This window comes from Silene latifolia, chromosome 8 (assembly GCF_048544455.1).
Source record: "Silene latifolia isolate original U9 population chromosome 8, ASM4854445v1, whole genome shotgun sequence".
Taxonomy (NCBI): Eukaryota; Viridiplantae; Streptophyta; class Magnoliopsida; order Caryophyllales; family Caryophyllaceae; genus Silene; species Silene latifolia.
The window spans coordinates 23,834,611-23,906,699 of record NC_133533.1 but is presented as its reverse complement, the minus strand read 5'-3'; the positions used below and the strand labels follow the sequence as shown (position 1 = coordinate 23,906,699).

The 72,089-nt window shown below is 39.3% G+C and overlaps 3 protein-coding genes across 3 annotated transcripts in view; 2 read left to right on the top strand and 1 right to left on the bottom strand.

Annotated features, from left to right (window-relative positions):
• LOC141594862 (uncharacterized) overlaps positions 1-75 on the top strand; it is a 3,941-nt gene extending 3,866 nt beyond the window's left edge. Inside the window, exon 6 of the mRNA XM_074414849.1 lies at positions 1-75. This exon is cut by the window's left edge and continues 450 nt beyond it. Coding sequence (XP_074270950.1) covers positions 1-75 — 75 coding nt within the window.
• Positions 76-5,010: 4,935 nt separating this feature from the next.
• Positions 5,011-7,031, top strand: LOC141594211 (uncharacterized). Its single transcript, XM_074414361.1, has 3 exons — positions 5,011-5,965; positions 6,041-6,586; positions 6,896-7,031. The coding sequence occupies exons 1-3, from the start codon at positions 5,129-5,131 to the stop codon at positions 7,001-7,003; spliced, it is 1,491 nt and encodes a 496-aa protein (XP_074270462.1). The 5' UTR covers positions 5,011-5,128; the 3' UTR covers positions 7,004-7,031.
• Positions 7,032-14,719: 7,688 nt separating this feature from the next.
• Positions 14,720-34,132, bottom strand: LOC141596575 (uncharacterized). Its single transcript, XM_074416776.1, is given in 24 exon segments — positions 14,720-15,149; positions 15,431-15,493; positions 16,843-16,959; positions 17,547-17,624; positions 17,876-18,011; positions 18,097-18,221; positions 18,336-18,377; positions 18,463-18,522; positions 18,736-18,793; positions 19,472-19,654; positions 20,753-20,865; positions 21,871-22,050; positions 24,028-24,081; positions 24,197-24,371; positions 24,935-25,062; positions 25,184-25,379; positions 25,974-26,197; positions 26,296-26,728; positions 27,989-28,404; positions 28,562-28,643; positions 29,411-29,559; positions 32,637-32,661; positions 32,663-32,745; positions 33,813-34,132. Coding segments are annotated over 24 exon segments (3,354 nt in total). The 5' UTR covers positions 33,960-34,132; the 3' UTR covers positions 14,720-15,062.
• Positions 34,133-72,089: the final 37,957 nt, after the last annotated feature.

Genomic DNA, 72,089 nt, shown 5'->3' with positions numbered 1-72,089 from the left:
TGTTGTTCTCTTAGTTATTGTCCTAGGAGAGTAAATAGGATAGCTCATAATCTTGCCCAGAAAGCTCTATTGTAAGCTATGCTATGTACTGCTATCAAAAAAAAAAAAAATTGATAGGTAAAAATGAAACTGAAAAATTAATTAATAGAACTGATAATGTCATGAAATGCGTGTGTTAGAGCATTGTCCCACATTAGTAAACTTAGAGTGAGGAGACAAGTTTACAAGTTAGTGGGCTACTCCTCTTATCACCAATGGATTATGTACAATATAGAACGTAACTTGCTCGTGGGCCGGCGGTCTCCTATTTATAAGCCAGTTGCGAAGGACTTAACAATTTTAATACTTCTTGAATGTGGAGTATTCAATTGTCCATCAAAGGTATTCCTAAAATAGAAAGGCAAACAATAGTCTGAAATACCCAATGAAATAGACAAATAAATGAATGGGACAGAGGGGTAATTCATAATGAGGGTTTGCATATGGTTAACATGATTCATATGCGATGCAAATGAGATCATCTGTCCCAGAGTTTGAAAATCATCTTTTATAATTGTGCAAATATTGGACGGGTTTTATTTTTCCATGGGCGGTTTTACTTTTTCATGGACGAAAATTACCATTTTACCCCTTTTATTTCAACTCCCAAATTTTCAATTTTCTCTCTCTATATTCAATTCTCCTCTTAAATCTTGTATGGACGAAAATGGAAGAATTCCGCGATTGATTTGACACTAGCTGAAATATGAGGTTGATAGGATTGGGAAACAATACGGTTGTATGTAGGGATGGCAATGGGTAGGGTTTGGGTCGGGTCCACTCAGACCCGGACCCGAGATTTTCCCTTTGGACCCGTACCCGACCCAGACCCGCAGGGGTCTAAAATTTGAGGACCCATACTCGGACCCTATGGGTAAGGGTCGGGTCAGGGTCTACCCGCGGGTCCGAGTTTCAGCCACTTTAATAGCAGGATTAATAGTTATGGGGTTTATAATATTAAAAAAAAAAAATCATACTACTTTAACATTATGAGTTTATTAATCTCTATTGTACACTACCAAATCCAATATACATACCAAACAGATTAAGAAAAACAAAGAAGACCTAAATTAATTTTACCTCCAAATACATGTGAAAGAATCAAACTCGGAACCCTAAAATCAATACCGTACTTGATAACCGTCTCCATCTGACCGTCGCTGGCTGCCGTTAATGGTGGTTGTCGGTCGCCTCCTATTAGAGAGGTGATTGTCAGTCGCGTATCAGTGATGTGGTGGTGGTTTCCTTGTGTCGGTGGTGGAGTGGTGGTATTGTCAGAAGAGTTTGGTTGGGTTTTATCACTTTATGGGATGAGGGAAGAGAAACAGACTTTAGTTGCTTTGGTTTCTGCGATCTGCCAGTATGAATTCAGAAAAGTTGTGATTTTGATTTTTATTTTTATTTTTTTTTAGTAAAGGGTCTAAGGGTCGGGTATGGGTCTCATAACTTAGACCCGGACCCGAAAATTTTTCTTAAGACCCATACCCATTGGGTCTGAAAAAATGAGACCCATACCCGACCCATTAGGGTCTGACCCTGAGGGTCTGGGTCGGGTCCCCAACCCACTGCCATCCCTAGTTGTATGCTATGAGCTCATCAAACAAGTCCTTTGTGAACCCTAGTATTAGTGCATTTGTTCTGTTTTTCTGCTCTTTGATGCTTTTAATTAAGGGTAGTGTTAGGGCGCCACCAGGTGGTACCGAAACTCAGTGCCACCCAAATTAAAAAAATAAAATAAATTAAAAAACTTAAGAATTGGTTTACGTTTAGGCGCCAAATACTAAGGGTAATAGAGTATTTTGCTATTTAGTGATTATGAGAGATTTAACAGGAAAATCATATCTTTTTTTTTTTTGACAATAATGAACTTTATATATATTAAACCAACAAACAAAGAAGCGTTGAGTACATGTAAAACATCAGCCAGTAGACAAGCTTACTGACCAGTGAACATATCTACGAAGGAAACTACGAATTGTGCACAAAGAGTGGCGCAATTCGATTGGTACTGGCTTTGTGGAGGCCAGAACAGTAGATAATTTTTTTGAAGTAACTTGGAAAGAAACGGAAGGTAGTGCGGCTGAGTGAGCTCTATACATGTTGAGAAGTAGGTCTTTCGTCGTTGCTGCAAAAACAGAGGAAGCCCGCACATGTTGAATAAAGGGAGTGCAAGAGATCGAATCCGAAGAAGACACAATGAACCGATCCCGAGGAGATGATCTGCAAACCAGAATAAAGTAAGTGACAGCAGAAAATGACAAATCACCGTCCAAAGTCGAGATGGAAATTTTGTTAGTGTTCTTCAAAAAGGATGGCCAAAGTACAGGCAGCTGAGAATGAGAAGCAAGAAGGTAGTCAGCCAGATGTAAAATCTGAAACGGGTTGACACTGCAGTTATCAAAGACAACAGAATTGTGAACCATCCAAATGGCCTTTAAAATACAAAGAAAATGAAGTAGGCACCGATCTGCAGCATCTGTGACCCTGTGAAAACATCCAATAAGATCAGCAAGCCATCGTTGCAAGCAAACCCCAGGGTTAGCTACAGAATTAATGCCAAGAGCCGAAGATAGCCAAACATGTCTAACAACAGTACAAGAGAGAAATAAATGATCTAAAGACTCAGAATGTGAGTGACAAAAAACACAGGAAGTACTCACCTGGATGCCTCGAATAGATAGATTTTCTAACGAGGGAAGGATATTATGAACTATACGCCAAACAAGAAGAGGAAACTTAGTAGAGCAGCGAAGACCCCAAAGAACTTTCCACGGAAAGACGGAGTAAAAAGAGGGAGAGCAGGAAAAGGATATATGTGACAATAAGAAATCATATCCTGATCGAACCGTGTAGACTTCATCTTCCGTGTATTTCCAGTAGAGAAAAATCATATCTAAAATCACTAAATTTGTGGAGTTTGTTACCCATCTTCTTCCTCCCACGTTTGAGTGTCATATTTTCTAGCAATACAAATGATCAAAATAACCATTAATCATTTTTTTTGTATTCGAATGAAAATTATTTCTTTAATAGAAATTAAGATGATTTTTTAGCATATTGCATGTTTTGAATGAACTATAAGCATTTTTATATAGTACTCGTAGTAAGTTTGTGGTCGAATGGTTTGAGTATTGTTCGGGTCATATTCGGATTTTGGGACATATCCGATTATTTTATTTGAGCACAAGTCGTAATATTTAGGCACCTAAATCGTAATTCGATTTGGATCATCGATCAAATTTCATATACAAATTTTGCAGCTTCGGTAGCATTTGATAATAATAATAATAATAATGCTAGTTTGGTATCGTTCTTTTAATCCTTATAATAAAAAACGTTATTCCTAATCTTCTATGTCGCAGTTGTCCGGAATTCTTAGAAGATGATACAAAAAATAAGAGTAAACTAATATTACTAAACTACCCTTTTTAGAAAATGTGGTTGAATTTTGAAATGTTTAAGAGGGAAGTGAAAAATTTGGATAATTTACTAAAATGCCATGGGTGGTACTGAAATTCAGCGCTACCGGGTGGCGCTATCTCATTATTCTTTAATTAGTATAGAGCTCGTGCTAAAGCACGGTATTTTAGAATGTCATGTGTAGAGAACTTAAACATTAGAGCTAATAATAATAGAAGTAATATATAAATAAACTTTGAATTTTATTTGTAATTATCTACAATTGTTAATGTGTAAAAATACTAAGAATTAAAATAGAACGAATTTTACATTTTTACTCGGAATAAGTTTATGATTAAAAAAAGAAGATTGTTAGTTTAATTACCAAAACTTATGCTTATTTTTATGCATTTGAAGCATATAACTATTTTTTGTAATTTTTGTTAAAATATACGGAGTAACAATTTAAACGGAGTAAAAAATTTAAAGAATAAAAAAGTGAAAAGCACACACTGATTTTAATAATATGAGTAAAATCTGCATATGTTTTAAATAGAAAATTTACGACATTTAAAATACATATATTTGACTAATAAGATAATAATGAATGAAATAAATTTGGCCCAACTATAGAAGTTGCGGTGTTTGATAAGATACTTTGACACATAAAGACCATATATTAAGTCCAATACATATCTAGATAAAGTTAGAGGCCCAATTTCTAGTTAAAAGCATTTAGGCGGGAAAATTTTCAGTTTTCTTATTCTTTTAGTTTAAGGGGGATTAACCATTCATCACTATGGATACTTGTTTACCTCTGTATTGTGTTCATGTACTTTGTCGTCTACAACCTACCCTGCTACCAACAAGGGACGCCCCTCTCTACCCCCTACCCTGCCACCACCAACATCACCGTCACAACAGCCGACGGACGACGTGCCTCTGCCTAACGTTGGCGACGACCGCCATTCCTCACCCAACGTTGGCGGCGGTCTAAACAAACCCTAATTTAATTAGTGTAAATCAATTCCTTAATTTGATATAATATACGTAATTACGTAATAAAATTTAGAATTAGAATTATTACTTGATCGCTGCCAGAATTAGCATCCATAATTGTGTACTTTGACGGATTTAATTAATCTTATAGATTTGATTAATTTTGTGATGGAGAGAATTAAAGAACTTTTTTTTTGTAAACAAATACTATTGAAAAATAATGAAAAAAAAAGTAATGAGTACGTCTATAAATGAGCAACTATTATATTGAAATACATAATAACTTGCAATTAAATATGTCATATAATAAATTACTCAATCACCCCATATAATTGATGATCTATTACCTTTTTTAGTCGATTTAAATGTGGATTTATGTCTAATACAGAATGATTGAGCAAAATCACTTCCTTTCCTAATTTCCTCTATCAATCTCTAGTCTCCATATGCGTCAAGAACTCTATTACTTAATACTAATTACTCATCTCTAACGAAATCCTCTCCAACATAAATACCTGAATTTTTTATATTTTCTACATACATAAAGCGGTACAAATTAAAGGATGGTCTCTCAATAACTCAGCGAGAGACCGCCTCTCCAAAATTGTAACCCGATAATATATATATACAATATATTGTTCTTCTTTGCTTCATAACGCAAGTAGTGGTAGTAGTGTAGTACAAAGAAGCCATGAAAGAATACTCAAGAGACTCAAATTCTTCCATAGTTTCCATACTAAAACCTCTCCCTAAATTAGCCTTGTCTCTTCTCCTCTCCCTTGCTATCTTCCTTATTATATACTCTCTCTATATATCACCCTCTTCTTCATGTGATCACCACTCTACAATCCGGACGTCGATTTTCGAGCCCAAGCCCGCTCCCGGCCCATCTCGATACGAACCCGACCCCGACCCGACTGACCTACGACACGTCGCGTTTGGTATTGCGGCGGCTGCGGACAACTGGGGAAATCGGAAAGAATACGTCAAGTATTGGTGGCCCGGGCCCAATGTGACCCGTGGGTTCGTCTTCCTCGACCGACCCGTTAACTTGACCCGGCCCGAAATCCCGTCGGACTACCCGACACTCGTGTTGTCGGACGGTACAGACCAATTCCCGTACTCGAATGAGAAAGGGTCAAGGTCGGCCTTACGATTAACCCGAATAGTGTCCGAGATGGTTCGGATGGGGTCGGGTTTGGATGGGGTGAGATGGTTTGTAATGGGAGACGACGATACCGTGTTTTTTACGGATAATTTGATTCGAGTCCTACGAAAGTATGACCATACAAAGATGTATTATATTGGTAGTAGCTCCGAGTCGCATATGCAAAATGTCGATTTTGCTTATGATATGGCGTTTGGAGGCGGAGGGTTTGCTATTAGTTATCCGTTAGCTAAGGCAATTGAGAAAATGCAGGATCGGTGTATCCAACGCTACGCCTCGTTGTATGGTTCGGATGATCGGATTCAGGCTTGTTTAGCTGAACTCGGTGTTCCCCTTTCTAAAGAACCCGGTTTTCACCAGGTTCGTTATTCCTCTTTACAAATTCTTATATAAGACGATCATATAACTTACACAATAATGTTGTCTTTATTGCAGTGTGATGTCTATGGAAATCTATTCGGGTTACTAGCAGCCCACCCGGTGGCGCCAATTATAACCTTACACCATCTCGACATAGTCGACCCGATTTTCCCCTACATGAGCCGGATCCAAGCCCTAGACCGGCTAAAAACACCCACAAAACTAGACTCCTCCGCGCTAATGCAACAATCAATTTGCTATGACACGGTCCGGAATTGGACTGTGTCGGTTTCGTGGGGTTACGCGATCCAGATAATCCGTGGCTCAATCCCGCCTCGAGAGATGCAACGACCAGCTCGAACGTTTGTGGATTGGTATAATAAAGATGATGCTTACGGGTTTTCGTTTAGTACAAGGGGATTTAGTGAGCACCCTTGTCAAGAGCCTTATGTGTATTATGTTAATGACACTCAAGTTGTTGACACGAACACGAATACGACAAGAAGTGAGTATGTAAAGTATGAAGTTCCTCGGCCTTATTGCTGGTGGACGATGAAAGATCCTGAAAAGATTGGTCGAATTGAGGTTTATAAGAAGATTAATCCTCACCGGTGGGACGAGGTACGTAGCTACGTACTAACTTGATTTTTTTTCATTTTTAAGCAACATTATTAAGACTATTCAACTAGTCACAATTTACGCATCTGAGCAGATGCATGTCAACTAGTTTAGCTTAGTTGGTAAAGTTATGAACGATGATACTCATAAGCTGAGTACTTAATAAATAGTTAGAACAAGATAGAACAAGGAAATGAGACAGAAAATCCGCTATACCTAATTTGAGACCTATAATCGCGACAAAGATTTAGTAAGAGTGTAATACCTATTATTTTTAAAAATATTTCGATGATTGTTGGTTTTATGACGCAGGGTCGAAGAAGGGATTGTTGTAGAGTACAACATAGAGATAAGGAAAATACAATGACGATTGATGTAGGACAATGTAGAGAAGACGAAGTGATGGAGCCGCTGTTTTAAAGTTGGGTATTGCTCTTTCACATACGGATTTTACTCATTCACATACGGATTTTACCTTTTTACCCCTCTTATTTTTTTTTCAATTTTCTCTTTCTGCTCTCCCTTCTCTCTCTTGCAACAATAATAAATTAGGGAGAAAAAACAGCTTCTTCCCCGCCATTGTCGGCTTGTCGCCACCATCATTCCCTTCACCACCACCAGCGGCTCGTCGACGCCTATCACCACCACCCGCACCTTGTCGCCCACTACCCTTCCGTCGCCAACAACAACCAACCACTTGCGCACCGAAGACCATAGTGAATCACAACCGAGCCACCACATCTGACCTCCTTATAAACCCCCAAAATTGACCACCCGAACTCCATCATAGCGTCTCCTTTATCCCTTGTATCTCCTTCGCACGCCATCGTCGTGCTCCTCTGCCGAATCGAGATGCAACCACTGCTATTAGCAGGGTGCAAATTACCTGGTTCAAACCCATAATTATCCATTCCCCATTAAACCCTAGTTGACAAAGTTAACTAATTAAAGAACGTATAACACAAATTAACTTAATCAATCAAAATTGGTGTAATGTATTCTTATTTTCTTTTAATTTTCTTTCCAATTGATAAGAATCTGTTATTTTCCCTTTTACAAATTCAAGTTTGAACTTAATTTACTGCCATCACATCCTTTTATTCTGAGTTATTTAGCTGATCGAGATATGACAAATGAACAAGCAAAACACAATGTCACAATCTATACTGATGGGAGGGGTAAGGGGTATCAACGGCAGCAGGCTACATTTATTGACATGTAAATGATCAGCTATCCAATCCGAAACTCGAATCCTTAACAACTTGATCTGAATTGAGATAGTTGATTTCACCGCTTCAGTTTTGTATGCCTTCGTTTTACAAGTTGCCATGTTTTGATTTAGTAAGAAATAGAGTTTTAGTTGCTGGCAAGAATGAGTATCCAAATTTTGTTTGACATGAGAGATGAGAGATTAAGATTCATTATTGTTGAACTTAGGAGGATTTTGTTTAGGTAGTAAGAGAGAAAAAAGAGAGAACAAGGTTTGATGAGAAGGGTATGTGATGGAAATATTATGAAAAAAAGTATGTGAAAGAGTAAAATGCGTATGTGAAAGAGTAACACCGTTAAAGTTATGAATTGGGGATTTGACAATTTTAACCGATTTGATTCATAGGCACATTGATCATAGATTTTTTTTTTTTTTTTTTTTTTTTTTTTTTTGATTAGGTAAGAAAACTAGATTGATCCTCTAGGGTAGGACCAACCTATCTCATCCTTTCGAATGAGGGAGGTAGGTTGAAGCCACCGGCTATCAAACCACCTCGAAAGAGTTGGACAAGAATGTCCAACAGAAGCCATGAAGTCAGCAACCTTGTTGGCTTCACGAAAGCAATGTTTAATTATCACTTCACCGAAAAAATGAAGATCTAATTTCACATCCTTGATAATATTAGAAATTTCCCACGGAATTTGCCAAATACCTCGAATCGAGTTAATAACACATAAGTTATCACCCTCCACAATTAACTTTGAGATTCCTAAGTATTTAGCTGCTAAAATACCTTCTTTTAAAGCAAGTGCTTCCGCAACAAGGATACTATTGGATCCGCACATTTTTGCTCCCAACAAAACGACTTTACCATTATGATCTCTTATAGAATATCCTAAAGCAGCTTTATTACCTTCTATTCTCGATCCGTCAAAATTTAGCTTTAGGAAACCGTTTGTAGGTTTTTCCCACCAAATCTCTTTCTTACTAGAATTGTTTCTAGCTGACTCTTCTACCTCGGGATTGTTGAGATCCTTAAATCTAGTCACATTCCATGTCTTAGTGCTATTATTACATAAAGTAATAAGTTTGTTGATACTTAAATTAACATTATTAAAGATAATATCATTTCTATGGAACCATGCATTCCACCAAATAAAAATAATCTTTATAAAGTCATCTTTTGGAATTAAATCCTTGAGATAATTAAGTTTCGTTAGAAAATTTTGACTTGTAATAGTGCCATAATTTGACAAAAACTCGTTGAAACTAATAATGTTCAGGTCTCGGATGACAGACCCAATCAAGGGACATTCGTAAAAGAAATGATCTTTGTTTTCAATAGGATTGTTGCACAGAACACAATGAGGTGGGACATCAATATGACTCTTGAGAAGTCTACTTTTTGTTGGAAGGCCGTCAACACAGGCTTTCCAAAGAAAAAATTTCAATTTAGGAGGAATATTCAATTTCCAAATCCACTGAAATTCACATTTGTTAAGAGCTTGATCGAACAAACCTTGCGCTAACCAAGTTGCTGTTTTGGTAGAGAAATTTCCATCTACGGACAACCCCCAAATGAGGGTGTCTGGAATATCATTATGTGGCACTGGAATGTTAGTAATCTGATTAACAATATCGTTATTCACTAAACTGGATAATTTAGAAATATCCCATTGCTTGTCGGAGGTTATGAAATCTTTAACCAAAAGATTAAGATCACGGTTATTATCATCATCAACCATACTGCTTGTAAGTGGGTGTGAAAAAACCCAATTATCAGACCAAAACTTAATGTTGCTTCCATTACCTACCTGCCATCTCAATCCTTTTCTAAATAGAGTCCGGAGACTCATTAGTTTACGCCATTGCCAAGAAGAGGCTGCATTAGGCTTATGTTCAAAGAGTAAACAATTTCTCAAATATTTTTTAGATACCACTTTGACCCATATACTTTCCTTATCCATAAGAATTTTCCATAAAAGTTTCATTTGAAGAGCTTTATTAGTTTGCGTCTTGAAAGATTTAATTCCTAAACCACCAACCGACTTTGGTAAACAAACTTTATGCCAACCAACCAAATTAGGAGAACGTTGTGAAGGATTCTTATTCCAAAGAAAGTCTCTATTAATTTTATCTAATCTATTATGGATCGATGAAGGGATGAGGAAGCTTTGCATCTGAAAAGTTCCCTTCGCGGCTAAATTAGCATTGACAAGAACTAGTCTACCTGCTTGAGATAAAGAATTCGCTTTCCATTTCGATAATTGGGTGCAAGAAGATTGAACAATGTTCTCGAAAGTATTTTTAGTCACTCTGCTATCAATTATAGGACATCCTAAATACTTACCCAAATGAGCTTCCTCGTTCATATGAAGAATGCCTCTAAAGGATTCACGAAGAGAACGCTCAATATTTCTAGTGCATTGAAAAGTGGATTTGTCAAAATTAACAAATTGTCCGGAAATCGTGCAAAATTTATCTAAAATAGACTTAATAGTTCTACAACTCTGGTTAGAGGCTTTAGCGAAAATTATAGTGTCATCCGCAAAAGTGAGAAAAGGAATTTTCTCCACTCCGGATCCAATTCTAATACCAATATCACTGGAGCTAACATCACTATTTTTTTGTAGAGATCTTGCTAAAATCTCAGCGCACATAATAAATATATATGGCGAAAGTGGGTCTCCTTGTCGAATACCTCGGGTGGGTTTAAAAACGTCTCCCGGTGTTCCATTTACTAACACTGAGTAAGAAACAGTGTTTATACATGCCATAATCCATGAAATCCACTTAGCATTAAAACCCATTTGTTTAAAAGTTTCCTCGATAAAATTCCATTCTAGTCTGTCGTATGCTTTCTCCATATCAAGTTTGATTGCAATCCAACCTCCTTTGCCTTTTTTACGTTTAAACGAGTTAAAAATCTCGTGTGCTAAAAGAATATTATCTTGAATGAAGCGATTAGGTGTAAAAGCACCTTGAAACGGGTGTATAATCTTATGCAAGACACTTCGAAGACGATTAGTCAAGATTTTTGCAATAATTTTATAAATTGTTGAACAAAGACTAATCGGGCGAAAATGGTTTGCTGTTTGAGGATTTTCAATTTTAGGGATCAACGCTATGAAAGTATGATTTATTTCTGTTAGTAATTTCTCAGAATGAAAAAATGCTAAAACACTTTAGTGACAAAATTTCCTACAATATCCCAAAGATTTTTTGAAAAAACTCGGCAGAAATCCATCGGGACTGGCATTTATCTGCACTAAACTAAACACGTTTGTTTAACCTCTTCCATACTAATATTACCCGTAAGAAATCATTATCTTAAATCCTGTAATTAATCCACAAATAGACTTAAAATCCTCATTCTTGTCGAAATTACAAAGATGATTTTTCGCAAACCTAAGTTTAAACTCCTCAGATATTTCTTGCTTAATAAGGTTTTGATCAGTAATACAAGCACCATTCTTATTTATAAACTGTTTAATGCCATTTCTACTACGTCTAATCGTGGCATGAGTTTGAAAAAACTTCGTATTATTATCTGATCATAGATTGGGCTGAAAGAAGAACAACTTTTTATTTAACCCCTTATTCCCAATCTTCAATCTTGGAAAGTATCTCTGTTGTAGGTGTCAGGGAGTTGGAAATACTTTAGACAATGTCAATATGATATGATATGATGAACTTAGCTTTATACTAAATTACTAATGCCAATCAAGGTGTTTAAGTTTTGACTTCTGGCTTATCAACTCAACCAGTATATGTCTAGGGAAAAAAACTTGTTATCGTAGACATGTCACACAATAAGAGTATACTTCGTCTCAATATGATATTCCTCAAGTGTAGAAGGACAAATGCCTGAAGATCTTTAAATGAATGCTTCGTAGTATATTTTGTCAGCAACTTGCGCTGATCAGACTCGAGGTGAGTCCACAAACCGTAAACCATGTACACCAGGAAACTATGGATCACGTCAACCTTGAAAAGGGCCTTCAAGTTTTGCATCCATCAAGATCCATGACACAACCTTCCCTTTAGCCCTTACTCTCTTCCTTAATTCCGCCACAGAGCTGTTCGAGCCCTCAGAGTACGCCTCAAGACTACCAATCTTCTCCTGCCTCCTCCTGTTTTATATATATAAGTGGTCTCCTCACCCCATATGTCCTGACTAGATGGCAATAGTTCCTTCTCAAGTTGTCGCTCATACTCGCTAGACTCCTCATCAAAGACGCTATACCAATCCTTATATTGACATGTCCTTTATCCTTGCGACTGTGAAAACATGAAGCATCTACATTTCAACATTTACCATCTTCATCTTATTGATTTATTTAGATCTAAAACAATACATTTCGGCATTTTCCATTTTAATTTATGACTTGCGTAAATCCAAAAACAATATTTTTTTAAAAAAAATCAGAAGATTAAGTTTGAAAAGATTACTCTTATCATTTGTGCAAAAGCATGAAAAAACAAAAAAATCCATGTATTTTACACGAAAAGGCACAGGTCGATTCATGTTTTGTACTCCCTCTCTGTCTCAGTCATTTGTTGTCCTATTCTATACTGAGGTGTCTTAATCAATTGTTGTCCTTTCTATTTTAAGAATGAACTTGATGGGCAATTTGATCATTCACACTCAATTTATTCCATTTGTCATTTAGTAATTGACTCATTTCTCTTTCCTTGGTCTTTGTGCTAAAACCAAAGGACAATTGACCGGGACGGATGGAGTCCATGATATGGCACAGGCACGTTCATATTGTTTACACGAAATATCAGAGGTCTTCTCGGTTTTTCTACACAACTTGGCCAGGGATGTCTCATCTAATTCACGTATATGGCCCATTTATTTTAGGGTTATTTCATGAGAATAATCCATCCTATGTCCCCTCTTCTCAAATTAATCTATCCTCGTGTTTAACTGAGAATAATCTCATCTTTGACGTCATTTAACTTGTAGTGAACCGAGCCCATAGTTGACCTGTTAATACCAGTTTTCCAACAGGTCATTTTTTTTTTCTTTTTCTGGTTCCTCTCCTGTATACCTTCTTCATCTTTATTCTAATGAAATAAACCAATAACATAAACCTTCATAAACAATCTTATTGACCTCCATAATACCCATTATCTTCATTGCTATCAACAACTCTAGATTAAGAAACCGAAATTGATTTTCATCAAACCCAAATAACCCCCTCAAAAGAAGTACAAACTAGAGTCAGACCTGCTGGAAACGCCTCTTGATTGACCTTGACACACTTATGATTTTTGTTTATATGAGCTTTTGATCCTTTGGTTGTTTACCGAGTTTTGCTTATGCTCATATCTCTGATGTTATTGTTAGTGTTCCATCCCTTCTCATCCTCATGCTATTAACATTGTAGATTGTAATCACACTTGAAATATATGTGGCGTAAAGAACAACCTTAAATAATCAGCCATAATTTTTATTCCCTGAGGTCTCTTGTTATTCATCAATCTAAAAACTTCGTACGCTGTTTGACTTGCTGAAAATTTTCAATCAACAACCTCAAATAATCAGCCACATATCTTTAATCGATTCCAATCGATTTTAATTTCTACAAACTCAATCAATTTTTTGAACCCAGAATTTTTGGGGGTTTATCAACAAACCCAAATCGATTGGAAACCTAATTTTAAACCCAGAAACCCAGTTTTTTTGGGGGTTCAATTATCAACAAACTCAAATCGATTATGAGTGTACCCAGATTTTTGGGGGGTTTGGTGAACCCGGATTGTGTTGGGTGGTAGAGTGAAATTAGGTGAGTGAAATTGTAGAACGAAGGAGTGGTAATTGGTAAAATATTAGTGGTTCTGGCGACTTGAGTGTTTGTTTGATGATATATTGATATTGGTAGTTATGTACTTATGTGTAGTAAATGGTAGTATAACAGCTTGGAATCTTGGTGTTAATGAAGGATGAAGTGGTGGTGAGGAAAGGAAGGATGAAGTATGAACAAGTGCTAAGAAAAGTAACCGGTTTTAGAGGTATCCCTTCCAAGAGATCAATACAAGTTAAATGACGTCAAACATGAGATTATTCTCAGTTAAACACGAGGATAGATTAATCTGAGAAGAAGGGCATAGGATGGATTATTCACATGAAATAACCCTTTATTTTATTCTGTATTCAAACTTTGCAAGACATTTAACGCTAATTTCATATCCTAATTTCGACAATTATTACTTTGGTACACTGCTTCCATAAATAAACTAAACTGATTATACTAAACCAATTCAAATAAAAGAATGTAAGGGATAGTTTTCCGATAGTTACCTTATTATGTTGTCTTCGGATAGTTACCTTATTATGTTGTTGATGCTCGTCGAAGTTGATGTTTGTAAGAAAGGAAGATAAACAAACGAGTGTTGGGGCAGTAAAAGGATAGAAGAATGAGACAGAAGAAAGGAAATTAAGCAGAGCACCAGGAAGTGGAGGATTTGAAAACGAGTATTGAGGGATGAATAGTAAAGGGTTTTTCTAACGTGTGCCCTAAGGGCACACATTAATAAACCAAATATGGAAAGATTCATAGGATATTCACACTAATTATGGTAAACTAAGTTTATATTTGCATTTATGATGAGAATATCCTATTGAATCTTTCCATATTTGGTTTATTAATGTGTGCCCTTAGGGCACACGTTAGAAAAACCCGTAGTAAATATGTAAAATTAGGAAGTAGACTAGTAATTTGGGGCAAGAAATAGAAAAACTTTTTCGCGAAGAGCCAGTTCCACTCGGCATTCAGAACATGTAAATTGTCACCATCTTGTAGGAAGTGATTCACAGTTATGCATGCACTCGGTGCGTCAAATTCCACCGGTAAAGGGTTGTTTCAGCCCAAGTGTAACAACTATTCGTAGAAAAGTTTCTGTGTTAATCTAAATTGTTTAGTACAAATCTAGATATACCAATTTCTATATTAATTCCGAAATGGGGTCTTTTCTCAATCATTACAAAAATAGTTGTATACAATCTGAACATATAGCAAGGCTTGCAACTCTAGCAGCGTCGGCTGGTGGGTTGCGGACATCCTATGTACAAAGAGAGATGATACAAGCAGATCTGCTTACCGCAATAAGAAAAAATAATAATGCGAGGAGGAAAAATTATCAAACTTTCTAGCTCCTGCACGGTAATAATAAACAAGTGAAAGCTTATCAAGTGGAATTAACCCAGAAGCCGGAAAAAACCACATCAGAGGAATGAACAACCATTTTTGTATTTTCAAATCATGTCTCCGGAAAATTAGAAATGGATGACAGCCTTTCCTCCAGGTCTTCAAGCAAATCACTGTATTCGCCAAAGGCCGGTTGAGACTACATTATCACAAAGAAAAGGAATTGGATTAAGTCCAGAAAATTGGACAACCCACGCCCCCTGATTTCATTTTCTTCATTTACCTACTTTTAGTTTCCCCTGAACTTACTTCGTTCTTTATTGTCCCCATTTTATAAGGTAAGAAAATTAGGCAGAATTGGGTAGAATGAACCCATAACCACCTTGCTGGTGAATGGTGATGGAGGATAGAAAAAGTTAACTTTCCAATCACTTAAAAGAGTATGATAAGAGTGCCCGAAGTGGTCCATAAGAGGCATACCTGAAGAGTATAGCAATATGCATTCCAGAGACGTGTATCATGACGAAATAGATCAAAGAGCACCTGAGGCAGAAACAAATTAGATTTTGTAAAAAAAGCTTTTAAGTGTTTTTCATCTTCTCCTCGTGCAGAACAAGAGGGAGAGATCAATTCTCAAGAACAATTCAAACAATTTGAAACAAGAAACAATATTCCGTATGGAGGTAGTTTCATCTCGTTCCCATGCAGAACAAGAGGCAGATAATAACCCTCAAGAACAACGCAAGCAATTCCAAAAAACAATTTACATATCGAATTGTTCATCTCATCGTCCGACAGAACTAGAGGCATTACAATCCTTCAAAAATTAAACAATTAAATATGAGGTTATATAGGGAATGGTGAATGGTCGGGGGGGCGAGGTGATGATTGGGTGTTTGAGGGGCTTGGGGATAGGGTGATAATCAAAAGGGATGAAATACTGAGGTGCTTGGGAGGGTGGGGTGTGCTCTTATGGTGGCAGGCTGGGGTGGGGACGGGTTTTGATTTTTTTTGTTGGAGGGAGGGGTACATTATTGCTATACAGTTTATTGAGCTCGCACACCAATTTGCGTCAGTTGGGGGAGCTAAGGGATGATGTCATCTCAGCAATGCAACATTTGAATTAGGTAACTAACATGTCTTGGGACATGTTCTTCCGGACTTAAAGTCACTTAATTTAAGTTAAGTTAAGTTCAGATCCTATAAGTTCAGTTCAGATCCAATAAGTTCAGTTCAGATCCTATAAGTTCAGTTCAATTCCGATCCTAAAAGTGCAATTCCGATCCTAAAAGTTCAGTTTAGATCCTATAAATTCAGTTCGGTTCAGATCCTATAAGTTCAGTTTAGATCATATAAGTTCAGATCCTATAAATTCAGTTCTTAAAAGTTCTATACGGAGTATTACTTTTAAAACCGATGCAAACACATTTGACATTAATTATTCAATACATATATACATTATTATTTTTAAAACAAAATTATCACTCATCTCATTATTTTTTATCGTAATGTAATCGTAATATAATGTATGAACAAACCAATGTATATAAAGCAGAAAAATGTTATTATTTTACCTAGTGCTTTAAACTATATTTTCTTATCAATGTTCTCTCTTGGCTGCCTACTAATTTCTTGTAAAAATACAACAATAATAATAATATTAAATTAAATTAAGAAATTAAATTAAGTTATTTTAAATTCGGATCCTATAAGTTCAGTTTAGATTTATAAGTTAAGTTCAGTTCAGTTCAGATCCTATAAGTTCGGTTCAGATCCTATAAGTTCAGTTCGGTTCAGATCCTATAAGTTCAGTTCAGATCAGATCCGTTTCAGTCCAAAGGAACATGGCCTTATACTGATTCAAAATCATTAGGCCAAATGATTCTTAGTACCTCAGATCTTCTCAATAAAGTAGCCAGGACGACGATCCACTCCTTAAACTTCACAGAGCACATATGAGCCAACAAAAATTCTGCATCCAATCGACTCTGAAGAGTATCCATTTGGAGCTACATAGGTAAATTACAAACCGTCAGAAAAGAGAGACGCATGGAAAAGGGAATTACCAACTCCAACTAAGTATGTAATTCGGGAAGTTGACCAGCAACAGGGAGGTGAAACCAGTTTCTTGGTCAACTAAATACCATCTGCACCCAGATTTGGAAGTTATAGCAGCTTCTAAACAGTACGGAGTAAATATTATAATGTTCAAAACGAGACAAACTTGAGTGGGATGATGCTGCAAGTATGAACTAGTCACTAAAACACTTCATTTACACGACTATAGTGATTGGATAAGAGATGTTGCACTGCACCACGAGATACATAACAAAGTTTAGATTTCCTTTATCATTTGCACAAATTTAAATGTCCTCACCCTTCGTATTGCAGATATATTTTTCTTTTCTGGAGAGAAATTGCAGCTATGTTTATGTAGAAGGTGAAATGCATATAGATTTTTAAATTGAGGAGGAGCACTTAACAATCAAAGTGAAGGTTTCGCATAACAGGAGAAGGTAATTATGATAACACAGCAAACGACCCAAATTAAATTTTTACCAGAATACCGAGTAAGAAAGAGGATAGTTTAGAACACCTTTTGTCCAATCAATTCAAGCCCTGAAGCGAAATTTTCTAAGCGAGCACATCCATATCTTTCCCGTTGGAGGAACTCCTGTTGAGAAGCATATCTAATTAGGCCGCTGAAACGGGGTTATCATTTAAAAAAAAAAAAAAAAAAAAAAGGTGTGGATCCGTGGGCATCCTTTCTGTAAAAGTGTAAAAGTGAAGAGATGCACTATACCGTCTTCACTTTGGACAGAACAATTGCCTTTAATACTCCTTCCACCATATTTATATGAGCCAATTATAAATGGGATGGAGGGAATGAGTACTAAAGAATGAGTGAGAAAAAAGTTTACTCACCACCACATCAAATTGAGTTCCCTTCACAAATGCCACAAGCTTTGAAAGCTCCTTCCCTGACATTAAATAACTAGCATGGCTTTCCAAAATATTCTTAATAGAAGTAACATGGGCGCTCCGCTCTTTCGATGGGATGCTGGAGAAAGAGCCAATTGATAAGGAACCACTTTTCGGATGCAGCTGAACTGTTACACACTGTGTAGATAATATATAAGCATTACCTCTTAGAATCTGTAGACTGCTTTTTTGAAGAGAAAAGCAAAAACCCCAAAAACCTAGGCGATAATCCATCGGATTCTGCTGGTACCTGCTCATACTCTCGACCAGATCTCAGCAAGAACCTCACCTATGATACATATAAATCAAAAAATGGATGAAGGAAAAAAAATATGTAAACCAGAAAAATAAGAATGTAAGATCCAAAAACTGAGCAGATCTCCCAACTAAAAAGGACACGCACCAACTCTCCCGCAAGTTCATATAAGGAATCATCAAGAGTGGCCTGCGAAAAGCAAAACTCCTTTCAGAGAAAGATTTGACTACAATCACCGATAAATATAGATGAAACCTGTATCCCACTTGAGTACCTGTAACAAGCGCAAAGCACAATACTGACTCACTGCAGTACCCTCAAGTTTGGCAATCACCTAGCAGAAGCAGACATTTGTGAGAGATAAATATTACTACGGGACATTTTTAAGTGATAGGTTAGGTTTTGACATATTTCAAAACTTTGGAAAGCAAATCATCTAGGAGGAAAAGCATTCATTACACTAGAGATTACAGTAAAATTAATGACAAAAATCATTTGTCAAGGATAGAATTACACACATAACATTTAAGAAAATGAATTTACTTACAAGTATGTAGCAAGCAGCAGTCCGGTACCATCGTCTCTGGAAGCATTCTTCAAACAGCCTAAATCCGAGAGCATTAAACCAATAAGAATCAATTGTCTGCGACAACATAACTTAAAGGTAGTTGCACCAAAAAATTAGACTATATGGCCCAAGAAGCCTTATTACAGCAACGCCATCTGCTCTTGTATAAGTAACAGGGCAGAGGACGATCGTCGAATTAAATCATTTTAGCAACTGAGAAAAAACCTTATAACTCACACGAAAATTAACCCCCGTGAAAAGTTAAAAACTACGATGGTCTGAACATAAAGCAAAGGTCAGATGGTCCTCAAATATTTGTGCTCAAATTTTCCCCCACAGAAAAAACTAACTCAGCCAACTATGTTCCCCAAGAAAGTAAATAACTGAATGCTAGCTGTCAAGGTCATTTTGTTATAAGCAAGAGATAATACTGATTAAAGAACACCAAACGAATGACGCCCATGTATAAAAACGCCACCATAGGCCTAACGCCGATATAAAAATGAGTAGTTGGTGTCATTTAAGATTTAATTACCTATTTTACATAAATACAGTGACTAATGTGTAGTCATGTTAGATGGAGCAACTACTTTCAATGCCTTTACATGAGGAAGAACATATATGGAGGGTAAAGTTTGTATCACTTTTTTTTTTTATTTGTGGTAGATTCAGCCCAACAAATTGAATATATCAGACAACAATGAGAGGTGCGTACTCTGTTGATCTACCAGCTGCAGAAAACAATTGTGCCCAATGCCGACCATCTGTTTTCCTAGCAACACTAACGACAATATCATGGTACTCGGGATAATTTCTGATCAAGTCGCATGTCTTTTCCAGAAGTGATTTTTTAAGATTGTGATTCAAATCTGGTCCCACATTTTTTAGCACATTTTGCCTGCAGAGATATGTTTATCACAATTATTATATCATACAAAAAATCAAAACCAAAAATAAAATGGAGCATCACAGTAAGAGATAAGCAAAAAGGGTTGAAACGTTGGGGGAGTCCATAATAAAAAGAACACGTCCCTCTCCTGTTCAGAGTAAATTTACTTAGCCTACAAGATTATTACTCATGCGTTATACTAGAAGGTTCATCGGCTGTATTAAAACACTAAGGATGGACGTGAAATGGAGATATCTACTCTCACCTTCTCTCCTTAAGGCTGTGCAAGGTCCTGTGTGCCCGTACAAAACTTATCTATTGGACAAGACCACATGGTTCATAAGATGTATCATGAAAAGACACATACATAAGAACACAGAAATGGGAATTAAAAGTTCTTAATATTTTACTAATACTATAGAGGTGTATCGTCAGAAATTTTATTTTAACAATATTGCTATTTGGGACTATTTCTAACTGCTAAAGTCTAATGAACATTTGAGGCGGTGAGTTGGATACTGAAACTGTATGACATAAGCGGCCCCATAAACCCATGTTTTTAGCATCAGTCAACAGACTTTCGTTTCATTAAAGAAAACTCTTAACATTTATGCTCAACACATTCATGAAGCAGAAAAAAAAAAGTAAATATGGATCAATTAGAGGAAAGGTACCATCCCCCGGGAAAAAGTTTACCGACACAAGAAACAAACTGTGGAGGATATGTGGATGAACAGTATACAACCAGACCACAGAACATATGTGAAGGCTGAATAATGGGATTCAGTACATTTTATATTTGTACAACCATACAAGAAAAATTGCAAACAAAGTTTAAGATGCTCAGATAATATGGACCCTAGTAAAGCAGGCGGAGCCAATGAATTCTCTGATCAAGAAGCTTAACGTGAGTTGTAGAATTGACTCAATTTGGTTTCATGAGTTAACATAGGAGATAAGAAGGATAAATTTCAAAAATTATAGCTCTCTTGTAACACATCACCTAAGTCCTCTCATACGAAGTTGCATTCTCAAAGGAGCTGGTACAATTTATGATTTACTGACAGGAAAATTTGAAATACTACTCTAGTTTTACATACAAAATACCTAGAAATGTCGGCTTCAAACACTGTAAAAAGGAGCCACTCAAGGCAGTGAGAAAAATGTGTTTTTTCTGCTGACAACTGTGCCAGATTGAAAGCTTCCTCAATCTTGTCTCTCTGCGAAGACATACAATATTTCATTCAGAAATTAAAAAAAAAAAAAAAAAAAAAAAAAAAAAAAAAAAAACAAGGGTCACAGACACTAGTAAAAAAGAGCACAGAATTCCCTTCAATAGCAGACCATAAGACATGTAACTTTGAAAATGACAACAAAATATTCAGTACCCATGGAGACATGGCAATCTAGATATGAAACATGGAAACTTTCTAATAACCATGTCATGCCCATAAGAATAAAAATATGGAAAATTTCACTTTGGTGTGATGAGGTTGCACTAATTCCAATTTGGTGCCCCTTGATTTTACTAATTTATTTTGATGCCTTGAGGTTTGCGCTATTTCCCAATTTGGTAACCTAAAGTGTAATAGCACCAAATTTCAGCTTGCTTTTTTGCTCATGGAGACCTGGAAGTGTAAAGCTCCTACTAAAGCTGTTTTTTTTGCTTGGGCAGCAACCAAAGGGAGATACCTACAGAAGATGTGCTCAAAAGGAGGAGTTTTAGCCTTTCCAGTCCATCTTCTCTTTGAGGTGAACATGAAGAGTCTATTGATCATTTTCTTTCTCTTGCTCATGGATTACACTCTTCGTGGAGTTTATCATTATCTCTCTTTGGCGTAAGTTGGGTCGATCCTTGAAATGCAAAAGATGAACTCTCCATTGGGAAAAGAAGAATGAAAAAAGGTTGGCTTGCCGAAGTTGGTTCCTTTGACTGGCTATTTTGTACATAAGGAACCAGTAAACAAAAATGACATCTATGGGGTCCACCAGAATCTATGTTGATATCGCATCAGAAATTTGATGCTTGGGCATTTGTACGTACATTAAATTCTAAGTTTCTAACCCATAAATATGAAAGAAAATTTGACAACAAACGAGTCCCAAATGCGGTTATGCACCTATGTAGGATTCTACTAGCTGAGTGCTTGGGTCCAAGTCGCATAGAGAGAAGAACAAAATCCAATATAGACTAAGAAAAATAAAAGAATAGATGTTAAACATACCTGAAGAAGATGACGCAGCAAGCAATGCAATATAGTTTGTGCTTGGGGAGATGGAACAAAACAAGGAAACTCTGTGCAAGCTGAAAAGGACATTCTTTGACAAACACCAACGACTACGCCAGCATTTGGAAGAAGCCCCATAGGATAAACCTCACGATCAAATTCCAGCTCTGGGTCCAGCTAAAAAGTACGGAGATATTCAACATATCAAACAAAGCACTTAGGTAGATCTAACACTATACATGGGAGAAGTACGGAGATATTCAACCTATCAAGCTAAGCACTTAGGTAGATCTAACACTTTACACGTAGAATGAAACAAACTACCCACACAAAAACAGATAAGAAAAGTGGGAAAAAAATCAGCAGCAGATCTGCGCTTACAGTTATGCTGATACTCCTTTTCCCCACCCACACCCTGAATCAACTTTAAGAAATACTGTATAGAGCACACAGCTCTTCAACAAACATTTCACCTTTGTATCCAAGGTTTTGGATATCATTCATTTTAGGGCCATTTTATAATAAATGGGATATACATAAGAGTATGGATCCAACCGTTGGTTTGTCTAAATGGTCAACATGCACACGGATTCTGATTTATTTCTACAACAAAACCAAAGGACTGAACCCTTTGGTAGAAATGCAAGGCTCCGCAATTGAGGGAATAAAAAAGTCGATTCACAAGGGTAAAGGAACGGCAGGTTGACAATGCTTATGTAGAAAAGTCAATGCTGCTAAGAGGAGGCATTTGCATGCTTATTTAGAAAAGTCAACACTGCTAAGAAGAGGCATTTGCATTAACATTTAATACGATTTACAAAGATTTAAACAGCTCCAAAAAAAAAAAAAACACACCTTACCCCCAAAAGAATTGGAGTTAGTAGTGGTCTAACGTGATATGTAGAAATAGATAGGGGGGAAAAGAAAAGAGAAGTACACAAAGAAAGGACAGAAGTAAGTTCAAAAATTGATGAAGACAGAAACAAGAAACAGTATGGGATGGAAAGAATGAATGAAGCAACAAATACACTCAACCGCCGTAAAACGTCTTTTCTTCTCCTCCACTCAGCCCTACCATACTACCCAACACCATACTCATCAAAACCACTCATGTCCCCTCCAAAATTACTTGTCTATGTTTTCTTAGATCTCTGCCCTTTACCGCCCATTTCCTTAAGTTCTCCATCCCTCAGTTATCCCTAACTAGCCAACACTCAGCTTCCTATTGACTTGAGTAAACCAACGCAAGCGGTCATTGACATCGTCTAATTGAAGAGAACAACTCCCACCATGATCCTAATTACATCAAATCACTATCAAGCCATCTTAGCTCACACATCCAACAAAACATACACACTTTTGCAACGTTCCACATAACGTAACTTCTTTGCGACCCAATATTCTTGTACAACATAAAAAGTGAACTATTATTGTGGAATACTTTTTTCAATCCGACATGTATATCACAATCAAAGAGAAGGCCATTCTATGCTTCAATCAAAACTCTCCCTGGGATGGACTTAAAATATCGGAAAAAGACCACCTAACCTCGCAATCTGCTGCCACAGACATACTTACACACCATAAACTATCTTACTTCCGCTTAAGCTAATTCCTAACCTTTCTCTACTCAGGGAATTCAAAATACGAATTATGAGGTAGTAAGTGTAAATCTTCCCGATTGTTGGGCAGGTAAGAGTCCATAGAGACTAACAGCAGTCAAGCTACTGCTCTTGGCGGGAAAATTAGCAGGTCTACTCACCAAATGCCGAACCAGATTTCTTAGCAAACATGTATATTGTGCTAGTCCAATTGATCATTATTCTTAAGCGGTTAGATATCAGCTGGGATGAGGAACCTTTTTATTTACAAAACGGGACTGCTGGTAGAAGGGGTTTGCACCTGGCTCCTTTGAGGGCAACACAAATGACAATTATAACTGGAAAAAAAAACATACTACCACAGAAGAGAGAAGCATTCACGTACGACCGTATGGTAAGAAAATAATAGTGTCAAGGGACATGGAAGCTGGGAATTAAACAAAATCTTATCTGACACAATCCCAATAATTTGATCCCTACCCAGGTAACAGTAACAAAACACAAAGAATTCGATGCCTTTTCATTAAGTAGATATATGAATATATTTCAATACCTGCAAAAAATCCTCCTGCTTGAAAGGATCAGCACCTGGAGATGGATACCAAACCTGTAAAAGTTAACTTCCAAAATATTCAATTAGACGCTAAAATTACAGAGAAGTTAAGACGAACTAAAAAGAAAAGTTTTCATAGGAAGAGTCAGAAGAATTGACAAACTATCACCTGCATTCCTCTGTGACTATAATCCAACCAAGAAATTTCCTCAATGAGATTCTTATTGTCATCAGACGGTCCACATGTAACCCAAAACAGTTCAACAGAATCTGTTAGCTCTCGTTCATGCCCATCATCCAGATCTAGAAGAGACAGCTCCCCATTTGCACGTAATATCAAACACCTGTCAAATAGAGGAAAGGCAAAGGGCAATAAGGTCATCAATTGCTTGAATCTGGCAAATACTCCCTCTTTTCTTTGGTTTCTTCCCATTTCACTCTATGTGGTCTCCAAAACGACACATTGACCATATTTTTTAGAGTTTACACATTACATTGCATTCTTTCAACCTGAAAATATAATTTTGTGAAAGAATTTTTTTTTTTTTTAACAAATGTGAATATGTTACTCCCTCCATTTAACTATGATGTTCCTGTACTTTTGGGCACAATGTTTTAGGGAAGAGGAATATGTGATTCTTATTTAATGAAGGATATGTTGGGTAAGAGATGGGGTAATATTGGAGATACATTTTGTGTCAAAAAGAAAAGAGGAACATCATAGTGAATATGCCTAAAATGGAAAGGAGGAATATTATAATGATATAAGAAGGAAGTAGTATTTTATCTTAATTTTTATATTTGTTAACATATTTATGGTCGAAAATTTGAAACTTTGACCTCACAAAGTCAAATGGAAAGAAACCACGGAAAAAGAGCGAATAGTTTTTAGTTCTATGACACATACCTTACAGGCTCTACTGATGACTTATGATTCACTAATGCATAATCCTTAGGAAGCTGATCTGGGATGAAGCGCATAGATACTGGTGCGCTCTTTGCCGACATGATAGAAAGCTCTCGTACTGTAGAAAGCTGTTTGTCATTTCATCACTTAAAAATGCATGAAGAACAAAGGGTTTTGAAGTGACTGAAATCTGTAACTATTATAATACAGTAAGATAAGGAGCATAGAGATTCAAGCAAGATTTTTTACCCGTAAATCTGGATTACTCGTAGACGTCATTTCACCAGATAATTTTACATGGAATATGTGGACATCAAATGGGTGATAAGTTACAAGTATATAGTCTCCATAGACATCCATCACTATTGGTTTGGTCAGCAACGACCTTTTACACAATAATGAGCTCTGATCAAGGTGATATCTGGGATAAAATAGCAATTCGTACCTGCATTTGATAAATCAATGAAGAACTCGAATGAGCATACAGATCACAATCATTTTGAGCAGTGGGTACCTAACTAAAAGAAAGCTAAGGCAGATGAAGGGTAGGGAAGATAGTTAATAGATCATATATTCATATCATCTTTCTCAAAGAATGACTCTACGCATCTCATAATTAATGAGACAACTAACTACTTTGTCTAACAGGTTCTTGACATTCAAATTCAACAGACAAGCACTCTCCAAGTATCAGCCCCGTACAGAACTAAACCTCCCAACACAAAATGAAAAGAGTAAATGTATACAAATGACAAAAACAAAACAGAGGCCACTACTAATAGAACCAAAGTAGAAGTACGTTTGAAGTCAACATCAATCCTCACCTTAATTTGGTAAAAGGCTATTTGACAAGACATGGGCTGTACCATATAAATATTAATAAAGCACAGGCAATAAATGCTACAATCAGAATTCACCCTAACAACTTGCCACATTTCAGGAAATAAATCCCCGGACTACAATATTCAAAATAGAAGGATGAAAACATGTGTTCTCAGTCTAAAAGCAGAGGTATATCTTTACAAAGAAAAGGTCTCACGTGTCAGTAGAGTCCACATAGTTGCAGACGACAACGATTTTCCCCAGCCACAACAAACCCTTGCACTGAATCTTTTGTTCTTGCGTAATATCTCCAAAGAACCGCCATTTTTTCATACGTACATCATACAAAATTAAGCCATGAAGACCAGCAACAGCCAAAAATGTTCCATCCGCGGAAGCTGCCACATGCATAATTGGCCAGTTTTGTGAAATGTAAGAGACCTGACCAAACAGATGAGTCATCCCAGGAACATCAATATTAGTTGAGTCGAGAAAAAAGTAAATTAGCAACAGAAGAAATGATAAGTGAAGCACATAACTGGAAGATTAAGGTGCAACATTTTCAGCTCGTCCGACTCCTCAGATTGCACAAGAAGCACGCGATCTTCGCCACAGATTATTTGGCGAACATATGTTGAACCAGAAACTCCTCTGTTAAGGCAACATTTGCCAAAAGAGAATGCAAGAATTCTCTCTGAACATCGCTCCTCTACGGCATAAAGCCTATACCCATATTCATCCCAGTGTATCAATGCAGTGCCAGCCATCATAGGTTCATATTTCCAATCAGGGTTTCGCTTAACTACTGGAGAAGAGGCAGAGCTTAAACCAATTTGACGGATAGTAGACATCAAGCGACATCCAGAAAGGGACCAAACTGTCAGTCCTCTTAATTTCCATCCAACTGCAAACGCAGAGTTATCCGGCGTCCATGCAATGACACTGACTGGACCAGTATCTTCTACAGAATACCTGCAGAAAAAACACAAGTCATGTCACTTACAACATACATTCATGCCATGGTATTAGACCTGTCAAACGGGTCGGTCGGGCGGGTCACGAGTCGGGTTAGGGTCAGAATACGGGTCAAGAAATAATTTTCAACGTCTTTTTTAAACGATTTTTTTAATTTAAAAAAGTAGAACATATTTAAAACTATTATTTTAATCATATTCAACATTTACATTAATTATATTGACATAATTATTAAAATAAAGTTTTTTTAATAATTATTTTATTATTAAATATTATAAAAGTTATATAAAATTGACTTTTTAGTTGAATTTGCAATTTAAGTAATAAAAAAAATAATTTTTTAACTATATTTTCAAATATAATATATAAATATTAATATTTTTAATAAAATTCATGATTTTCCCTTGACCCAACGGGTCGGGTCTCGGCCCTAAAAAACGGGTCATTTCGGGTTTAGAGCAAACGGGTCGCGGGTCGAAAAAACCGGGTTTGTAACCCTAAGGGAAACGGGTCGGGCGGGTCGGGTTTTTGGGTCGGGTCGAGTTTTGACAGGTCTACATGGTATCACTGAAAACAACTGGCACTTTGTACAGAAAAGCACTAGTACAATATAGTATAATATTGGGTCAAATTAATTATTCTAAATTCTAGATAGATTTATTCTTAACTTGATATGAAATAGACAATATACGATAAAATTTCTACTAAAGCTTTAAAAATAAATGTCAATGTGATAAAATGCGACCAAGACTGTGAAGGCCGAGTCAAGAAAGGCTCAACACTGTTGGCATTACCGCAACCACTATCACAACCAATACCGCGATTTTAAACCATGCAGAAGATCACCGTTATGGAGCCATATATTCCATATTTCTATGGAGCCAAAGATGCATTACTCTTTGGTTCAGGATTATGATGAAATAAAGCAAAATGGCTCACTAAAGTGATTTCTACTGTGAAGTACCAGTCATTCGATGTAGTTTTTCGAAGCAATTTTCATCTTGGGTCATTCGGAAACAGTCTCTTTGTGTTGCTAACACAAGAGTAAGACTGCCAATATCCACCCCCCCCCGCGCTCGCAATTTGCGGGAGCCATTGAGGCACTGGGGTAATGTTGTTGTTGTAGAAGATCACCGGTATGCACAGATAAGATATGTGTGAAACTAAGGCGTAGCAAGTAGCAACTGGCCAACATGTAAGTGGTGTACTACAATATTGCAGCCAAGTATTAAGAAGCCTACAAAGTGAAATACTTACCCCCAGTCATGTAAGGAAACAGTACGTATTAGCAAAGCTGATTCAGCTAGATTATATAACTCAACAACTCCTCTTCGAGTACCAACTGCAAGAACATGCTGATTAGAGGCTATTGATAGACATGCAGCATCGCCTGAACCCAGTACTTTTTCTGCTATAATTGATTCGGCTTGCTTAAGGCCTCGCTTGCTTACAGAGCACATCAAAAGTTGCCCATCAGAGAATAGAACAAAAAGGATCCTCAGTGACAACGAAAGCTCCAACCATGATATAGCAGAAGTACCAGATACTACTGGACCTAAAAGATGTACTTCTGAACTCTTTGATGGTGGTGTACCATTTTGAAAACTGTATGAAACTTTTAGGTTCTCATCAATCTCACCAGCATGGCATTTAATATCAAAAGCACCATAGAACTGTACAAGCAACCGCATACAAATCACCATGAATGAAAGTACAAAAAGTTCAAAGATGAAAAGTCAGAGTTTGAAATAGAAGATCACTAAGAACCAGTGAACAACTATGACCAGTAACTAAAATATTTTTTTTCTAGTTCTTGCTACAGCAACATACCTCCCCTTTCCATGATATACTATACAATGAACGGTTGGAGAGCCCGATCAACAAATGCTTATTATCACATATTATGTTGCTCCTGACATATAGAAAACACTTACAGAGATCAACTAAAAGAATATTCAATCAATGAACTTGTACACAGTTTTATCATGAAAATCAGCTTTCACTTTTCACTAACATGGCATTAAATTTAAGCTGGCTAAAAAGCAAGATTTCTGTGTGAAGGCTGTGAAGGAAACGACGACCACTACTTTAGGTTGCAGAGGCTGCAAGATAGCAGAATGTCCACATCAGGCCTAGAAGACCGATTTCACGATCGCAGATGAAACCAATATTAATATCATGTTCACTAATCAAGACATTCATAGGAATTAGACAAGAGTGGCAAAACGCAGCTTTGACAAAAAAAAAATCATGGAAAAGTCAAAAATCTTATTCTTACACCATCGGCTGCTTTGTTAACATTTCTGCCTTTATTAGATCACTAACCCTTAGTACATTATAAAAAAGGAACATTATATAAGAACACACAGCAAGTTACGTTCTTTGACTAGCAACAATTATCCAAAACAGGCGCAAATTAGCAAGTCAAACTAGTTTAGCTACTAAACATTATTTATGAATTTGGTTTAAATGAAACATCTAAGTGCATAGTGCCCAGCATGGGTACTTGAGAAGAAATCAAGTTGGTTTAAATGAAACATCTAAGTGCATAGACGCAGAAAATAACAAATGAATCGAAAAAAGGACCCACTTCTAATTTTCGCAGCATCTAAAGAACCAAGCTATGAGCTAATCCAAAAAAATAATAACAAAAAAATGCTGTTAGAATTTGATGCTTACACAGTTAGATCTTTGACTGGAAAAGGAACTTGCTCATTGAGAAGGAGTTTTATATGTGCAAGAAATAATGCAGATGGCTGCTTTCCACCCACATGTATTCTCTTATCAGTGAACTGCACCTTAAATATGTGAAGGTAGAAAGAGGTTGTCTGCAACAGAAGTAAAGCATATTAATTCTAGAAAGTATCATAGCGCAAGCATAGCCACAGTACTAAATCTCAGTTTTGGTCACCAATTCACCATAGTGGTATCGGCTGTTGCGAACTAATTTCGATGAATGTGAATATCACCTAGAGCGGTAAGGCACGATCACGGTTGTTGTCAAAACCTTTACAAAAAGGTTACATATTAGTGTTATGTCCTTTGATTTAATATAGTACATTGATCAAGTGAAATTATGAAGCGAGACTCAATTAAGGCAGAAATCATCACAATTAAAGACAACTACGGAACCCCCATGAAAATATTATTTTCAACACCCAAAACCTAACAGCATACAATCATATATACCTATCCACGGCCCCTCTCTCCACTGACAGCTCCCTTGGCTGACAGCACATGAATTTTACTAGCCAAACTATGCTTCTTTGGAGGTTTAATTCAGTTTTATCTTCCTTTTGCCTTCAATTAAATTTATCTAACATTGAATATTCACTAAAATCATTGGTAATCCCATGATAAATTTCAATTGTTGTTTAGTTTTGATTATCCTTGTCATGTACTAATAACAATTCCTGCTTATTGATAAGTGCATATTTTATACATTTTAACCCCTTATATTAGTTTGATTTTACATATCATTTAGCACTTATCAAAGTGTTTTTAAGCTAATATTATGTTTCTAGTGCAATTGTGTGTTCAAGTGTGTTTTGTAGGAAAATGAGCTAAATGAGCTAAAGTATTATAAAATGTGCTAACACTAGAAGCAAGGCTAAGTATGAGAGCAAGATTGGACTAAGTGTTGGAAGTACATGGATTTTGCATGAAGAAAGTGTTGGATCAAAATGAAAATGCAAGCAAAGTCAAAATGCAAGTCAAGCCCAAATTCAAAGTCCAAATTATGGTGGAAAATATTGGATGCTAAGAAGAACTTAGGATGCCAAAATACTTAAGATGCCCTCCTTAATGCTCTTAATCGCACTCATAAACAAGGCATTAAAGCACCAACTTTGGATACCTTGAGCATTAAACCAAGAATTGAAGAGAAAATTAAGAGTGTGCTTAGGATGCCATTTTGGATTTCTCTACAAATTTCACTCTTTTATTTCCTATATAAGGGGTGTTAATCACACACTTTTACACACCATCTTGCTACACATATTTTTCCATCTAAATTCTCTCTAAATTTTAGTAGTTAGTTTAGATTAGTTTAGTTTAGTTTGTTTACATTTCCTTTAGCAATTATATTACAATTCCATTTCAAGTTTAATTCCAAGTTACATTTCAAGTTTGTTCTAGTTTCATTGTTCTTCTATTTCTATTTCCATTTCCATTTCCATTCAAGGTAATTCTTATTCTATTTTCATTATGTTATTTATCATCTCATTTAGCATTAGTTTAGTTTACACTTTCAACATGTTACTTATCCACCAAGAGCATCAAGCCAAATCAATATTCTTCTTCAAGTAACAGCTAAAGATTGTTTTCATGATCTCCTAATTACTTATCTGTGAAATTAGAAGTAAAATTGAAACTGCCAAATTAGTTCAGCAGCCTAACGAGCCCACCACCACCCACAAAATATCCACCACATGACGAGCCTTCCGCCCAATGAACCCGCCTGCAGTCAGCCGACGAACCCACCACCAATAATAGATCTGTGTCAGAGATCTGAAATGGAATGGCCATCAGCTAGGGTGGAAAACAACGTTGGTGATCGGCAACCTAGATAGAGGTGGTGGTTGGTTGGTGGTGGTTACAGAAACTGGTATTGGTGTTTGGAGAGGTCACTGATTAATAGGGGGAGAAGGTGGAGGAAGGGTGGTGATAGGCTGGTAAGTAATTTTAAGAAATGAAGAGTACAATTTGGTAAATGGACATTGAGAAGTTGCCAAATAAGAAAAGAAAACGAAGTGGGGAAGAAAGGAAAAAAAATGCCAACAGAGGCAAGTGAGAAGAATTAGGGAAATAGGAAGGAGTATACTAAAAAAAATAAAAAATACTAACTACCTAAGATTTAACTACCTAACTAATCTTATATGTAATATGTCGAAACAAACCTAACTTCATCTAAAGTATACCTCGAAGAGTTGTTCTTAAATTCTATATTAAATGAAATGGCTGCATGAATTTACAAGTTATGAAAAAAATTCCGTGAGAAATGTAAAATATTGCTCGTATTCTATTCTAATTTCTAATCAATTTAATACGTTTTTCAAAAAAAAATGTGAGAGGGGTTTTGAGAAATGCATACAACTGAATGAAGTGGAGGTAGTAATTTTATAGTTTTTATAATCAGGAAAAAACATAATAAAAAAAACTTATGTGATAAGTGCATAGAATTTTATTCTAAATTTTAGCAAAAAAATTTATTAAATTTATAAACGGAAAGAAAAAAAACTAATATTTCTAATACCTTTGAAATTTGAGAAGTCTTTGAGAAATTGGGAAACTGCCCTATGTTCATTAAATAAACTTCAATATTTTTTGCAATTGAGCTTTTGAGACACCTAATCTTAACTAATTTGATACTCAGCTTTGGTCGCGGTGCAGTTGCAATATCAGCTCTATCGCTAATTGCGAACAATATCGCCTTAAAGCACGGTAAAATGCGGTCACAGTAAACTCCAAACTTGTATAAATTAGTCGTGTATCGGTGTCACGGTCGATATTGAGAAGTATGCTACGAAGTCTAGCTAGATCGGATCAGGCATTATTAAACATCCGGTATAGTAAAGATCTGTATTGATGTGATTTGACACAACTACACAGAGGTTATTACTATTGTCCACAACCATATTTCAAGTAAAATGAGAATAAGTAACCCTCAAGCACAAGCAAATGAATAATACTCTTATCCCTAAATCGAATGGTTGATACACAAATCATTAACACTGCACTGCCATAACCAACTAAGTACCAGACATCATCCATTCGCCCGGATTCTTAATGGGATAAGTGACACGAGCAGCAAATAACAAAAATGGAAAATTCACAAACATAGCAACAGAAATTTTCTAGCAGAAATAAAAAATAGCAAAGAAGAAAAAGAATGGTTGAAACTCACAAGAACCGCAGCCGCTTTTGTGTCGACTCCATACATCTTGCTGTAGATTCTCACCTTCTCTCTGGAGTGAGTCTGAATCTCTCTTATACTTTCCCAGTCTCACCTTATGCTAATTAGCCAAAACAGATGTCAAACCAAAGCAAATTAGCAAAAGTTTCCAGTAACTCCAATTATATTGATTACAAAACAGTGCCCTTATAGAGGAAATCCATCAGCAAATCTTCAAACATAACAGCTGACACATAGCAATACTTACCAACCTATTCTAAGATTAAATTCAAATAATAGATTCGAGCTGTGAGCCACAAATCGCTTACTAAAAGAACATGATTTATGTATGAAAAACCCCATGCTCAATTTAACCCATTCAAAACCTTGTATCATGTTTAGACAAAGGTGTAGTCATTGGAATCGGTAAGGCCTTGTTTGGATACCAATTACCAAAAATGGAGGGAAAGGGAGGGGAGGGGGAAAGAGGGAAAGGAAAGGGAGGTAAAGGGAGGGAAGGGGAGGGGGAAGTGGGGAACGAAGGCAGTGTCTTTTCTCTCCAAATCCTTTGTTGGGAGAGAATAATTTGTCTTGTAGCAGGGAAATGGCGGGATTCATTTTCCCTCCCCAGTCCCCTCCAAATTCCGCCACCTTCATTTTGCTAGGCAAACAATGGAAATTGTCTCTCTCCAAATCATTCCTCCCTTTCCCTTCAAACAAACAAGGCCTAAGTGTTACGATTCACTTGTCACTACTTTAACTGGAAAAAAACAAGTTAAGACCTCAAGACATTTGAATTTGTACACTGAACTCAAAACGAGAACATTCAATAGGAATCGACTGATTTCTTAATCTTCTATGGAAATGTGTCAGCGCTTACAGACACATTACATTAACGCAGTAATCTTAATCTTACGTTAGCAACAGCAGGTCTGAAGAATTCAGATCAAAATTACAAAACGAAAACTGCATCGAGAATTGCATCAAATCACCAAACGTCAAGCATGAATTGACATTAACAATGACTGACACAAGAGGACTGAAGAATTCAGATCAAAATTACTGTGTTATACAAAAACATTCAAAAAGCATTCAGATTCAGAAATGCGACAATGTAGCAAAAAAAAAAAAAAAAAAAAAAAAAAAAAAAAAAAAAAGGATCAAACAACAACGAGATAATCAATGAACCTGAGAAGAGCTCCAAAGTTCGAGGTGAGAAGGTGCGACGACGAGCATTAATCGATTGATAAGTTTGAGATAAATGATCTTCTCAGAAGACGGACAATTGCCTTGCTCAATTGACATCACCTGCGGCCATCCATACGCCATATACATTTCGATCACCTCTTTTTAAGATTGCTCAAATCGATTTATTCAGAAATTGAAGAAATTAGGGTTTCAGGAATAATTTTCGACGCATTTCTGGGGATGAAGAGCGGCGATCAGGTGGTCGACGGTGGCGGAGGAGGTGGATCTGAATGTCACTAGGTGAGTTGTGATTATCGTTTAAAAGCGGACAAAATGGGAAAAAACTGTATATATATTTAGTTTCAGCAACTCTCTGACGGTCCTCTAAGTGGTGGCAATCGGGTCAGCCGGTCGGGTTATATTGGTTTCTGGACGAGTTAGGTTCGCACCAGGTTGTTATCGGGTCGGTTATTTCGGGTCAAATAAAGTATCGGGTCGGTTATTTCGGGTCAAATAAAGTATCGGGTCGGGTTATTATCAGGTCTAGTTATTTATCGCATTAGTTCAATTTTTGCCCATTAAATTAGTTTTGAATCATTATTTGTATTAGTTACTTCATTATTAAGTCAAAGTGTCAAACGTATAAGTTAAAAACTAAATCGTTTTAATTTTGATCAGTATTAAGCTTTATAATTGTCGGGTCATCAATTTAATCTAGTCAAATATCGAGTCGGGTCATATCGGGTTCGAGTCACTAATCATCGAGTCATGTCGGATTACAGGTCCTCATCGAGTTGAGTCGGTTTCGGTGCACAATATTCTCAAATTCTATTGGATTGGGTTTGCTCGGATTAAGGTCTGGTCACTCGGACTGGGTACCCATAACATCACAAACTCTTATTTGTGACGTGTGACAAGCTTGGGATGTCTCATAATCGGTTAAAATAATGTTAAAAAGATGAGATGATTGTGAGAAGTCACAAGTCATTCGTCACAACTCACAAACAAGAATAGTTGAACATAACTAAGACGGGTCCTTTAGAGAAATTTCATATGTTAAATAAAAGCCTTTTACTCATACTGAATGTAAAACCAAAATTAAACAGTACTCAGTAAGTAATTTTCTTATACGATCGCCTTATAACATAGCACTAACCTAAAATGAGAAGATCCCAAAGTTATCACTTGATTGTTGATATAAGGGATTTGCCGTCACTTCCCAATCAAAAACAATTTATAAAGAACCCAAATTAAGTAGTATAATTAGGGTGTCGAACACAAAGATGACGGGGGTGTATACTTAGTCCGTTTAAGCCCAATTTAGCCTAATAAATGAAGGAGGTTTGATTAATGGTAAACTAAGATGCAATTAAGGAATAAAATTAAACTAAATGCAATTGTAGTTGATCAATATGAGAAAGACTAGAGCTTTCGGGTTCACTCGGGTCATTGGGAATGAAACAAGGCAAATATGGGGAATAGGTGATTCAATTAGTCAAGGAATTATGCTTAATGTCTTAGGACACCTAGAATTCGTTAACCCACTTTCATGTGATTAACTAAAACCCGTCATACTCAGGCACAAAGATCATCCAATAGTCTACACACCAAGATTGTTCATCCACTAGTATAGACACCAAGACAACTAAACATGTGAGAAAATACTCAAACTTTCATAGGAGCAATTCTACAAACACTTCATGTGCAAGAAAGTGACAACCAATAAAACACCCAATTCCTTATAATTCTAACCCAAAATCGTACCCATTATAGACCCGAAATCCCCCTAAGCCCTAGAGGAGAACTACTCACACATGTTTAAGGATGAGAAACTAACAATAACATGGAACAATACACACACAAACATGCTAAACATAATAAAGATAGAAACTTTGAATGAAAACATTAAGTAAAGAACATAAATGTAAACAAATGAAAATAAATGTAAATAAAAGATAAGAATTGTATCCACAAAGAGGAAATGAACAACCTTGGACAATAATGGAAGAATGAATTTCTTCTTGTCTCCCAAATACAACCCAAATGACTAATTGTATACTAATGAGAAATGAAGAACTTGGATAAACTAAGGAAGAATTAAACTAAAATTAAAGAAAGATTACAACTTTTTATTGAATGAAAATGAGAGAGGAAATATTAGGGTTCTACAATATTTAGAGAGAAAGATGAACTAAGCTAGTCTAATTTCTATTCTAATTCTATTCTAATATGGTCTAGTGTAATGTAATATGAGGTCTTTTATACTAGTCTAATACTACCACTAATACAACCTAATAATAATAATAACAATAATAATATTAATCTAATAATAATAATAATAATAATTTAATTATTAATACTAATTCATCGACACATTGCACAAACAAACAAGATAGACAAAATAAAATAAAAGGGGAAGGGGAAACACGGGAAATCACGCGTCAAGGACCCTCTGTCGGTTAACCGGCGGCCGGGCAAGGTCACCGGTAGCGTGTAACTCGATTAAAGGTGGAATTAATGTGGGACGTAGTGGGTGCCGGCCTGTCGGCTGCCGGGGCACCGGTAAAGAGCAGCAAGATTGATACGAGATTTGTTGATTGCGAGTCGTATGTCGGAGGGCCTTTCAAAGGGGTCGGGCGTGGCCGTGGCGAGATCTTCAACAAAAGGAGGAAAATTTGATGTTGTGCCTGCCGGTGTGGGTAGTCGACTGCCGGTTGGCCGGCAGGGGGATTAATTTTGTAACACCCCCATATTCAAAGGAGCCTTAACTAGGCCTTCCTTAGCATATAAGGGCGTTACCATCTCGGTTGCCCGAGGATTGTAATAATCAAATGTCGATAAAAGAACTATTATATTATATTACAAACGATTTAAACCAACAAACGATATGAAAGATACAACTCAAAGACTACTCGCTATGACTATCGAATCTCGTGAAGACTCATCCCTGCCCAGACTCCAGCTATCAACAACATCAGCACCTGCTAAGACCGACTGCTCACCATAAGGGATCACGGCAGACACATAACAACAAACAACCACACAAGGTCAGTACTGAGATAAGATACGACAACGGCAACTACAACTATCAATACAAAACAATGTTATCAATCTCAAACACAATCACGATAACCCAACCAACTCACATCATCGATCATCCATCGGACCACCACCCGCTGGGGGACCGGCACGTTCCCACCAAATCCCCGCTCCTCACAATGAGCGATAACCCTGTCCATTAATGTGCACATCCCCTCCCGTGGCGGGTTCCACGGAGGGAAACTAAACTAGGGCAAGCGACTCCCGCAAGTGACCCCACTCCCGAGAACGCGTCTCGAGAACCGGAAAAAATAACCACAATCACCATCACAACCACACAATACAACTACGATACTAAGCAATCACAATACAATCACAACGACCGACATACTAGACCATCTACAGAAACTGAGTAGGCGAACCTACCTTTAAGCAACTGCAACCAATCCATGCCGACAAACAACATATCCAGCGACCAAGCAAAGCCTATAACCACAATACAATTATCTATTACTAACAAGCAAACCCTAACTGTAAAGAACAAGGACACGGGTGATGATTATGACATACCTATAGGGAGAAACTCAGCAAAAGACCGCTACCCGACTCAAGTGACGCTCTCCTAAGGCACAAGGATCTTCAAAAGGCTCCCATGGAGGTTTTAAGGTGAAGGGAAGGGAAAGAGGCGACTGAAGGATAAGAGGAAAGTGGCGGAAGTGATATGCGGATTGAACAAAACGCGATATAAAACCCTCGCTGAAAACTCGGTACTCGATCGAGTACCCAACATACTCGATCGAGTGGCCCCCTACTCGATCGAGTAACCTAGCTACTCGATCAAGTAGCCTCTACTCTATCGAGTACCACTCTTAACACGCAACCCAAGATGGTTTTGGCACTCACTTCTAAGACTATTCCCGCTCCCAAGGTCAGTCAACGCTGGTCAAAGAGTCTCAAAAAGGGCGGGTATTACAGTCTTCCCCCCTTAAAAGAACTTCGTCCCCGAAGTTCAACTCACCTATCTCACGCACAAGACACGGAAAAAACTATTATATATCAAACATCGACCTTGCCATATGAGCCAACACAAACAACCATCATTCATCATATGATAACAACTATCAACCCGAAACGTATCTCGTATCAACTTCATGCTGCACAACTAACACCACGTGTTACTCACTAATTCGTTCTATTACGACACATCGCACCACAACTAGCTCTTTATGACGGTCCTTTAAAACATACTATCACATTCATTTTAACGAACTAAAGTAACCACCTAGACTTCATATAAGCAATGTGACCAACGTACTAGAAAAATTTAATAATTAAACAACAAAACCTTGTAAACGAATAACAACATAACTTCAAAATCAGCCTTTTTATTTTGCGACATTACTCTTCCCCTCTAAAAAGGAACTTCGTCCTCGAAGTTCACCACCGAGATTACAACGCATATTACTTATTACTTGATTCATAACACGAATTAGAAACATATTATTTATTGTGGACATTACTCGCTAAGCATAAACTCGTTAAATTATAAATCATACACAACTCACCGGGATAACTAGTCGCCATCGATAAAGCACGTTAATATCGTTTGCACAACGTATGAAGAAATATAACTTCAATGAATGAATGGTAATATGGCATATGTAATATTAAAACAATCAAGAAATCATCGCCACTTCACTAATTGTTACAAACACGCATATAAAACCGAAACTTGACTTCCAACATATGAAATTAACGGTTCAAAGGTGTTACTACGCACTAATAACCACATTAAACATCAAACTTGCAATTATAAAACAATTGAACATTTTTAATTTTCGAAAACCTCCTGTAACAGTGCTACTCGATCGAGTATGTAGCGGTACTCGATCGAGTGCCATGCTACTCGATCGAGTGTCTTGGCTACTCGATCGAGTAGCCCACATATCAGAATGATTTTTTTATCCCACTTTCCTGCAGCTACTCGATAGAGTACGGGGTACTCTGTCGAGTACCTACAGGTCACAGTGCCTTATAAAACTTGTCGTAAGCCATCATACATAAACGTAGTTGTCATATAATCCGAGTCGGGATGACTCCCCGACTCCCAACATCCTGCAATAAGCTCAAAATATCCAATCCGGCCTTATGGCCAACAATACAAATCCATAACTAAGTCTCAACGAAAACAACTACTAAAGTCTAACAACACTACCAACATCTAAATCAACTACCATCAACAAAGATAAGGACAAGGAGTATCACTCCTCCTCCTCCTCCTGCTGCTGCTGCTGCTGCTGCTCAACCATCACCTCATCATCACCACCACCGCCAGAAGTACCCGCTCCTGATGACCCAATCCCCGCATCCACTCCTGCTCCGGCTCCTGGGCTCACGTACCATGGGGTCAAGCCACCGTAGGCAAAGGACTGAGGTGTCCCCCACGTCGACTGATCCACCCCGTAGGAATGGAAAACCCCTGTGTAGTCCCCAACTCCACTCCACCAAACCGGATGCGGTCCCTCAGTCCCTATCCCCTGAGCGTACGCCATCTCGTGCATGTTCCGGAGTGTCAAGGTAGATGACACTCTCTCCGCCGAGTAGCTGGATCGCGTCTCCGGAGTGTCGAGGTAAGGGTAGCATGGAAAAGGATGCTGCTGCTGCTGTGGTGCCACCGGCCGTGGCCTAGTCTCCGAGGTCCTCTCCCTCACTCGACGGGGTCCTCTCCCCAACCTAGGTCTCTCCACTGCCACAACTGACGCATTCTTGCCCTTCTTTGGCTCTGGCATCACCTCGAGAATCGTGTCATCGATGAGGTAGGTCTGCAGATGGCGGGGTCTATCAACATCCTCCTCCTCCTCCTCCTCATCATCATCGGAGTCCACCGTCACTACCGCCGGCTCTAAGGGCTCCGTCGGTGGGAGGTGCTCAGGAGCTGGAATCTTCATCCAACTCACGCCCCACACCCTCCAAGCTAGGCTACCGTCAGCCAAAGTTCTCAACCATTTCAGGTCGAGATAGTAGTCACGATCCATAGTGGGCACTGGGGTAGCTAGAGGCACGTACTCCGAAGAAGCCTCGAAAGAGGTTAGCTTTTCAGCTAACCGAGTGGCGATAGCGCAACAACTCAAGTACCGGGAAGAGGCAGTGGCCATCAAGGTAAGGGCAACACAAACCATCGAAGGAGCATTAAAGACCACTTTCCTGGCCCGCTCCGGGTTGAGGTAAGACATCAAAAGCAAAACTTCATGGTTGTTCAGCTTCCTGATATCCGGTCTATCATATAGGAGGTTCGAAAGAGAACGGAGAAAGACCCTTAAGGTAACGTGCTGAACGTCATTAATCAACATGTTACTCGAGGTAGGAGTTGGTTTCCCGGTCAGACAAGGCATTAGGCGGCATACACCGCACTCAGCAGGGATATCTGTGATGGAGTCCTTGGGAGGCTTGGCCAACCCAAGGTGAGAAGCAAATTGGTCCATAGAAAGCAAGAAACTAGTGTTCATCAACCGAAACTCAACGGTCTGGCCAGTGGGGTCATAGATAAAGGAGCTCATAAACTCCAAGGTAAGAAAAGGATAAGAGTGTTTCCTCAGCCTATACAAACCCATAAGGCCCAAGGTCTCAAATATGTGACGGACATCCGTCTCTATCTCCAATTCCTCCAACAAAGTAGTATCTATACACCTCGTTGGTCTCATCTTACGTTTTTGTAAAACTACAAACGCTCTCGCTTGTTTGAAATCAACAAAAACAACGTAAGGGGTACTCCGAAATCTGCGGGTACCACAGTCCACTCCCTTCCCCAACCTCGGTCGGATTAGCCCTCCCCGTTTACTTTGACGAGTTCCTATGTTCGGTCTCGGATCTGTTTCAACATATGACTTAAGCAACTTGCATAAACACGTAAAGCATATACTTCATGTAATTTGGACTTTACATACTCAGTTAGGCACTCAAATTCACCAACAAATTCGACATGTGAAGCACATATTTCATGCCATTAACTTTGAATACTAAGCTAGGTATACACATTCACCAACAATTTCCCAAATTTGACATATAAGCTCGCCACCACTACTCATAAGCCATGGTTGTGAAGAATTTATCATGGTGATTGTACATGCTCAACAAATTCGGATATCCTAGCATGCTTCTAAGGTTGTTCCATACAAACTCCTAATCACATGTGAGGCATTCTTACTAACTCATGAAAAACTAACTTAGAACATATGATCATCGTCTTTCATATTAGAAACAACAACTTAGATAAACTTTTCAGACGGTCTTTACAGCTGTAACAATTTTGGCATATTTTCATCAATTATCATCACTACAAACATATTGAAGTTCAACTTACACTTAAACAGTCATACACAATACCAAATTCCAATTATAAATCACGAATTTCCATTTGAGGCACTTTTAAGACAGAGTTTTAAGGCAACTTTCTAAGGTGAAAATCATCAAAATCCATCCTTCAACATGATATAAACAATGTATAATACCCAATTCCACCATCTAATCAATGTAAATTAATCAAAAATCAATTTCAATTTTGTAAACCCTAGAAATTTCGGTGTCAATTTTGCAATTTCTAGTCTAATCTACAGCAATTAATTACCAACAAACATGGAAAGGGACATGTGAATCATATTTCAACAGTTAAAAGCAACAAATTGATCATAAGAATCGAAAATTTCAGATTGTTTCACTTCTCTAACACATTCAAATCAACAAACCATGTAAATTAGGAAGAAAAGCATACCTTGATTGAGTAACAAAGTAAAGAAACGAAATTAAGCAAAGAAATCAACCCCCAAATTAACCACTACCAACTCAAGATATGAGAGATTTGAGGATTTTGAGAGGAAACAAGCTTTAGGGCTCGAAATATAGAAGAAGATTGAGAAGAAATGGAAAGAATTGGGGTTTTAAGAAACCCGTAGGATTCTCTGTACAGTAACCTACTCGATCGAGTGTCTAGGGTACTCGATCGAGTACCACCCTACTCGATCGAGTAGGAGCTATTTCGTCGAGTATCTGCAGACAATCTTTCCACATCCCGACGTCATAGCTTCCTAACTAGATCGAGTGAGGTCTACTCGGTCTAGTAAGCATTCGCACTCGGTCAAGTATGGTTAAGTACTCGGTCAGAAGTACCAAGTAAATCAAAGATACCTGCAAAACAACACCGCGTGTCGATTCCAAACTAAGTTCGGAATTCGGTACTAATTATCACACTCGACCACGTATTGCAATCGTTACTCACGCATAACGTATCGTCTCAACTAATAAGGTGTATGTCACATTACGCTACACAATTACCCAACTCGGTTTACTTGTTACCGAGTCACTCATCAGCTTAGTCACGTCATCCTATCATACTCAAGACTTGTCTTAACATATCGCTACCAAACTCGCTTTCACAATAACATGAAACATATAATTAGCATTAACTCATTCTTTCTTATAACATATAATTGTATATCCTCATAACCAATTACTCTATCATGTTCTACATTCAATCATAAGCAACTCATCTTACACAAATCAATTATTACGCAGCGGAAAAATTTCAACCTATAAACAAGGTATGAACGCATCATTATATGCTATGTTTCAAATTATAACTCAACAATTCTATAACTATCATCATCGTACTCACGGCAGGGTTTATAAACTCGTACTTGACTACCGTCACCATCAACTTACAGCAAACACCAACACGTTCATCCTTCTATTATAGCACAACATTCTCATTCCCACGCATTTCTATCGAATAGACTTTTGTCACGTATCTCAAAATCATCACACAAGCTCACTAATCATGCCAACACTCCACTAAACACGGCCCAAATACAACTATCACATCCTTATTAACGCTAACTAAGGCTCAACTACAAGTAGCTCCGACACAATTAGCATACACGTCACACATATACACACGGACTCCACATTCCCGTACCATGTGACTGGCTTAAGCATCATGGGGCCAAGATTTTGAAATGAGGGCGCCTACTCACCCAAAACCTAGCATCAGCTGGGGCTCCCATTACACATACACCAGGTTCATTTTATTAGACTCACTATGTTCATTATTTTTATTTGTTACAGGTTCCAAAATCGTCGCTCTGATACAACTTTGTAACACCCCCATATTCAGAGGAGCCTTAACTAGGCCTTCCTTAGCATATAAGGGTGTTACCATCTCGGTTGCCCGAGGATAATAATAATCAAATGTCGATAAAAGAACTATTATATTATATTACAAGCGATTTAAACCAACAAACGATATGAAAGATACAACTCAAAGACTACTCGCTATGACTATCGAATCTCGTGAAGATTCATCCCTGCCCAGACTCCAGCTATCAACAACATCAACACCTGCTAAGACCGACTGCTCACCATAAGGGATCACGGCAGATGATACCCGTCGCTGTGAGTACCAAAGATAATATTTATAATTCCTATTAAGACTAACCTAGGCTAGTGGTAACAGGGTCGATCCACAAGGAGGCAGTTGTAAATTCTAGTTGTTCTATGATCAGTCTAAGGTAACTATTATGGGGGTTGAATTGAGTTGGTCTAAGTCTAAAGCAAACAAAGATAATAAACTAAAAATACGATTTAAACAGATAAAAGAAGGGTACTAGGATGGTTGGGTCATTACAGCTTCGGCGGCAGCAAACTAGGTCGGTCTGAATCAAACACAAGTAAGGCGGGAAATAAGAGGTCCTCTCGGTCCACTCCTAACAAATAGCATCTCTCGATCTCGCTATAAGTCCCTAATGTCACTAATACTAACTTTCGTCCTAAAAAGTGACTAATGGTCTAAACTATACCTATCTTTCGATCTTAGCACAGTTTAGTCGAATTAATTGACGGTCAAGCAACCTACCCTACCTTTCGATCTAATGGGTCAGTCACAAAAGAGGTATCTAACTGGTCGCATGCATTCGATTCGTTAAATACAAGTTTAAAAACAATTAAAACGAAGGTAACCTTACGAGGTCGGTCCTATCGACCAACAATGTCGATCGATCGATCGACACGCGGTTCATCCGTGTCTAACCTATTGCCGCCTAGCCATAAATCGCCTACATCCTAGCACAAGCTATTTAGCTACTCATGGTGAATGTAAAAACAACAAATAAACTAATGACAATTATGGAATTCATGTTTGATGTAAATAACAATAATGATGAAGCGATAATTGGCTTTTGGGAATGCTAACTATCAATTCTATACTAATAAAGCAATAAACGGAAATAGGCGAATGAATACCGAAAATTCGGAGGAAAGATTAAGAACAGTAGAATTCCAAAGCAAGAATCGATATAGCAAACCCTAATTATCCGAACAAACTAAACTAAAACTTAATGTATTGTATTGTGAAACTTAACGTGTTCTCTGATAAAAACTTGATGTAATATCCTGATAGCTAGATATGTTTATGTTACGTTATATAGGAATATCAACGCAACAACTTATTCCAAAACCTAAAACTTCACGGGCTTTCTAAATCTCGCCTGGAATCGAAGTCCGTCGATCGACTAGTCGATGTCGATCGATCGCTCCTCAAAGAACATGAGAGCTTCGGGATCCGATAGGTGGTCGATCGACTGATGATACTAGTCGATCGACTGGATTAGCTGCTACTTGACTTCTTTTAACTCGTGGATTCGTCCCTTGGGCCTTGGATCGCGCACCAAGCTTGTTCCTTAAGCAGTTCCTTTACGTCATTTGCAATGCGGATTACTCGGGGCGGATTCGCTTGATTTCCGCTAAATTCTCCACATTTCTGCAATAAAGTACAAAAACACGAAAGTAGAGGAAAATAGAGAAATATGGGCATATATAGCACAATTGAGCTCTGAAATGCGTGTAAAAGGAGATGTAAAACATCATATAAATGACACGCATCAAATCTCCCCAAACCAAACCTTGCTTGTCCCCAAGCAAGAACTAGACTCGATCTAATGACCTAATGGAACGAGTTCAAACTCAGAGCGAAATGCAACCTGTAAGGCCTAAACCAATTTAATGCACAACCAACAATCAACTAGTAATGTGAATCATGCAAACGAATTATAAGGTCGTCAAAAACTGCTGAACCGTTGACTATAGAGACTTATCAAACTGGACTCTCGCGGGTCGCTCGAATCACTCAATTAAGAACAGGTGATATATTCGTAAGATAGAAGGAATTAAGTTTTGTAGTGACCCTCACCTAACTACGACCTATGAAAACATGCCAGCAATAAATTATGAAGACGACCTCTATGACCGTACATATGCATTCCAACCAAACAGATGACCATTGACACACGCCGAGGTATAATTATGGAAATGTGAGGTATGGGTAAGAAGAGGCAAAACATTTTATGGTAAAGTGGAGGTACAGGTGATCAAGCTAGTACCAAAACGGAACCAAAAGACAACATCCAACTTCTTGCTCATAAACAAGCGAAACGGTGCTATAGCAAGCACAAATCTCACAATCTCCAACTATTAAATCAATAAACTCCCCATAGGATATAAATGGAACATGGGAGCAAAAATCGCCAAAAGATAAGGATAAGGTATGCGAATTGATTTTCTTTCTTTTCTCGAATCTTCAGTCGATCGACCTAAATGAGCAGTCGATCGACCCATTTGAACAGTACAGGACCTCTTTTTCTTTTTCGAATCATTTTTTTTTCTTTTTTTTTTCTTCTTTCTTTCCTTCTTTTCATTCCCCAACAAGCATCTCAATAGAGCATATACCACCAAAAATGAGTAACAATCCCAAGAACACAGGCTACTAGCTTGACAAAGGACAGGCTAAATGTAGGATGTAGAAAATAGGACAAAAAGGGATATTTTTGGCATAGTGAAGCTAATGGGTAAAATGAGAAAAGGAAACCTCTACCACATGTGTCAACTAACCACAAACCGAATGCATACAGGTATTAAGTAGATCAAATTCATAATTATGCAAATTAAGGAAACATGCCTCATAAGGAGTACTACTCACATTCCTAGATGAACTGGTCATGAATGACACCAGTTATAAGCTCTAAAAACTCAGAAAATATGATGTAGCTTGCCAATTATCAAAGTCAAGTCTCAGGCTCAGCAAAGAAATTAACGAAAACTCGTAGACTATGCAAATGATTCTACTAATAACATGTAAGTCAAGCAAGGCTCAGGCAAAACAGATGCAAATGCTAAATCATCATAGAAATACTACCGTTCCGACTCGACCTATATGCTAAAATAAACGTGCATTTTATGGAAATTTTTGAAATTTTTCAATTTTTTTTTTTTTTTTTTTTGGATTTTGTATATAGCGAATATGAAATGAACAATGCAAAACAAAATTTAAACGTGAATGCAAGCAAATGAATGAAGTGCGACGCAAAACCCTTCCCCAAACCAAATCGCACAATGTCCCCATTGTGCAAAATCATGTGATGAAGAAAAGAGAAATGGGAATTTGCGAGAAAAAGTTAAATAAAAACAAAGACGTAAAGTAAAGACTCGGGAACTCACAAGACTTTAAACGCAGCAAAGGAAACCTCCCCAAACCAGCGTGAGCTAGGAGGTTTCAGTAGCCAGCAGTGCTACCAATAAGAGTGCCTGAAAGACAATCAAAACCACGCATAAGACGGAAGAAAGCAGTTTTGGAACGTAAAAATTGTGCATGAATGAGACAAAAGAAGAAATAGACAATTCGACGGAAAATAAAGTGGAGTAGAAAACTCCCTTAGGTCCGCATATCGACCAATTACAGCAAGGGAGAGGTCGTGAACGCATATAGCAGCAGCAGCAGTCGATCGACCTACAGAGGCAGTCGATCGACCAGATGGTCGTGAACAGTAGCTCCTGTAACCCGCAACTCAGTCGATCGACCAATGATACCAGTCGATCGACTGAAAACGCTGCTGCAGTGTCTTATTTCTTCGTAAATGCTCAATGATTTGAGCTAATAAGCTCTAAATACCTGCAAATGCACAATAGTACGCGCCCAAAATTGCGCAAAACCCAGAACGAAGTCTAAAGCAAATAAATATCCTAAGCAAACGAAAATAAAAGCGAAGTTTTCGCGCACACAAAAGCAATAAAAAAATAGTTCGAAAGCAATGAAATGAAGTTTATAACGAATTTGATCAACTAATAGTTGATCAAAAAGGACCAAGGGATGGCCCACTTCGTCGGCTTCTGGCTACTAGAGGTAGCCTCAATGGTGCTCATCTTATCAGTTGCACCCTTCTCAGCTTCGACAGTCGGAGAGTTCAGCTGATCAGCTTCGTCATCTCCCCAATCGAGGACTCCCTCGGAATCGTCGGACTCCAAATCAGCCCATCTCACCTTGGCTGGCTCATCTTCCACTTCCTCATCTGTCCCATAGCTTAGGCATCCAAGACCTCCTCTCGAAATGATAGGCTCTGTCGCAGCTGGAGTATCCAACGGCTTTTCCTTCCCCAAACCAGCTCCTGCATTATCTAAAACAACAAGTTTTTCCTCCTTCTTGCTCCCAGTTCGGGGCGGAGGGGTTAACACAGCAGTAGATATAGGGACAGGTAATTCAGGAAGCACAAAGTTAGGTTTTAGAGACTCAGCAGCAAACCAATCAAAAAACTCTAATGCCTCTTTTTCGGGCATTCCTGTGAAGTCTACCTTAGAGTTTAGGTATGCTCGCGTAGGGTCGGTCACCCCATGGATGATGGTAAAGAATATTTGGAGTGGAGAAAATGCTTCTCGTCTGGGCTCTACCCACTCCATAAGCCTGGCGACATAAGCCCCAAAAAGTTCGTTCTCTTTCTGCGGAAATCTCACAAAGAACGACATGGGCACGGTCTCGAGGAACCGGGGTTCCCTGAGATAAAAGGGAGACTAAAAATAAAAACAACTAAAATTAGGACTATTGCCTCCCCGGCAACGGCGCCAAAATTTGATACCAGTCGCTGCGAGTACCAAAGATAATATTTATAATTCCTATTAAGACTAACCTAGGCTAGTGGTAACAGGGTCGATCCACAAGGAGGCAGTTGTAAATTCTAGTTGTTCTATGATCAGTCTAAGGTAACTATTATGGGGGTTGAATTGAGTTGGTCTAAGTCTAAAGCAAACAAAGATAATAAACTAAAAATACGATTTAAACAGATAAAAGAAGGGTACTAGGATGGTTGGGTCATTACAGCTTCGGCGGCAGCAAACTAGGTCGGTCTGAATCAAACACAAGTAAGGCGGGAAATAAGAGGTCCTCTCGGTCCACTCCTAACAAATAGCATCTCTCGATCTCGCTATAAGTCCCTAATGTCACTAATACTAACTTTCGTCCTAAAAAGTGACTAATGGTCTAAACTATACCTATCTTTCGATCTTAGCACAGTTTAGTCGAATTAATTGACGGTCAAGCAACCTACCCTACCTTTCGATCTAATGGGTCAGTCACAAAAGAGGTATCTAACTGGTCGCATGCATTCGATTCGTTAAATACAAGTTTAAAAACAATTAAAACGAAGGTAACCTTACGAGGTCAGTCTATCGACCAACAATGTCAGTCGATCGACTGACACGCGGGTTCAGTCCGTGTCTAACCTATTGCCGCCTAGCCATAAATCGCCTACATCCTAGCACAAGCTATTTAGCTACTCATGGTGAATGTAAAAACAACAAATAAACTAATGACAATTATGGAATTCATGTTTGATGTAAATAACAATAATGATGAAGCGATAATTGGCTTTTGGGAATGCTAACTATCAATTCTATACTAATAAAGCAATAAACGGAAATAGGGCAGAATGAATACCGAAAATTCAGAGGAAAGATTAAGAACAGGGCAGAATTCCAAAGCAAGAATCGATATAGCAAACCCTAATTATCCGAACAAACTAAACTAAAACTTAATGTATTGTATTGTGAAACTTAACGTGTTCTCTGATAAAAACTTGATGTAATATCCTGATAGCTAGATATGTTTATGTTACGTTATATAGGAATATCAACGCAACAACTTATTCCAAAACCTAAAACTTCACGGGCTTTCTAAATCTCGTCTGGAATCGAAGTCTGGTCGATCGACTAGTCGATCGGTCGATCGATCGCTCCTCAAAGAACGATAGAGCTTCGGGATCCGATAGGTGGTCGATCGATCGATGATACTAGTCGATCGACCGGGATTAGTCGCTATGACTTCTTTTAACTCGTGGATTCGTCCCTTGGGCCTTGGATCGCGCACCAAGCTTGTTCCTTAAGCGCCCTTTACGTCATTTGCAATGCGGATTACTCGGGGACGGATTCGGCTTGATTTCCCGCTAAATTCTCCACATTTCTGCAATAAAGTACAAAAACACGAAAGTAGAGGAAAATAGAGAAATATGGGCATATATAGCACAATTGAGCTCTGAAATGCGTGTAAAAGGAGATGTAAAACATCATATAAATGACACGCATCAGCAGACACATAACAACAAACAACCACACAATGTCAGTACTGAGATAAGATACGACAACGACAACTACAACTATCAATACAAAACAATGCTATCAATCTCAAACACAATCACGATAACCCAACCAACTCTGTCACTGACTGTCCACTGGACCAGCCCTGCCAGTGGGGGACCGCAGCCGTTCCCACCAAATCCCCGCTCCTCACAATGAGCGATAACCCTGTCTATTAATGTGCACATCCCCTCCCGTGGCGGGTTCCACGGAGGGCGAAACTAGGGCATGAAGCCACTCCCGCAAGTGACCCCACTCAGCCGAGAACGCGTCTCGAGAACCAGAAACAACAACCACAATCACCATCACAACCGTCACAATACAACTACGATACTAAGCAATCACAATACAATACACAACGACCGACATACTACTAGACCATCTACGTAAACCGAGTAGGCGAACCTACCTTTAAGCAATCGCAACCAATCCATGCCGACAAACAACATATCCAAATGACCAAGCAAAACCTATAACCACAATACAATTATCTATTACTAACAAGCAAACCCTAACTGTAAAGAACAAGGACACAGGTGATGATTATGACATACCTATAGGGAGAAACTCAGCAAAAGACCGCTACCCGACTCAAGTGACGCTCTCCTAAGGCACAAGGATCTTCAAAACGCTCCCATGGAGGTTTTAAGGTGAAGGGAAGGGAAAGAGGCGACTGAAGGATAGGAGGAAAGTGGCGGAAGTGATATGCGGATTCAACAAACGCTGAAAACTCGGTACTCGATCGAGTACCCAACATACTCGATCGAGTGGCCCCCTACTCGATCGAGTAACCTAGCTACTCGATCGAGTAGCCTCTACTCTATTGAGTACCACTCTTAACACGCAACCCAAGATGGTTTTGGCACTCACTTCTAAGACTATTCCCGCTCCCAAGGTCAGTCAACGCTGGTCAAAGGGTCTAAAAAAGGGCGGGTATTACAAATTTTCTCTAATTAACTCGGTTTCCATTCGGAGTTCCATATTAATGAATTCAACTGTGACTAGTTGTTGTGGATATTGATGGTGATTGATGTCGATTAATGGTGGTTTGAACAGAGGAGATGGAGGACACGGGTTGGTGATGAAAGTTGAGGATGAAAGGTGATGATGAAAGGCGAAAATGGTGCTGTCGGGTTTAATTGTTGCTGCTGTTGCTGATTAATTGGGCTCGGGGATGCAGAGGTGATGGTATCGTTGTTGTTGGAGAGTTGATTGGTGATGAAAATGGTGATTGATGGTGGCCAAATTGCAGGGGAGAAACGAGCATGGGCTTGAGCTGATGATGAAGGTGATGGCGTAAATGGTGATGGGTTGATTTGTGTTGGACGTTGGTGCGTAGGCTGCTGCTATATGGGCGAATTGATGGTGATGGTGATGAAATGGTGAAGGAGGAAGGAATGATCAATGGAGGTCGAGCATGGTGATGGAGGTTGATGAATTGGGTTTGGTAGGGGACGATGTATGATGGTAGTGAAGGTGTGATGGTGGTGAAAAGGAAGGGTCAAAGTCAACCTTTGACTTTCTCACGTGATTCATCACCTTTTCTTCCATGTTTAATTCCGTTTCGCATTCCCGTCTCGCTTTCCCGTTTCACCTACACATTATTATAATAAAATGATATTAATATTAATATTAAATAAAAATCCGACTAAATAATAAATATAACTACGGCGACTAATTATTATAAATTAGTAAATAAATGAGCTTTTTAGACATTTAAGCACACAAAATCAAGTCGGAATAAGGTATAAATGCGGGGTAAAACACGACTAAAATGCTACTTATCAAATCTCCCCACACTTAAACCTTACTCGTCCTCGAGTAAGCTCATTAAATTAAACCAAGACCCGTAGAGTAAAAGGACTAGATAAACTAATAATATCCGACGAAAGGCAATTAACGGGCCTTCTCCGTCCCTTCAACTCACACCGAAACACAATGAGGTATGCATTCCGATGCAAGGCAAGTGGGGGCTTGCGGAAAGCTTTTGACACATCCAACATTTAAGCACGTAATCAATCATAAGATGCATCAATCAAAAAGTCAAACCGCTTTCCTCATCTAAGCGGCCGTTTTGCTTCAAAATTCAAAGGTCTAGGTTAGGTGAAACCGTCTCAAAACCTCAACGAGGTGCCAACTCCCTAAACGTGGCACAAGCAACCCAAATATGTTCACAAAAGCCAAAGAAACACATTCTAAGGCGGGGAAAAGGGGAAGCAAGGCTAGTCCTGCAAGAATGACACGACACGCGCAAGATTCAACCAAAAGAGACCCATGGCTAAGGGGACTTAGACCATCGACAACCTCACGGATTTCACTCGTCACTCATTGAAATGCCGGGTGTTTTTGTACAAAAAGTAGCCCAAACACTCTCCTACTGCGACTTGTGAGAACGTGCCTGCAATCTAATGTGTAAGACCGTCCTACGTCCAAATGAGATGCAAAAAGTACAATGCACAAGCCATGAAATAAGGGTTGTAACGGGGCTAAGGAGTAGGACGAAACGGGATTGGTGCAAGCACCGTTTGGACATGTGGAATTCAAATCAAGAATTGCCGACACATCACATCCATTTCTTATTGCAACACATGAGACACGTCTATGCCCTAACATAGCATGGATCACCAAAACTATGCAAAAATTGCATAAACCCAACTCAAATTGGAAAAACTTTGAAAGTACTCCTCTTATTTCAACAAATGGTAATGTCTACACCCTAACAAAGACTCGATTTCTCAAGTCTTGCAAAAATTGTGTAAACCCGACTCATTTTGGAAAAACATCAAATTGCCCCTTTATTTAGCAACGGCTTTTTCTACCCCTTTTAATGATGAGGAGGGGTGTTGCTTGCCTTTTTCTTTTCTTAACACGTATATATACAACACAACTAATTCTTTTTGGATTTTTCACAACTTTTTCACTTTTCTATTTTTTTTTTTTCATTTCTTTTTCAAAACCTCTTAATTATATACAATGCCAAATGCATACCAAGTTCCGACCCAAGTGGATATGTATACCATCCACCACTATGACCCAAATCACCTCCTACAACACTACTACAAAACCGACCAATTCTTGATCAAGGAAGGGTGGTTATGGGATGTAGCTATTTTAATGAGTTCGCCAAATGAATAGGTTGAGGCTTAAAGGGGGTGAATAAAAAAGGGAGATAATGGAAGGGACAAAACAGGCAATTTGGCTATGTGAGGTTCATATGCATGTGGAAACAAATTTTATTTCATAACTTGTGCACAAAAAATGAAATGCAAATCAAGGCCTAAGGACGGAATGACACACTTATGCGTCTAGACATAACACGTCTCGCGAGGAGACCTATTCACAATCCTAAGTGGGGGTCGGGTATGAATGCACCGACCCTAGGAGGCTCTAATCCTTACATTTGAGTAGCTAGGTCGAGGTCTAGGTCTAGCCTACGGTCCTCTCGGTCTCACAAGGCGGCCAAAACTTGGTGGACATGCAATTTTTCCATATGCTAACCATGTGACACGGGTGTTAGCCACGGGGACGGGGAAGGCACAATCAAGACATAACTCACCATTGGGGTATCATAATCCCTCCCTAGACCACATTTTTTGAAAACAGGTATTCACAAACTCAATGCAAACGCAAATTAAGCACAAACAAATATATACAAGATACAATGCATGCGGAAATTAAACAAATATGAATTGAAACATGCAACAAGTTTGACTAATCCTAGCAACACATCAACACCAACAATCCAAAAGTTCCCCAAGGGAACATCCAAGGCACAAAATTTCCCATCCTCCTTCAAATATGCAAGATATATAAAGAAAGAACGGAAAAAGGAGAAAGAGATAAGAACGTCTATACCAAGCGGTCTTCTAGTCTCCTTTTTGCCTCAAATGGTCAATGATTATGCCAAAGGTTAGCCAAACATATATAAACAATGCAATATTTTTGGAATTTTTGGAATTTTATCGATTTTTAGGCATTTTTTATAATTTTTCAAATTAACAAGTATATATGTATATGTGCAAATGTGGACAGCGGGGGGCCCACGAGGGCGCTTGGGAGGAAGAGAACAAGCGTTTGCATTTTTATTGGAGTCGCCACCAATTTTTATGGGAAATTGGAACCGTTCGAATACCTCGTGCCATGTCTAGACACAAAGTCAAGACATAAACACTAAGCAATCGTTACCCTTCGCATTCTATGTCTAGAATGACTCTCGTGGATGCCAATGAACACGGATGTTCACAGAGATCTGGAGTAAGGGGTAAGGGTACGTATTAGGAAGCTCTTTTGATCGAACACCTAATCCCGTCCGCCTCGATAGCGGCCTCTACTAATGATTAGGGACATCATCTATACTCGATATATCATCGATTATATGCATGCAATGCAACATCCAAGTTTTAATCCTAGCATGTGAATTTAACTAAGTCGGTTGACACGTAATTAGCAAACAATTGGGCCGAAGTAGGATTTAATGTTCAATTACATGTGAGAACATACAAATGATATAAAATTCAATGATAAATGCAATAAGAAAATTACGATAATAAGAGATTACAATAATTACATCGGATTAGGCGATTTATGTCGAAAATACCTTTAAAACGGATAATTTGAGAAAAAGAATAAAAGAATGAATCAACGAACAAGTCAGAAGGTGATAATACGGGTAATAATCAATTATGCGTAAGCTAATTAAACTAGGCCATGCAACAACGGAGTTCAGAGACAGAACTCAACCTGAACAGCGAAGAGATCGCACCCTTTGGAAGAGGCGCGGCATTCGTGTCTGTCTGTTCCAAGGGTGAGTTCTCCGCCGTGGTTTTAATCGCAAACGTTAATATTAATTGGTGAATTTAAATGATTGGTTACGATATTTACTCGGATGGAAGTGATTAATAGGTTATTTACATACGATTAAGGTCATAAAAGCAATAAACATGGATGAGACGGATGCAAACGAATTATTTACATGAACGAATGATTGATGGGTGAACTAAATAGGTTAAACATGACGAATTAATGACAAATTAATGACGAATATGGATGAAAACATATCAAAGATCGAATTCCAGAAACTCAATATGAACGAATTGAATTTCTACAACCCGGATTGAATTTAATGACGAAAACCCGCAAATATGAGATTATAAGGGATTTAAGTCGGATTTAAATGACGAATTAAACATATTAATGATGATAAATAATATACATGTGAAATTAATATGCTATCATATCAAAGAATTAACAAGAAACAAATAAAACAAATAAAAGACGAACGAATCACAGAGGACGAAGGAAGAAGAAAGGAAGCGAGGAATCTGCGCGGCCCTCACGAAGAGGCGCAAAGACGAATCGCGCTCCTTGAAGAGGCGCAGCGATTCTTTGCGTCCTTTCTCGACGGTTTGTCTTCTGGAAATCCGTAAAAAGAGGTTTTAAAGCACGGTTTTAGAAATCGGTTTTAAGGAGGTATTTTCGACATAAACCTTACATTAATGATGATACAAAAGGTAAATAACAATAATAAAAGAAGAGATTATACACCCTCAGACTTACATGTTTGACGAAACGAGAAGGACTAAGTTATCGATTGGCAATGCTCGACTCGAACTATAATGCAAATATGAAAGTGCCCTCGTAAGAGGAAAACGATTAGATTAATTATGTTGATTGATTGTGGAGTTGGTCAAATTGGTCGGTCATGCAAACGAGGCTGGTACTCAGAAGGATCCGAGCTTACGTGGTCGAATTTTCAAGCACGTAGACGCCAAAAAGTAAGAACAAAGGTCTAGAATGCAAAGGGAGAAGAGAAGGGCGGACACTCGCGTGAGAAATATGAGGAGAGAAGGCTCCTATTTATACTAATCACGTGAAGGAATTAGGGTTTCGGAGAGTCTTTGGAAGTGAATCTCGGAAAGATATGAAAAAGATACGAAAATACACGCAGAAAAGGACCTGGGAAGAGGCGCAGCAGTCACTGCGTCTCTTGGAAGAGGCGCAGCATCTGCTGCGTCTGTTCCCAAGTGGTTTCCTCCTGCGGAAGAAAGATTTCCGTGTTTGAGTTATAGAAGGACGGAATAATTCGGTTTTCCTTAATATCTTGTGTGAATATTACGGGAAATTGTTTACCAAAGGATAAAGATTGTGAAATATTTATAAAATATGGAATAGAAATATCCTAACATTCCAAACATTCTCGACTCGGGATTTAATGGTTATCGAGAAAATGAAGACGGTTTTAGGCCCGAACTCCAAATGTACTCTAATTATAGCAAAAACGACCGTATCGGCGCGTAGATGACAACTAAGAGGTAGACGCTAGTATTTGAGCAATCACTTGACGATAAACTTACGAACTGTCACAAATCATTCTGTAATACTCCGTATTTATAAGTCTTGGGGTACTCTATCGAGTAGCCCTTACTCTGTCGAGTAAGGGCAAGTTGCGAAATAAAATAGTTTCTGACCTGTTGGGTACTCGATCGAGTAGGGGGTACTCGATCGAGTAGGGGGTACTCGATCGAGTACCTTGGGTACTCGATCGAGTGTCCCGGTTTTCGGGGGAGTTTTCTCGGGTTTTGTTAATTACGCGATTAAGGTATTTAAACCAATTCGTCTTTGTTCTAAATCACTTTTTACGAAACCTAAAACCTGTTTAAGAGAGAAAGCAACTTGTCTTCTTCCTAATCGCGTTCTTGACAATTCCGGAGTTCGACGGTCGGTTTGCATCGTAGTTTGTGTCGTTGGATTCCTTGCGTCGAGGGTAAGCTTTTAATGTAATTTATATAATGTTTTGTTAAGATTAGTGAAACCCTAATTTAGGAATTGGGGGTTTTTATGAATAGTAATTGAATAGTAGTATCTACGTGTTGTATGGTAGGAGGAGAGTTCATAGAAGAGGCGTTTTGAGACAAATTTAGATACCGTCTGCGTGTTGTGCTATCCAGGTAGGATTTCCTACTCAGTATTAGTCCCATAATGGGATATTGGTGATGTGCTGTAGTTAGTTGATTGATATGATGATTGTAATTGTAATTGTGATTGTGATTGTGGTTGTGTTTGTGATGGTTCTCGAGATGCGTTCTCGGCTGAGTGGGGTCACTTGCGGGAGTGATCTCACGCCCTAGTTTCGCCCTTCGTGGAACCCGCCACGAAAGGGGATGTGCACATTAATGGGACGGGGTTATCGCTCGTATGATGAGCGGGGCTTAGGTGGGAACGGCTGCGGTCCCCCATCGTGGCTGGTCCAAAGGACGATCGGTGATTGAGATTGTTGGATTGGTGTGGATGTGTGTGTGTGTGTGATGGTTAAGTCATCTGCTTTATCTTATTGTTGATATATTGAATTGTGTGATTAGTATCGACCCGTTTAAATGTTTTAAAAATGTGGTGATCCATTCGGGGTGGTGAGCATTGCTTAAGCGGTATATCTTGGATACGCGTGGGGTCTAGTCAGGGATGGAGTCATCACATGTCGAGTCTTTAGTCTTCCGTTGTGTTCGTTAGGACATTCCTTTCGATTGGTTTATAGTTTGAGAACAGTTGTATTTTGCTTACAGTTGGTTTTGTAATGTAATCATTAAACTATTTATAATAAATATTGTTTCCGTTTTGTCTATTTGATTATCATACCTCGGGCAACCGAGATGGTGATGTCTTCATACCTGAGTGGTCCTGGTAAGGCACTCGGAGTATGGGGGTGTTACAAATGGTATCAGAGCGACGATCCTGAAACCTGTAACCAATGAACCTAATGAACATAGGGAGTCAATTAAAATGAACCCGGGGTAAAAGTTGTAGGAGCTAATGCAAAGACTTGGGAGACGTCCTAAAGTCGCGAACTCGCCCTACAATTTTGAACCGGTCACCATGGGATATGTGTCGGGATCGTTATGTGCATATTGTGTGCTGTGTGTATCTATGTAGTAGTATGTTGCATGAATTGATGTTGATGACGTGAATTATATGTTGGTGGATTGTAAGGCATGAAAGTATAATGATTGATACGTGTAATTTGGCATGTTATAGTTATGTAAGGAAAAGCGTTTTGTATATATATATATATATAAAGCGATGTGTAAGTATACATGTTGTTGTTATCGTATTGAGTAAAAGTACAGAAAGTTGGGAGTGTGAATTGAACATGTGCTGGGTGAATGTGTTGAACGAATATGGTGGGTAAATATGTGGTATGATGGATGAATTAGTGGGAAAAGATGGATCATCGTGGTATGGTAACATGGTTCCGATTAAGCATGTTATATAATGAAAGTTATTTTATAATGTTGTTATGCTAGTAACATGTGAATAGGGGACTTGATGTCATGTATTTGTGACTTTGTTTACGAAAGGTAATAGAATGAAAACATGTGGGTAAGTCATAATTGGCAAGTTAGATAAATTATGTGCATGATGAATGTTGTTGTTTGGCTTTTGAAAATAGTAACATATGATTTTGAATACTGGTTTTATGAGTTTGGACTGGTTTTGTTTGCTTGGTTGTTGTTTAAGCTGTTAGGAAGTAAAAATCAAATAGTTATGTCGTCTGATTACAGCAAAGTTGTCTTTAAACTGTTATAACTTGAGATGCATAAATGATTTTGACGTGATTCCAATTGGAGGTGATAGTTTGTCCTTTTACGATTCTAACGATAGGTCACACGCCCCAAACGACCAAGAAATGAGTGAGTTATGGCTGTTTTCTGGCGAAAACTGGACAAAGTCTTTGAGAAATAGGGTACTCGATCGAGTAGCCTTGGTACTCGATCGAGTAGGGGGGTACTCGATCGAGTACGTCAGGTACTCGATCGAGTGTCCCTGGTAATTTGTTTTACGTGCTTCTGATCTTCACCTACTCGATCGAGTAAGTCCCTTACTCGATCTAGTGGCCTATACTCGATCTAGTGACCCCTGTTTTGGGTCATATGCTTATCTTTTGACATTCGTTGCATATTATGTTTAATTCAAAGGTAATATTTTGCTTCCTTATGCACCGTTTTATATGTATATTGATCCTGATGCGTAAGTTACCCAATCTTATGGTGTAGTGAGTGGCACCTGTGGTGAGTAGGAGTTCGGTGGGAGGACATGAGTTCTATGTGTTGTGATAGATAGTGGAAAAAGAAAAGGGAGAATGGTATGGCTTAATTGAGGCATAGAACATGTTTTGTGAGACGGGATGAGGGATATGATTGTGTGTTGAGTAATGTAAGAATAAGTGAATGTGGGCAAAGAGTGATGCAAGTTTAAGGAACGTGAGAATGAAAAGATTGAAAGAAAGGATGTGGATAGTAGCAACCTGAGATGTATAACGAATTATGGAGGGAGATGGTTAGAAATAGAGTTGAGTAAGAATATATGTAATGAAAGGTCGTTTTAGAGGAATTGAGAAGAGTGGTATATAGCGAACTTAATGGAGGCATGTCGCGACGTAGATTTGCAGATAGTGAGTGAGTTTGGGAGATTTGGTTCATTAAGAAACGAAACTAATATGTGACTTCCTTGAGCAAGTAAGTCATGAGAGATCGGGAGTAATAGTATGAGGTGGTCTGGACTGATTTATGTTAAGTGTGAGTAAGAGCAGGATAAGAAAAGATTGATGGTAAGAAAGAGTGAGATGGTATTAATATGAAATGAGGGAAATTGAGTTTTGGAGCAAAAAAAAAAAAAAAAAAAAAAAAAAAAAGTAAATCGGTTTACTAAAGAGTTAGGTAGAAGGAATAAGAAGTTGAACTATTAATTGGTATTATCGAGTGTAAAGAGAAAAGAAGGATAAAAGTAAGCTGAGGAAAATGTTCACCGGAGTTATGTGATATAAAGGTAAGGAATCATCGAGATGTGTGATAGTATCACGAGGATGTTAGCTAAAGGTTATATAGGAGTTTCAGGACAACATGATTGATAATGAGTTTCGAGGAATTAAGGGAGTAAGAAGTTGGTGGAGTATTGGCACGATACGAGATATTTGGTGGAGAGTTGGATGACAATACAAATAAGATAGTATTGGGAATAACGTTGAGGTAATTTTGTTGATGGGTTTGATGTTCGTTATTTGGGATGTTAACCAAAGATAGGAGAAAAACCGGGTTATTTTGATATGAGTGTAAGAGGTTTGATATACGAGCAGTGGTGGTATTGTGGTGTTATCACTAGTGGTTCAGGGTGATGATAGATAAGAAAGACAGCAGTCCTAGAGAGGTTGATTTTGTAAAGGCCGGATTGATATGAATGTTTGTAAGGAAGTATAAGATGTGATTATAGAAGGCGAGCGCTAGTGGTTGAGTATTAATGGTATGGTTATACTTGGCATGAGGTGATGGTTATGCGAACGGGAAAATGTATTATGAGGGGCATAAGAGTTAAGCTCGGGCGACAGGTAACCTTTATCGAGTGGTAACTTACGTGGTCAGGATTGACTAGTTGGTTGTGATTACGGGTCTATGATATGTGTAAATGTTTGTGTGAGGTTCTGACCTCACAAGAAGTGGTACGGTGTGATAATTATAAAGCTATTTTATGAATGTTCTGTAATATATATATGTTGGACACGGTAGTTTAATTGAATGATATCCAAAAAGGTAATAATTTGATTAATTTGACATGGCTAGTTATAATTTTATGTGTATTAATAACACACGTGTATTCCGTGAAATGGTAGAGATGATGTTCATGAGATGCTTATCTGTTATTTCATATAATATGTTGCGTTGTGATAGAGTAAAGTGGATTGGAGTAAGTTTCCTTGTCCGAAAGGTTATTTCCGAGTCGATTTTTATGGAATCGTATGCGATCGTGATGACTATCGATGTGGTTGTGGTGCCTCGGGTGGTGATCCGACACGATATTTAGTGTTGTGATGCGGGTATTCTCGCATTTGCGGTGTGGCTGTTGGTGGCGGTGTTGTGATGCCGTCACCGGTTGTGGTGGAGTAGGCGGGATGATTATGATTCGAGTTTCGAAAGTACATACCAGTTATACATAGTTTGTTGTTTTGTTTGATGTTGCTCCCTGCGAGTTTCAGTTTCTGCAGATAGACAGTTGTCTTGTTTATTGATGTTTTTTTACCAGTTAAGTTAAGAATGAGGTAGAGTATGATATGAAATAGAGTTGAATATGTTTTCGTTGTTGTCATGGTATAGTGATGTTCTATTGATGGGACACGGTGGTGAGAGGTTGTTACAGTAATTTTGATCTTGTTCTAGATAAGGCTTTAGTAGACATGGTAATGGAAAATGATTCGTGGAACATGTGTTGTAATGATCTGAAAGCGGCAGGTAGTTCATAATCTTTTGTTGGGACAGTGAGTGTAGGGTGTTGGGGGAATTAGTGTCATATTAAGTTATGTATGAGTTTTGCGGTAATGAAGGAAAGAACTTGAGGATCTAGTGTGAGTATAAGTAACGAGTGTGGATCGGGAGTTATGCTTCTGGAAGATAAGTGCTTTACATAGCGAGGTATGCTGGTTTGCAGTGATAATGGAGAGTTAGTATGGTGATTTTGCTACGAGCCTTATGGTATAGGTTAGGGGTGTGCAGATTGATTTGAAGTATGAGAACTGTTGAAGTAAGAGAGCCTTGAGAAATAGGAGTGATTATGGAAATGAGGTTATAGGCAGTTATCTTTGACATAGGGTGGTGATGAGGATAATGAGATAATATAGCTAAGGGTTTAGTATTAGCGAGTTACGAGGACGTAACATTTGTCTTAAGAGGAGTAGGATGCAATAAAAGAGAGTTTCATGGTGGTGCATGCGGTAATATAATTGGAAGTAGGGTGTTAGCGTAGCGTAAAGGAGGGATTTGTTTTGTGGACAATACTTATAAAAGGCCATGGCCGTGCTTGTAGTAGTGTGATGCTTCAGAGTGTGAGAATATGTTATATAATGTTGACAGTTGGAGGATGATGTTATGAGTGTGAGTAAACTTCGAGGACGAAGTTCCTTTTAAGGGTGGTGGAATGTAACATTCCGTTTGAGGTCTATGAGTGTCTTGGAATTGGGTTGATAGTTGATGTTGATAGTTGATGATATTATGGAGCTAGCAGCATTAGAGGATGGTAGTTGATTATGTGTGGAGTTGGTGTCGTGAGAGATATATATGTGGTAGATACAATATAGTGAGTCATGTTGTGGAAGCAAACATAGTTGGTAGAATGGGGGTTAAGAGTTCATGTTCTATGTTCGGTCGAGTTCTCGAGTCCTTAGCTAAGTTGTTGTGTCTTGGTCGAGTCAGTATGGTTGTTTTTATGTATGGGTTGAACTTCGGGGACGAAGTTCCTTTTAAGGAGGGAAGACTGTAATACTCCGTATTTATAAGTCTTGGGGTACTCTATCGAGTAGCCCTTACTCTGTCGAGTAAGGGCAAGTTGCGAAATAAAAATAGTTTCGACTGTTGGGTACTCGATCGAGTAGTCAGGGTACTCGATCGAGTAGGGGGTACTCGATCGAGTACCTTGGGTACTCGATCGAGTGTCCGGTTTTACGGGGAGTTTTCTCGGGTTTTGTTAATTACGCGATTAAGGTATTTAAACCAATTCGTCTTTGTTCTAAATCACTTTTTACGAAACCTAAAACCTGTTTAAGAGAGAAAGCAACTTGTCTTCTTCCTAATCGCGTTCTTGACAATTCCCGGAGTTCAGACGGTCGGTTTGCATCGTAGTTTGTGTCGTTGGATTCCTTGCGTCGAGGGTAAGCTTTTAATGTAATTTATATAATGTTTTGTTAAGATTAGTGAAACCCTAATTTAGGAATTGGGGGTTTTTATGAATAGTAATTGAATAGTAGTATCTACGTGTTGTATGGTAGGAGGAGAGTTCATAGAAGAGGCGTTTTGAGACAAAGTTGTAGATACCGTCTGCGTGTTGTGCTATCCGGGTAGGATTTCCTACTCGGTATAGTCCCATAATGGGATATTGGTGATGTCTTTGTAGTTAGTTGATTGATATGATGATTGTAATTGTAATTGTGATTGTGATTGTGGTTGTGTTTGTGATGGTTCTCGAGATGCGTTCTCGGCTGAGTGGGGTCACTTGCGGGAGTGATCTCACGCCCTAGTTTCGCCCTTCGTGGAACCCGCCACGAAAGGGGATGTGCACATTAATGGGATAGGGTTATCGCTCGTATGATGAGCGGGGCTTAGGTGGGAACGGCTGCGGTCCCCCATGGCAGGGCTGGTCCAGTGGACAGTCGGTGATTGAGATTGTTGGATTGGTGTGGATGTGTGTGTGTGTGTGATGGTTAAGTCATCTTTTATCTTATTGTTGATATATTGAATTGTGTGATTAGTACTTACCCCGTTTAAATGTTTTAAAAACTGTGGTGATCCATTCGGGGTGGTGAGCGATTTAGCTTGGCGGTATATCTTGGATACGCGTGGGGTCTAGGCTGGGATGGAGTCATCACATGTCGAGTCTTTAGTCTTCCGCCGTGTTCGTTAGGACAGTTCCTTTCGATTGGTTTATAGTTTGAGAACATTGTATTTTGCTTACGATTGGTTTTGTAATGTAATCATTAAACTATTTATAATAAATATTGTTTCCGTTTTGTCTATTTGATTATCATACCTCGGGCAACCGAGATGGTGATGTCTTCATACCTGAGTGGTCCTGGTAAGGCACTCGGAGTATGGGGGTGTTACACATTCCGCGTAGCAAACATGCGGCCCAATCATCACCGGGTGGTTTGCGAGAGGTGCAGAAATGAGGTATCTACAGAGCCCCCACTTTGACTGAGGCTTGGACAAGGCGGAAGTCAAAGTATAGCCATCAGGTCAATCGAAGATTACAACCTGACGACTATGGCGACGCAAGGCGGCTCAAGGGGTCTGAGCCAAGGACCTGTTGTCGGGAGCATTTTAGAGTCTGTCGACTATCGGGGAGGGTCGTTTAAAGTCCATTAGACTACGTAAGGAGGCTCTCCAGCCATAAGAAGAGACCATACCTGAGAATTCTTCTCGAGATGTTTCCGGAGTTGTGTAAGGGTAAGCGTAGGAGCTAAGGGTAAGACCTAAAAGATATATAAGGATTGTGCTAGGGTGTGGGACCCTAAAGGAAAGCATCGTCGGGAAGGAGGTCAAATATAAGTTCAACTTAAGGGGTAATCAAGGCGCGAGTGTTGGAACTCTATTAGTTTGGGAACTTACGGAGAACGACACCTTTGTCGCACTCCGAGGGGAAGCAAGAAATGTTGTGAGTAGCAGGACACAGGCGGGAACTGCTGGGAGAAATCTGTTCGTGTTCAGCTTCGAACAAACTTCGGAAGAAAAAAGAGGGTTTGATGTTGATCTCCATGTCTCGAGAGGGAAAGTGTATCCGCTTACTCTCGTTGGGGAAAAAAAATAATCGGGAATTAATCTCCATGTCTCGAGAGGGAAAGTCTATCCGCTTACTCTCGTTGGGGAAAAATAATGAAGGCGTGTCCAAACACCTGTGAAGGAATAAATGTTTGTTGTGACGAGTAAGGGTCTTAGAAGCAATAAATAACGTGTAATAGTCTGCTGCTGGCTTAGAAATGCGAGTCGGAACGAAAGATAATCGTCACACGGACCAAAAGAATAAAATAGCATCGGGGAAGAGGCGCACCAAAGATGGGCCCACAAATAACGAACTCATAAGGAATTTTTGAAAACTCGTATGGAGGGAACACCAGGAAGAGGCGCAGTAAGAGCTGCGTCTCTTGAAATAGGCGCAGCGCCTGCTGCGTCTGTTCCCCAAAGCGTTTTTTCTGCGTAAAAACGCGATAAACAGAGGGGTTGTGTTCATTTGTTCGAAACATAAATCCTCTCTTTCTCTCTCAAATCTTAACCATTTCCGCCAAGGTTTGATCCAAAAGCTTGCATTAATCATGACTAATCGAGGTATGCGTCTCATTCTTACATTAATCTTCCGTATTGGTTCAATTTTGGATCGAAAATATTAGGGTTTATGACCCAATCAATCGAAAATTTGGGGGTTTTCCCCCAAGTGCTTTTGCCTTGTCAAATTGACATTAGAAACGGATAATAGGTAGTATAAGGAACATAACCATGCATTTGTTTCGAATTTTCGTTGAGTTTTGAGCCCTTGAGCGAATTTGAGACGGTTTCACAGCTAAACTGTAAATTGCTTCGAAAATAGCCTTAGGATTGTCCATTTACGATGAAACTTGATATTTGGGATCCCTGGATGATGGGTAAACTTCCTATCATCTCGGAATTTTGGTTTGTGACAGCTTTTTCAGGATACTTTTTTTAGGGCATAATCGTCGTTATAACGAAACGCTGCCGAAATTTCGACTTAAACCCGGAACTAGGCTTCAATTAGGCTTGACTTGACCCAAATTACAACATGAGCGTTTGGGTTTGTGAGAACGTGGCCAAAGATGGCGAGAAAAGAGCGGTTTCAGGGCTTCCAAAGGCTCGAAAATCCCTTAACCAAGGCTCGTCGTCACGTGACGCTGCCTAAATTTGCTTTAATGCTGCAGGTGATGAGGCTTCTACTTCTGGGAGGACTCCCATGGAGATAGATGCTGCTGTTGTCGAGGAGGCTTTGAAGCAGGCCTTCACCGCCGCGGTGATGGCTGCTGGGGACGAGATCCATGTGGAGGAGGCTGTTGAGGAGGAGGAGGCCCCGAGACGGGCCAACGTTGGACGAGGAGGTCGTCAGCTGAGAGGAGCTCCCGCGTGGGCTGAGACTTGGGAGAGTAGGCACTTGCTGTGGGCTGTAGAGGGTCACCTGTCCTACAGGACGGTGAAGAGCTTGGTAAATAGGAATTCACTACTCATCACTCACCTTCTTTCGTTTATTTGTTCATATCTCCAATTTTTATTCGAAAAAAAACTAAAGACACAATAGGAGGCCGGGAACATCAGGTCGTTCTCGGGCTACACGACAGCGATGGAGAGCTACGAGCGGCAGTCGGCGGAGGAGCGCGCCATGATCGAGCGTGGAGCGTTCGGTGCCTTGGTGCAGGCCTGGAGGGATATCGCGAAGAGGAAGCTGCGGGCTAACCTTAGCCTGGTCCGCGCTTTCTTGGACCGATTCTGGGATACGACTTCCACGTTTCACATGCCTTTTGGTGAGGTGGGAGTTACTCTGGAGGACTACGGCATGATTTCTGGTCTGCCGTGTGGGTCTCGAGGTCGTGGGTGGCGGAGACGCCATGAGGGTGGACTCGACCGAGGCTAGGAGGTTGATCGGCTGGAACTTGTCGCCGAGGGCTGTCACGATCTGGGTTTGGTGCCCAGCTCCCTCGTTCGAGACTACTTTGCGGGAAAGATCCCGGCGCTGGTGACGATTGACGGGAGGGAGACGGCTCCTCCTCCCTGTACAGCTGAGAAGAGGGCTCGTTTGTGGCTCTGGTGGTTTCTGTCTTCGATTTACCTCGGATACAAGGGCGAGAGGCTATCGACGAAGCTTCTTCCCTTCCTTTCTGACCTGAGCTCCCTAGGGCGTTGGGACTTGGTCACTGCTGGCTTTGCGGTCCTCATCCGCTTTAAGAAGGCCATGGTTCGTCCGGAGTTAATGGAGAAGAGGACTTCTCCTGACGCTGTCGGACCTGGACTACTGCTGGAGGTATGAACCTTCATTTAGACCAAAATCAATTCCTTTATTTATCAAATCACGAAAGATCGTTAGTGACTATCTTGCTTTACAGGCGTGGGTGTACTCCTACTTCCCGGGCCTCGCGCCCAAGAGGACGGAGCCGCTGGAGAAGGCCTATCCCGTGGTGAGGGATTGGGTGATGTGCAGGACAAAGAGAAAACGTTCATCTCACGGTGTCTACCGGCGGGACGTGAACGCTCTTCAGCTAGACAGCGTAAGCATCTCACTTATATTCATTTGCTTCTATATTGCCTTTAAATTGATCATAAGAATGATTCCTTTGTTTATCTTGTCCCAGTGGGTGCCCAGGCCTTGGGCGGAGTACGCCGAGCGCCTCCTTTGTGGGCTCGAGGTCCTTCGATCTAGGAGCTCGAGCCGGCTGCTTTGTTGAGGACGTCGATGGGTCCCGTGTGGTACTGGGCGAGCGCTTGGCTCGTCGGTCTTTGTCGAGACGTGTTGACGGTTCCCGTCGATCCTCCTAGACGATGTTCGGGAGCCTTCGAGGCGAGAGGGGGCGACTTGGGCGGCGCTAGTGGTGACGCCCTCCTTCTTCCTAGCGAGGACTACTCGGCGTTCCTCTACGGAAGGTTGGCGTACTGGCCGGTAGTTGTGAGTATCTCTACTCTCCTTCTTTACTTGGTTTTGAAACTACGATGAAAGATCACCGATTAATGAGAAACATTTGACTTTGCAGGAGGTTGAGGCGGCGGGAATCGAGCCCCCAGAGTACCCCGAGACCCTCGAGTACACTGACGCGACCGGGAGGACGACGATCTCCGAGCTGCGTGACTTTGACGTGGCGGTGACGGATGCTGGCCTGGACGATTGGCAGCATCTGATTCGGAGGGTGAGCCTATAATTTTGTGTAATTTTCGTGTAAGAACACATTTGATTGAGTTTGTCCAATTATTGAGGACTTCTTTTTTGAAAATGCAGGTTACGCCGTCTCGGTTCGTGGCGTTATGAAGGGTGGCCAACCGGCTGCGAGCTACTGCCGTCGAGGCACTTGTCGGTGGTCGAGGCCGTCAGGTATGAACCTTGTGCTTGTTTCATTTTTGAATTTTGATTTTCCAACTTTTCTTGTAATTGCTTGGAATGATTGACATGAGCCAATTTTGTTGTTTACAGGGGGACCGCGAGCTGGAGCGAGAGTTGGCTTAGTCTCGGGAGGAGACAGCTCGCTTGTTGAGGGAGCTCGAGGTTCGAGATGCCGAGATTGCTGCTCTTGCGGCAAGAGTTGCGGAGCTGGAGGGCGACCAACAGTAGTTTTGCGTAGCCTTTGTTTGTTTGTTGGCTGTATTTTGCACATTTGTACATTTTGGACCTTCATTTTGAACATTCTGGACTTTGTTTGGGGCTCGAGCCCCCAATTTGTTGTACATTTTCCTTTTTGGTTGTATACAAGATGGCTTAAGTGCCTTTGCTGCTGGGTTGCGTTGCATGTATCTGCAGGTTAGCTTTGAACAGGTTTGGTAGATGACGGTTTACGCCGTCATGCCGCCGAAATTTACATAGAAATCACGCAAAACATACATTTGTATATATACATGGCCTGAATTAGCGCAAAACGAATGACTCAAAAGAATGCAAAAATGCAAAAATTTTGTCGGAAATGACCGGACGGTAGGGAGGGTTACCCCCTAAAAAAAGGAAAAAATAGAAATCTATAAGTTAGAAATGAGATGATTAAAAAAAGAAATGAAATAAATGAAATAAATTTAAATCGAAATGAGAATTATTTCCTAAAATGAATATGTACAAGTGTGGTAAAATGACGAAAATGTCGATGTCGTCTCGAAATGCGTGCCCGCGGAAGTTAGGAAACCCGAAATATGGTAACTTCCACGTATTTACCAAAATAATAACCCGTAGGAATAAGAAATTATTCGTCGAGGAATTAGGAAAGATCCAACGCGGAAAATCCTAGAAGTTAAGCTGAGGAAGAGGCGCAGCATGAGCTGCGTCCCTTTGAAGAGGCGCAGCAGGTGCTGCGCCTGTTCCCAGGTGGTTCCGTTCTGGCGGATTTTTGGAAACAGAAATTTGTATAAATAGAGACGTCGATGGAGCTTTTATTCACACAAACCTTCCGTCTCTTCTTCGTCTTATTACATAAAATTCTCAAAATAATCTCTCATCATGAATACTTTAGAGGTTCGCTTAAAAGAATGGACCAACGAATTTTCCAACATGGAGAAATATGATATGGGCGTCTATAATCTTGGATCATTGCTGAGTTTGAAGCTTATCAAGGTTGTCAAACCATTCTTGGATGGTTGTCTTGACTATTGGGACCCGAATTACCACGTTTTTGCGTTCCCCGGAGGCGATATTTGTCCATTTCCTGAAGAAATTGCTGCGATTGGTGGGTGGGACCCCGAACACTTGCCTGCCATTCCTTCTACTTCGCAAGGGTACAAGAGCAAATTTAGAGACTTGCTTGGGTTGACCAGACTTGAGGTGGACCGTTTAGTGACCTTGAAGGGAGTGCGAATGTTGGACTTCATTGACCGATTTATTAACAGGGCTGACCCCACCGTTTCTTATGTTGCCAGGCGAAGGGCATTTGGGTTTTGCTTGTTGCATGTGTATGTCTTCCAAGGGCATGTTGATGAAGACTTGAGAGGTGATCCCCGTCTTCTGCGCCTTGTTGAGCAAATGGAGTTGCGCAGGAGCCCAGCTTATTTATGTCTAGGAGAGATCCTTTTAAGCTTGGATAATAGGAAAGCCAACCGTGACCTACCGTATTTGGGAAGTCCCGTCATTCTGCAGGTAAAAGAACTTTTCTTCTCTTTTTATTTTTTTTTATTTTTTTTTGTTTTTCGTTTTTTTTTCTTCGTTTTTTTTTGTTTTTTTTTCTTGTTTTCTTTGTCTAATACCCGCTTTTGGAAGGTCTGGCTTATGGAACGGCTTCGATTGATCGAGCCCCCAGTTCATGTTCCTTCTTATCATGCTCGTTCAATTGCAATGAGGACCAGGCTTTACATGGTGGACTTCACCCGAGTCTGCAATTATTGGGAGAACAAACTGAAGAGTGATGATGGCCCTTTAGTTAGGTGGATTGTACCATGGTGGCATCTCAAATCTGTCACTGGAGTGTCTTCTTTGAATCCTATCCGATCTGTGCGCATTCCTGGCTTGGAATTTATGGTGTGCATTTTCCCGGAAAGGCTGATGAGATAAGTTGGACTAAAACAGACAATCCCGAAACTTGATACCGTTCCGCAAACTGCCGTGGCGCTTACTACAGAGAGTCGAAGGGAGTGGGCCATTAAATGGGCCCAAAGAAATGTATGGTTCTTGAACTCTTCTACTAATGCCTTATGGGTGTCGGATTCTTATCTGCGATGGAGAAAAGCTACTACCCCGGAAGAGCGCGAGAGATTGAGGAAGCGCGAGCCCGTTGACTACAAGGTGCGCGAGGTGGAAAAAGAGAAGGAAAAGCATTTGACTGAGGGAGAGGAAAAAGCCGGGTTTCGAGTCGTTCATCCTTCGAAGAAACCGAAGACCTCTCCTGTCGTAGATATGGTGACTGGCAAGAATGAGAAGTCTAGGCCTCGAGAAATACCGTTGGTGATTAGGTCCGAAGTGGCGCAAGAGCGTCCGGCTCGAGGTCGTGACAAGAAATATGACAAAAATGACAAGGGCAAAGGGAAGATGGAAGAATAGCCCGAGTCCTTATTTATTTATTTATTATTATTATTATTATTATTGTTGTTGTTGTTGTTGTTGTTGTTGTTGTTGTTGTTGTTGTTGTTGTTGTTGTTGTTGTTGTTGTTGTTGTTGTTGTTGTTGTTGTTGTTGTTGTTGTTGTTGTTGTTGTTGTTGTTGTTGTTGTTGTTGTTGTTGTTGTTGTTGTTGTTGTTGTTGTTGTTGTTGTTGTTGTTATTGTTGTTGTTGTTGTTGTAATAAAAAGGTGGGGTTTTTTAAAATCCTAGCCTATTTTTATTATGTAGCGTATTATTACTATTAGAAAATGAATGAAATAAATAAAAAAGGTTAAATGGTTATGAAATCGTTGTGATTTTCTATTTATTATTCTTGTCGAATTCCAAATGCAATGCAAATGTCCTTCTATTTACATTTTAAAATAATGGGTTGTATCCTATAAAGGATTGCCTACGTATTCATTAAAAATGAAATCAAACCCTTGCGCGTAGTTCGAGTAAATGTAAAAGAATAATTGTTCAAAGCAAGAGCTTGTGATGAACTCGGAAAATAAGCATGAGCTTTTGCTTACTCTAAAGGTGCGAATTTAGTTTATTTGATGATATGAGGACGTCAAAAATTGTCAAAGTGCAAGAGCAAAGTGACATTAGCTTATTTCAGCTTGGCCAGGGGCCGTTTATTTAGTGCCACAAGAGCGACACGTGAGGTTACGCGAGGCGCGTTTTTGTTCCTATTCTAGGCATAGTACCGTTTTAGTTGGTCAAGGTTTGTTGGGTTGGAAAGCTCATTCCCTTCTAGGTCTGTGATTCTAACCGCACCCCCTGGGAGTATGGGCTTGACTAGAAATGGTCCGGCCCAATTAGGTTTGAATTTTCCCCGTGGGTCAACAGGTAAAAGAGCTCTAACCGATTTGAGTACTAAGTCTCCTTCCTTGATGTTCCTTGACTTAACCCTTTTGTTGAAAGCTCGTTTGATACGTGCTTGATATGTTTGGACATTATGCAAGGCGCGTAGTCTACGTTCATCCAGGAGGATGAGTTCTTCATATCTATCCCTCTTCCAATCGGCTTCTGGGATTTGACTTTCGAGTAGAATACGCAAGGATGGTATCTCTAGCTCGACTGGTTGTACAACTTTCATGCCGTAAGTCAAATAGAAAGGGGTAGCCCCAGTGGGCGTCCTAACAGATGTACGATATCCCCACAAAGCAAAGGGTATCTTGCTTGGCCAATCTCGATAGTTGTCAATCATTTTCTTGAGAATTGTGACAACGTTTTTGTTTGATGCTTCTATCTCGCCGTTAGTCTGTGGTCTATAGGGCGAAGAGTGGTGATGCCTAATTTTGTACTTGGCTAGCAATTGCGCAGTCTCCGCTTGGAAATGTGATCCATTATCACTAATGATCTCATGTGGGCAACCGTATCGACAGATGATGTTGTTTTGTATGAACTTTTCCACATTTTTAGCCGTGAGACTAGTGTAGGAAGCCGCTTCTACCCATTTGGTGAAATAGTCAATCGCCACTAGGATGAAACAGTGACCTCCTGTTCCGGCTGGTGTTATCTTCCCGATTATGTCAATTCCCCAGGCAGAAAATGGCCAAGGAGATGTCATCGTATGGAGCAATGAAGGAGGGACGTGTTGTACATTCCCGAAGATTTGGCAATTGTGGCAATGTCTTACGTATTTGATGCAATCGGATTCCATTGTGGTCCAATAATACCCCAGACGTGTGATTTTCTTTGCCATCATGGGCCCACTCATGTGAGGACCGCATTCTCCATCGTGGACTTCTTCCATCACCTTTCGTGCTTGTGAATGATCAAGGCAACGTAGGATTACACCAAGAGGTGTTCTTTTGTACGTATAACTCTCCTTGCATGAGAACGTATTGGGAAGCTAGTAGGCGTATAGCACGTTGTCCCCTCTTGTCCATTTCCGGTGGATAGGTACCGTTGAGCTTGAAATTTAGAATTGCTTGGAACCAGGGTTCCTGCGCGATTTCCTCTTCATCGGTGATTTGGTGTACATAAGCTGGCTCCGACTGTCGTGCGATGCATAAAGGCATCTCTACCATGTCATCTGGTATATTAATCAAAGATGCGAGTTTCGCAAGAGCATCTGCAAATTGATTTTCTTCCCGAGGTAGGTGTAGATATGTCACGTGATCAAAGAATTGGGCAACTTGGTCTATTTTAGCTTGGTATGGTGCTAAGCTTTTGCTTCGAATTTTCCAAGATCCCGTAACTTGATTGATGATCAGGGATGAATCCCCATGTACTCGGAGGTTCTTAATGCCTAAGCTCACTGTCGCTTGTAGTCCAATTAGACAAGCTTCGTATTCTGCAGCGTTATTTGTCACCTCGAAGTCGAGTTTGACAGAGATTGGTGTATGCTCGCCTTCAGGAGAAATGAGCAACACTCCTATTCCAAATGCTCTTAAGTTTGATGCTCCATCAAAGTAAAGGTCCCAGGAGTCTACATCAGTTTGGA

Excerpts from the sequence above, each read along its gene's own strand:
- LOC141594211 (XM_074414361.1), top strand. The coding sequence starts at position 5,129 with ATGAAAGAATACTCAAGAGACTCAAATTCTTCCATAGTTTCCATACTA. Across the intron at positions 5,966-6,040 it reads AAGAACCCGGTTTTCACCAG|TGTGATGTCTATGGAAATCT; the intron begins GTTCGTTATTCC and ends TCTTTATTGCAG. Across the intron at positions 6,587-6,895 it reads ATCCTCACCGGTGGGACGAG|GGTCGAAGAAGGGATTGTTG; the intron begins GTACGTAGCTAC and ends TTTATGACGCAG.